At 39.8% G+C, this 72,089-nt stretch overlaps 1 long non-coding RNA gene across 1 annotated transcript; it reads right to left on the reverse strand.

Annotated features, from left to right (window-relative positions):
* Positions 1–6,748: 6,748 nt before the first annotated feature.
* Positions 6,749–55,454, reverse strand: LOC137166944 (uncharacterized). The gene is made up of 3 exons (XR_010923891.1): positions 55,407–55,454; positions 19,081–19,135; positions 6,749–6,866 (listed from the first exon to the last, which is right to left on the reverse strand). It is a non-coding gene; the product is annotated as an uncharacterized lncRNA (long non-coding RNA).
* Between the last annotated feature and the right edge of the window lie 16,635 nt (positions 55,455–72,089).

Genomic DNA, 72,089 nt, shown 5'->3' on the forward strand with positions numbered 1-72,089 from the left:
GCATCCATAACTTGATTTCCCTGCTAAATGGATTCTTCCAGAGACCAGTAAGATGATCTGCTTTGGCCTTTTGACTAAAGCAAAAAGTCCTCTCCTTCTGGGGAAAACAGGTGACCCAACAAACAAACTAAACAGATCTTCCATGAACAAATCCTTCAGCCTTCTGTGTGGGGGCTCCCTTTATTCTCTTGCATCAAGGACTGACTGAAGCCCCCAGTGCTGGACTGCGTTGTCCTTGACTCACTTTGGGCTTCACAGATCTTTTGTCCTAAGTGCTTATTCCTCATCACCTCTCTAAATGGTGCCATAGGGAAGGCCCATGCCTTCCCTCTGTTACAAGGTTCATCCTTGGGACCTAAATCATGGGGCTGTGGTTTTCCATAAACCCAAGAGCACCCTACTCCTCTGGGCCATTTCTTACAATGGCCGTCTCCTTCTCATTGGCCTTTTCCCCAAGCAAATGTCCTCAAAGCCTCATACAAGCTGTTTCTCTGGCTCCCTCTCCTCAAGGAAGTGGCACATGTCTTGGTTTGCTTCTCTTTCAGGGGACCACCAGGAGGTTTCTACCCTCTCCAGCTGTGCCCTCACACTGGGTAGCAATTATATTGTGTTTCTACAGCATGCCTTGCTCCCTATCACTTTAGCTGTTCCATCTGTAAACTACAAGCCCATAGAAATCTTGGCCTCATAGATATAAAACCTTACAACAGGAATATTGAGCCAGGCAAGACCTGTAACACACTGCTACATCCCCTACCACCTCAACCCACTGAGAATCTGGCCGTCTCATATGCAGGCCACCAATGGCATTTAGGAGTGTGAATGGCCCTGTGCTGCTTCTCCTTGCATTAAATTCAGCTAAAATAAGATTAGGACAATTTGTTTGTGATATAGCAGTAACAGATTTTTCTCATTTGCGTGCGTCTATGGAACTTGTACAAACATGCTGTCTTCCATGCATATGTTTTCTCCTATACGTTGAGCAGTTACACTTTCAAAAATGGCTGTTGTTTTATTATCTCGTTTCCTATAAATGTTTGACTTCCATTAACTGAATGAAAATACTGTACTATGGCTGCACGAGGCGCTCTTCAAATCTGATAAAGAGGATGTTAAAAAAAATGAATGTCTGACATGTCAGTTTTTGCAGAATGATTCTGAGCACAGAACCAATACTTCAGCAACGGCTGGGGAATTTCTTATTAAATGATAAAAAAAGAAATATTATGATAATGTTATTTCTCCGCATATTAGCGTGACTAGATATTACACAAGTGAGGTGTTCACAGTCTCCATTATAAGTGAAGGATCTGTTCAAATCAGAAATGAGAGAGGCAAATATTATATAGATATGGAAACAATTTTACAACAGAAAAGAGGTCCCATTGAGAAGAGTAAATTAAGGAAGAGTCTCTTATTAATGCACAAGCTACCTGAACACTGAGCCTTAGTGTGGGGGTACAGAAGAACATGGGGCAGAGTCAAGATTATTTGTCTATTTTTAATCTGAACTGACTTTCAACTGGTCTTTTTTTATCTTCAATGTTCATTTTTAACTTAGAATTTGTGTCTTTTCAGCAATTTTTTTTAATAACCTTATAATTTTCATAAGGTTCTGGTTAGATCTGTGCAGAGAACAGAAATTCTGTTTCACAGAGGATTTTGAGTGTTTGAAAATTGTTTTTGTTCAGATTAGAAATGTGATCCCAAAACGGCAACGTTCTGTGAAACAAAATTTAAAAAAAAAAAATCATTTTAGGTTGATCGAAATGTTTCATTTTGACAAAAATCAAAATGTTTCAATTTTGAATTTTAAATTTGTTTATATTATAATGTAAAATATAATACAAAAAATAAAATAAAGTAATTTCAAATGGAAAAATCAATCTAGATGTTTCATTCTGAAAATGTTGAAATCAGGACATCTTAACATTGTCAAAACTATTTCCCCTTCAAAATAAAGCATCAGGAAAATCAATGCAATTTTGGGAGGCGTTTTAATTTCAACACAACTATATTCTCCAATGGAAACTGGTTCCATCTAAGTTTTCCCAGTCGGCTATTCTTTTAATAGAAGTAACTGACATGGTTAAGAGTTAAGACCTAACTCTACCTTAATGATTTTTTTGCTGTCTGGCAATAACATATAAAGCACCACATAGCAGATTCTTGGCCCCAGTTTCTTTGTGCTGCCCATCAATGCAAAGCAGCTATTATACTGCCCTTAAAGGACTGCTGAGGATTTCCTGATAGGACTAGCATGGAGGGGGTGTCAGAATGGAGAGAGGATAAGATAGAGCTCACAGCACTCCACCAGCTCTTCAGCCAACACAACAGCCCCCTTGGGACATCTTCAGTTACTCCAGAATCCATAGGAAGACATCTTTCTCCCCATTCTCCTCAGCTGCACTGAATATAAACTCAGCACAGCTACATACAGAGTTGTACACTGGATGATTTGTGTCAAGCTTTTTCAGCAATTAAACCCTGACTATGGAACTCACTTTCATAAGAGATAAGAATTAACATGAACTTTAGAGCCTTCAGAACGAAATTCAAAACAACGCTCCTTCAATAACCCCACCAAAATCATATATAAATGGAGGAAAGAGAAAGATCATCATGGGTTCACATTAATTAATTTGTAAACTGCTTTCTACTGCAGTGAGGGGTGTGGTTTAGAAACAAAAATAGGTAATTCCATCTAATCTAACAGATCTCTGACAAAAAACTTTACACTTAATGATGAATACAATACATGACAATAAAAATACATAACAAAGGATGGGTGGGGATTTTCATGTTCAGGATGGCTTCTTGATTTATCCATCGTCTGTCTCTTTAAAGCCAGTTTTCAAGGTGTGTTCATTATATATTGGTTAAAACACTGTTGATATTACTATTTTCCCTTTCATCATCCACCAATTTTCAACTCTTTAAAGAATGTTTCTTCCTAATCCATTAATCTCAACTGCCTTTCCATTATTTCGTAACTGTCTCCCTAGATAAAGAAAACGATGCAGTAGCTGCCAAAAACTGTTAAAGTTGGGTGACTTAAGCACCTAAAGCCATATTTAGGTATCAAAATGAATAGTCTAATTTCAAGGTATAGACCCTCCACAAATAAGTGGGAGCCTATTGATTTTAGTTTATAAGGGTGGATTTAGGAGTCTAATTTAGGAACCCAAGTTTAACAAATATGACTTTTTTTTTTTTTTTAAAACAGAACTCACAGGAATGAATTTTTGGTTTGTTATCAAAAGACTTATATACTTTGCTCGAACACAACAGGCCAGATTCTGAACTCCATTACACCAAGTAAATGTAGAGTAAATCCTTTGGTTTCAATAGAATTAATTGGACTGACTATGTAAACCCAGGCTTTCAGTGGATTCATCAGCTAGTGAATTAACTCAGATTACTTCAGTGACAATAAATTCTGTGTAACTGAGAAGGGAATCTGGCCTAGTGACATTAAGGAAGAGAAGATTACTTTTTAATCTTAGGTGGACGATTTGGGAGAGGAGATAGTCAGTTTTAGTTTCCTGAGAAGACAAGAAAAATCTAGTAAACTTTCGATGGGGAGGGGGAAAAGAGTAGTTCATAGAGTTATTTGTATCAGTCAGGGAGGAGAGGACTAGAGAAAGTTGTTACAGTTTTAGGGTGGGGAAAAAGAAGTAAGCTTCCCTGTGCAAGCAAAAGACAATATAGATTGTGCAAAAACTGAAAAAATTATAATGCAGAAAATTAATGGCTTTCACACAGGTCTACCAGATACCATATTAAATCTAGGTTATCATTTTTCTGCTCAAGAAAGGAGTACAATAAATAGTTTGAAAGGGTATATTTCATTATAAGGTATATTTGAACAACTAAATATAGTTTTTTAAAAGGTCTAACATACACAATCTTAGGAGGAAAGGCCTGAAACAAAAGGTAGGAAAGCTTTTACATTTAAAAGTTATATCACTTCATTGACCAGATAGGAGATAAAAATATATAAAACTTTGTCATACTAAATACTGTTAGAGCTTTTAACATTTTAGCTATAAAGGAAGATATGAATCCAAGCATATTTTCAGCATACTGATGAAAATGTCACTGAACATTAATTTACTTAATGTTTTTTATACTGTCCAGCAGTTTAAACCCCGAATCTCTTGGATCTTATCAATACTGTACACTTGCAGTGGCAGTTAGCCATCTTGAGAATGGAATATTACAATTACAGTACTGGCCTCAGTCCATATCTGACCTTTAATATACCGTCATTATGAATGACTAATATAACAGAGAATATCATTTTCTGCCACCATCATCATGCCATATACGTGCAATTCTTTTCTCACTTTCTGCACTTCATACAGTTTCTGATGATTCCACTCCATGTACTCCACTTGAACTATTTAAATTTAGAATTCTAGATATGCAAAATGGATGTGTTACTTAATTTCTTTCATGATAGTATTGTAGTAAAACAAATGCAGTACATGATAATGTCTTCTGACTAGGGCTTCAGTTTTCTTCTAGCAACTTTTAGGAAAAGCCATGGTGTATTCCTGGAGGAAAGAGCAAAAGTCATGGAACTATAGAACACCACATGCATACAAACTCATGGATGTTACTTTGTACTCTTAGGAAATTTATGGACAACATAAATTCATAGATTCCAAAGCCAGAAGGAACCATTACGATCATCTAAGTCTGACCTCCTGTATAACACAGCCCATAGAACTTCCTCAAAATAATTTCTAGAGCATATGTTTAAGAAAAAGTATCCAATCTTGATTTAAATGGTTAATTATCCTCATTGTTAAAGAGTTGTAATAGGAGGAGGTTCGATCAGAGAACAGAAAATCCCCAGATTTCAATACTTTTTGAGACTGCAGTTCATCCATATGTCATTTCCATAAATTATCATTAGATAATTTTCCATGAAGGACACAGGTATCATGCATTTTATAATTTCTCCAGATACCCGTTTCACCCCACAACTACAATTGCGAGTCCACACTAAGTCTCCAATTCGAAAAGAATGACGAGTCATCTCATGTTGATCAATTCACATTGAAGCTACATTGAGGCAACATCAGGATGTAGCAGGTTCTAGCAGGTACGCAAAGATCACTTCAAAACAAAAACAAAAAAGCTGCAGGTCACTTTTAGGTAGTGGCATGTGGTGTGTTCCTGTAGACAAGCAAAAAATTGTCCAGTCTCTGCTGATGACTGAAAATAGACTTCTTGGCTCTTAAGGAATACTTAGGTGCCTGTACAAAGCATTCCCTAATCCATTTGTAGCAGAATGATATGGAGCAGAACATATGTGCCGCTCCATTGGAACCTAGGAACCTCTGAAATTCTTCAAAACAGAACTGATGTCCATTGTCACTCAGCAACTGTAACTATAAACCAAATTCGCTAAACAAGGTATGAAGATATCCAATGGTCCTGTTAGCTGTAGAAGAAATTATTCTGAAAGCTTCTTGCCATTTTGAATATGCGACAACCTAAATCATAAAACCCACCAATGGTCTGGCAAAATCCAAGTGAATATATGTCGAAGGAGTTGGAGGCCACGACTAAGATTATAGACAACCTGAGCCAGAATCATGCTGAATTTGATGATACATCATACAGAACTTTGCCTTCCTCTCAATTTCTTTGTCAGTTCCCAGCCATCAGACATGAATCCTGGTTATGGTCTTCATGTGTTCAGTGCCAAAGTGACCTCTGTAAAGAACTTCCAAAACATGAGATTGAAATGATTTAGGAATGATCACTTGAATTCCCCATAGGATGCAACTTTGGTTCACAGATAACTGAGGTTGATGCAATGTGAATTGTGCAAACTGAGGATTCTTACACTCCAACACTGCATCCTGTAGTACCATTCCCTTCAAAAGAGAAAGCACAACATCCTAGCAGTTTCTTTGTTGATGTCTGTGCTAGTGATGGGTAACCTAACCATCAAATTGAGATAAAACACTTTATCCAAAGTATTTTGGGGGATTTACAGGAGCTTGGGCATTGCACACAACAGCCCATCATCACTGCCATGCTGAGTCTCTTTAAGGAATTGAATAATATAGGAATGAGCCGAAAGTAGGAATGCCCATTGATACATATGAGCAGCAGCTGATGAAGGAATTTCATGTTTCAGTCCAAAAATTGAAATGAACAGGCAGTGATCCATCAGCAAGGTTAACTGTCTACCTTACATATAGCTATGGAACTTCTGAATTCTGAAGATAATGTGAAAAATTCTCACTCTGTTTGTGCATAGTTCTTTTCACAGTTGATGAGTGTTCCTGAAGCAAAAGCAACTGGTTTCTCCATGCCATTAAGAAAAATGTGGGAAAACTGCTCCCATTCCATATGGTAAAGCATAACAAGCCAATTGCAATGGTAGCAAGGTATCAAAGTGCATAAGAACTTTGGCTGATGTCAACAGTTTCTTTGCTTCCTTAAATGTATACTTACATTCTTTAGTCCATTTCCACTTTTTCTTTGCTTGTAACAGTTCATGTAAAGATGCCAGTACTGTTGCCAGATTGGGCAGAAATTTACCATAGCAGTTAAGCAATCCTGTGACATGTTCTCTGGCCATGGCTTTTTCATTAGTGATTTCCTTAAATCTGAGGCATTAATCACATCATGATGGTCAACTGAAGTTTTTAAAAACTCATATTTATCTCAACATACTCTCAGTCCATGGTCTAATTTGGATGGTGTCCACATTTTGAAGATGATCCTCTTGACCCTGTCCTGTAACAAGAATGTTGTCCAAGTAGCACTGAGCTCCATTCAGGATCTCGTTCATTGCTTTCTGGAACAGGGCAGTTGCTGATGTAATAACAAAAGTCAACCTGTTATAACAAAATTAGCATTTTTGCATGTTAATTGTGAGATATTTGTGAAATCCCAGATCAATCTTAATTTATAGGTATGCTTTGTGCAAATCCAATTTACTGAAACACTGTCGTCCACTAATAATAGAAAACAAATCTTCAATAGGGTAGTGGATGCTGGCCTGTACATAAAACTGGATCCAGTGTCACTTTGAAATCTCCACAAATTTGGATGGGGCCATCCTTCTTGTCCACTGGTACAAAGTAGCCCACTCACTGTGTGAAACCAATTATAAGACTTATTGTTCACTAATAGATCCAAATTAGCTTCTATTAGAGACTTAAGAGCAGAAGACACAATTCTGGGCTTTCAATATTTTGGCTGGCTGTGAGACTTAACAGTGAATTTCACTGACATGCTGCTCATCTATCAAAGTTCTTTTTAAAAAACTTTGAAGTGTCTATCCAGGATTTCTTGAAAGTTTTGAGGTGCTTTCATGATCATCTTGATCTCAATCCAGTTCACTTTAAGCTTCTCAAGCCATGATCTGCAAAATAATGGTGGATACATTCCTTCAGTTACAGACAAGGGTAAAACGACTGATGGATTGTTTTGTTGGATCCTAGTTTTTGGCATAAACCCATCTAATGTATATTTATATGCTGGTTGAAGCTCAACAGTAGTATATCCTTGGTATCTTCCTCTACAGTAAATCTCTATAGCTCCATTAAAGTCACTGGAGCCGATTTACATGAGCTCAGATTCTGGCTCTCTGTGTTAAAGTGATAATGATATACTGTTCTATAATAGGAAATAAGATGAAATACAGTAAATCAATAATGAAATACTGACCTATTTTTACTCCTGGGATAGACAGTTTTTAAATTAATCCAGTGTAAGCAAATGTTTTGGTACTGTAGTGCAGCCAAATGAATATGCCATTTCAGTCTCCTAATATTAAACAACTTTATATTTTTTTAGCTCTTTTAAACTATTCTGCAATTTGCTAAGTGTTTTTATCACATTGGCAGTTGTCTAGACCATGCTGCAGAAAACTCAGCTGTAGCATATGATGTAAAGGGTGATCAAGTATTTTGAGCACATGAGAAAGAAACATACAATGCCCTGAAAGCGTGGGATGTGCAAAGCTTTTGAGTACGATAAGATTTTATGTGGTTCTCATTAGGAAAGGGGTGAGATACCTCTCTGACATAACGGTTAATGTAGGAGATTTATTGTTGTCGTGATTGTTTGAAACACAGTAGTCAGTTCTCTCACTTTTTGTTGAAAGAACCTGATAACGTAGTATTTCATGTTGTGTCCTTAACTTTGAACTACTTTATTTATTTAAAGGGACTGTAGTCCTAATTCATCATTTAACTTGCCTTTAGTAGGCTTCAGTATATGCTTAAGTGCTTAGATTAGCAGAGATGGATTTAAGCACATGCTTTAAAATCAGCACGTTCTTCAGAGCTCTTCTAAATTAGAGACAAGGAAGGATTAGGTATATTAGCTAATGTGTTCCATGCCCTGTTATTTAGATAACAAATTGAATGACACAGTATATAAAAATCTTCCATGAACAGTATAAATTATTATTTTACTATTCAAAATACATTGGGCCAAAATCTGCAACAATTACATAAGAGTAGCTCTACAGTCTCTCCCCTCAAATCAATTCTGGGCTGAATATGGGCCACACATTTGTACTAACTAAACACTTTCCCCCTTGGATGGAAGAATAATGAGTTGTTAGAAAGCCCCCAGCTTATATTTTCTGCTCTTTTTCTCCATGAGGCCTATATTCATATGAGTATTACTCTAGTGTTTAATGTAAGAAAAATAGTTTTAAAACTTCAATAAAATTTAAGCTGATCCAGATCTCCCTGATTTCCTTGTTAAGAGGGGTCAAAATCAAAGTGGCAGCCTCTTTAGGCTTCCAAAACAGAGTGAAGACGAAAATGTAATTTCATGCATCAAACATTACATCTTTAGTGGGTACTGAATAACTATGAGTTTAACATACTTTAACCCAGAATAAGCCCAACAACATTTTCCTCACCTCTACCAACTATAGATATGAATAGCTGTGACCAAATGCACCCCTGTATTCATCCCCTAAATATTACTGTAGTAATTTTTGTACAATATATGCTTTGTGAGGTATCATTTGAAAACTAATAATTCACTGGTCAATAATATCAGGGTGAAATGTATGTAGCAACATTATATGTAAAGTTATGAATTCCCCCATGTTCAAAGCCACATAGCCCTGACTAGGGAGAAGTTGTTAAACAGGTCTATCCTAAACGAACAAATGCATGTTTACCTCAATATACACATAGGTAGTAAAAAGGGTCTTTGGTACAGCAGGAGGGAGTAAACCAGTTTCTCAAAGACAAAGGACAAGCTGATGCCTCTAGCCAGGTTTCATCAAAGTTGATTGGCAATCATGGTCAAGTGGCCATTCTCTGGCAACGAACAGGAGCAGTTCAATCCGTATTTTAGCAAGCAAAAACATGGAACCTCTTTCACCATGAGATTCCATGTCTCCATCCTCACAGTGGGAGGGATCTTTATCTAGGAGGAAAATGCATTTCAAAGATTGACTGAACTACAAAATTGAGTGGCAAAAACCTCAAGTGATCTTTCTCTCTCTCTCTTTTTTTTTTTTTCATTTAAAATGACAAAGGAACCAGCACTCTGACTTTGGGAGGGTTCCTGACCTGAAAATTTGGTCACTAATGTTGCTGAGAACATGTGGTAATGATTTTACCTTGAACTAAGTCTAGTTTTAGTTACTATAAATGGTTTTAACTTTATTTCTCTGTAGGCGGGCAGCGCAGCCCGGTTGGGGCGTTGCGACCCTTCCTCGGTCCCAGGCTGCGAGGAAGGCCACAGCGCCTCTGCTAAGGGGAATTAGCAGTCTGTTAGGAGTCTGGAGCCCCCGGCCTTCCCACCAGCGGGCAGTCAAAGCAGTCCACGGCCCAGGTCCTCAGGCGGGGCCGGCGAGCGAGCAGTCAAGTGCTCCGGCCCTCAGGCAGAGCCGGCGAGCAAACAGTCAAGTGCTCTGGCCCTCAGGCAGAGCCGGCGAACAAACAGTCAAGTGCTCCGGCCCTCAGGCAGGGCCGGCGAGCCATGGGTCCGCTCTCGGGAGCAGTCAGGAGGAGGAGGCTCTCCCGGGGTGGCTCGGGAAGGGGGGGAGCGGGACACAGGGCCCTAGTAGTGGCAAAGGCGTTACCACTCAGTCGGCGGGGCTCCCACTGCAACACGCTGACGGGGCTTGCCCCTGTCCTAGCCACTTACTGTGGCTGTCCCTGGGCCACTTCCTCCCCGTATCCTCCGAAACCTGACTCCTCAGGGTTGCTGGAGCACTCAGTCCTGGGTAGGTCCATCAGTCCCTCCTTGTCCACAGGCGGTAATGCGGGGAGTTCCTCAGCGAGGGGCAGCTCCTCTAGGTCACAGGGCTGGGGGAATGGCCCGGCCTCAGGCAGCTCATCCAGGTCCTACCCTGACTCTGGGGGTTTGGCAGCCAGCAGTTCCTCCAGGTCCCGTCCAGCCTCAGGGGGGATTTCCCACCTGGGTTGCTCCAGGGGCTCAGTCCAGTCCCAGGGTTCAGGGGACTCAGTCCAGCCCCGGGGCTCTGGTATCTCAGCCCAGTCTCTTTGGTCCAGCTATGGGAAGGCCCTACCCAGTCTCTAGGCCCGGGTTGGTCCGGGGATGGTCGGCATCTTTGCTCCGGCCTAGGCCTCAGCCAGCAGGGCAGTACGTCTGCCTCCAGCAGCAGTCTCTCCCAGACTGAGCTCTGGGACCTGTCTTTTATACTGCCAATCCTAGGCCAGGCTCCACCCCTCTGCTTCTGGGTGGCTGGGCCTGCAGGAGCCGGTTCTATCCACCGGGGGCAGGATGACCCTTCCTTGGACCCAGGCTCCGAGGAAGTCCACAGCGCCTTGTTACATTCTCTTATAAGGCATTAAAGTCAGAAATTATTACACTTGTATTCACTTAAAATCTATCTCGTTGTAGATTAAAAAATAAAACAAGTTTATTTATCAAAACTAATCCAGTGTTGTGTTTAAACTGAACTGCGTGGGTAATTCCAGTTAAAGTAGCAAACTGTTACATGTTGTCCCCTTAAAAGGGCAACAGACCTCTAATATCTGATTTGCTCAGGAGGGGGCTGGACTGTACAGAACACACTTTTGGGGAAAATCCTGGATTGGGAGTATGGTGAGGTCACCCTGTAATTGTTAACCAAGGTTGCTGGAAGCAAGAGTGTGGCTAGGTGTGTTGCTGACAGGCTGCTGGGGTCAGAGTGGCTGGACCAAGGCTGTAGCTATCTATCCACAGACACTCAGTGACCTGTATGGTGTTTGGCAGTTTGTGAGTGGCCCAGGTAGGGAGCTACAACAGCAAGACATTTTGAGGCACCTTGCTAGGCAACACCACACTGATCTGGATTGCACCTTGGAATGTGGCAATAGTAAAGAGTTAGGCTTTCTGCTGTGATTACCATTCTTATTCTGTTTTCTCTATTGAACCACACATTAGTATATTTTTAATCGGCAAAGGGATAGAAAGCCACCATTAATTTTAGAAAGTTTGGAGTCCCATGTATCCATAGCTCTAATATAGACTTTAAAGGAAACAGTTACTGAAAAGAGCTCTTTTTCTCAGTGCTTAAGTCCATGAAATCAGGGTGAATAAACTTTGGAGCCACAGTTTCCTCAGTTAATGGCAGACTATTACTACTGGCAATTTTTCTTTTGAATATTTTGACTATTTTTAAAAGGGTTTTAAAAGTATTTCTTTTATACAATGGAGGGAGTGAGCCTATCACACAGAGTGTAGCTAGGGATGTTTTATTACAATGGCTTCAAAAGAGAGGTCTGGGGACCATCTGCTGATGGTCAGCAGAGAACTGGCTGGTCACATGGTGCTTTCTTGATTGCAGCTGCTAAAATAGATTAAAGGAAACTAAAATGAGCATGAAATAGTCTCCTACCGTAACTTTTCCCCATAAACACAACTGCCATATTACCAAAAGGAATGTTATTTGATTGCCAATGGGATAAGAGATGGGACATGAATAGGTTATAAGGTAGCTCATGAGATAGCATGAAGTACAGTTTGACAGAAAGACTATCAACATGTTTGAAAGCCCTGGCTTCTCATGTAAATTCATTGTTAAGAAACTGACTTTTTAAAGGTGATCTCTTTATGTCTCACATTTATTCTCCAGCAATGACTTTCATGAAAAACTAGATAATCTAGACAAATAAAGCTCAGATTTTTCCAACTGCCAGCACTGCATGTGAAAATCAAGTGGTGTCCTTTCTCCTTTCTATGACATTTTCTATAATAAAGATTCTTAAATCAAAACTCAGCTAACAATTTTGTTGACATTGCATGAGGCTGAACAAAATAATATTTTACTCTTCTGTAGCTACTATATCTTGGCTCTACTTGATAACATAAGAAAACAACCCAGGAAACTTGATTTTGTCAGTATGTAACAAAGTGGCTTGCCTCATGGGATGGAGAGCCTCTGGCTAAGCCAACCCTGATTACAGGATAAACCTCATTTGATCGGGATTTGGTAATTCCCTATAAAGGGCAGCAGGTGGTGGCAAGGAAGAGGCTCAGGGAGACAGAGACTGCTAGGATTGGGCAGATACCAGCAGAACTCGTGGATTTTGGACAGTCTCCCAGGAAGGGCTGGGAGTAAACTCCTAAGGCAGGAGAGACCCTGGGCAAGCAAGGGAAAAAGTGAAAATCTCTCCAAGCAAGGAGGCCTGAGAATAGGAAGAGAAAAATGTGATTTGTGGGGTTTTAATTGGGGACTTTGAGTTATTTTCTGTGAATAAACCCTGACCCCAAGAAGGCCTGTGATTGAATGAAAAAAGTGTGGAGTCACTTTAAGGAGTCCTGAAAAAAGGAAAACCAAGGCAGGCAGCCACAGAGGGTCCTCTGGCTACAAGGGTGGTGCTTGGGTGGCAGCTGACCCTGCAACACAGTAAAAGAAGCAAATCATACCTAGACAGAAGAAAGGACTCTGAGGGCTCTAGATTCTATTAAAATGGGCGGCGCTGAGGAGTCTCAGCAACTCACAATAGACACTTAGGATTTCTCAGGGGTAAGGTTAGGATTCTGTCACAGGTATTTTTAGTGAAAGTCGGGGACAGATCACCAGCAATAAACAAAAATTCGTGGAAGCCTGTGCCCTGTCCCTGACTTTTACTAAAAATACCCTGGGCAGTAGGGACACACAGAGCACGGCTGGGGCTTGCAGCTACTCCAGTCTTGCCGCTACTCCTGCAGCAGTAGGCTGGCAGCCCTGGGAAGGCTGGCTGCCAATCAGCTGTTCAGTGGCACAGGGTGGGCGGGTTGGCTGACTAACAGCTGTTTGGCAATGGCCTGCGCGGGCTGGCTGTGATCAGCTGTTTAGCAGGGAGGCTGGCCACCGGTCAGCTGTTTGGGGGCCCCAGCAGCTGCTGCTCTGGCAGCCGCAGAGCTGACAGCTGCTCCAGCCCTGCTCCAGAAGAAGTCACGGAGGTCCCAGAAAGTCCCGGAATCCATGACTTCCGTGACAGAATTGTATCCTTACTCATGGGAGAGAATATTGGGCCAGAATCCTTTGGCCCAGATTTTTAAAGGTATGTAGGTGTTCCTGCACTCAGCATTCCAATGCCTAACTGATTTGAGAGCCCAAACACCAATTTTCAAAAGGATTTAGGCACTTAGGAGCCTAAATGTCATTTACTGTCAGTGAGATTTTGGCTCCTAAATTCCTTTTGAAAATGAGATTAAGGCTGCTAAATCAGTTAGGTGTTGCAATGCTGAGTGGAGTAATTTCTCTCTCCCTCTCTCGCCTTTCTATTCCATGCAGAAAACAAGACTTTCACCATGGCTTTCCATCCTTGCTGGTTTCCTGCTACAGTCTTAGCCTCTTCCCATGTCATTTTGATAGCTTTCAATTCCACTTCTATTGTGCATTTCCATGTTATCCTGTGTCTTCACCTCTTGCCCTGAAGGTACTAGTCCAATACTTGTCTTGTTATGTTATTCAGGTATTTCCTCAATGTATGCCCTAGCCATCTCTACTTTTTTCCCATAATTTCCTGTCCTATCAGTTTTTGTTTCCTTCACCTCCAGAGTTCATTTGTGATTTTTTCTGGCCATCTGATATGGAGGATTTGTCTAAGGCAGATGTTTATACAAGCTTGGAGTTTAGACAGTAAGGTCTTAAAAAGTCTCCACGTTTTAGTGCCATATAGTAACACTGACTTCACAATAGTGTTAAATAGTCAAAGTTTGGTTCTGAAGACAAAATTTCTGTTTCTCCAGATCAGCTTTAAAGTTATAAAGGCATGTCTGGATTTTGCTATTCTGGCTTTTATATTTCAGTCTGTTCTACCTCTTGAACTTACAGTGCTGAAAAGACATGTGAAATATCAGACCTCTTCTATTTTAGTCCCAGAAAGTGTGGTTGGTGTTTCTTATTGTGTGTTGATTGGTTTTCTAATTGTGCATAGACCTGGAAATCATTTATTTTGGCTTGCATGTCTCTGTGGGTATGGGATAGCAAGTTGATGTCACCTGCAAAGTCAAAGTCCTTTAGCTTCTGTGTGAAAGTCCACTTAGTTGTTCTGTGGTCTCTCCGATCGCCCACTCTACTACCAGTAAATAGATCATGGGATGACATAAGGCATTCTTGTCTGACAACTGTAGTAACCTTGAATGTCTTAGTCAGTACATGGTTATATATTACTTGGCATGTCATATTTTCATAGACAATTTGAATTATGTTCATACATTTCTGAGGGATTCTATAGAGGCATAACAACTTCCATAGAACTGTTCTATCCACCGTATCAAAGTTTTTGATACTTAGACTTCTTAGAAATATATAAAATTCATATAAAGCAGGGACTGCCATTCAATTGACAATTCTATGATGATATGAAGAATTACTGTTTCATCTATATATGATTTCTCCTGCTTGTTCTTGTCAGAACCTTGAATCTACCACTTTCTTTATTCTGTCTAGAATAATACAGGTGACCCCTTTACTTGGGATAGAGAGCAACTGAATGCTTTTCCAGCTTTTACACTGACTGAAGTCTCCTTTCTTTTCATAGCTTCACTATATGGCTCTTTTTCCACTTAGTTGGTTTTCTTTCTTCTTCCTAAATACCTTTAAAAATCTGGCCCTTTGTCCTTACTCAAAAACAACGAGAGTTCTGTAGCGCCTTAAAGACTAACAAATTTAATTTCAGCAGGCATAAGTTTTCGTGGGCTTCAGCTGAAGCTTATGCCTGCTGAAATTAAATTTGTTAGTCTTTAAAGTGCTACAGAACTCTCATTGTTTTTGCTGTATACAGACTAACATGGCTACCCCTCTGGAACTGTCCTTACTCAGGATATACTCCTATTGAAGCCTCATCTGTTTAAAAAAATGGTCAAAGTATTTTGATGATACAGCAATAGAAGTAGAAATGTAAGTAATAATTAATAAAATAAAGTTGCAGGGTAGATTGCAGATCTATGCATCACTAATAGGCAAAATAATAATTTGTTAAATCTGGTAGTCTATTATATTCTCTAGGAATGAATCATAGGTAATAATGAGTAAATTTACTGCACGGGAAAGAATTATGTATTGTATGTAAGAACACATTTTCTAGATCTCTTTAACACTCTATGGTCCTTTTATCTTGATACTTATTAATACCTACTGCATTCAGAAATCTTAAAGGTTTTTAATAAACACTTCATATTCTTTTATTTGACAACTTTTTCTAACAAGATTAACACTGCATGATGATTTATGAATAACTATTTCTGCACTGCACTTAATTTCTTTTTAACACTGCATTTATGATAAATTTGAAAGTATGAAGTATAATGTATTTTTCCCCCTTTTCCTTTGTTCTACTGTAAATAAAATATGGTAGAACACTCACTCTGCCGTGGTTAAGATTGGGTTGCAGATTTCATATTAATAGAAGATTTAAAACATAATTTTGTAAAAATCTCATTGGAATGACATAAAACAAAAACATAGAATGTAAACTTTGAGCAACCCTTGAATTTTTCATGGTGGAGTGATGAAAAATAGATTGATGCATAAAGAATATTAAAAGTTCAAAATTCACCCCTTTTGGCAAAGTTTCCTGGATTGTCTGATCTTTCTGTGGAACCCTGTTACACAAATCCAAAACATGCTGGGGACTGACCTTTGATGCAGACATAGCAGCAAAATGAAAACAGACCTAAGGATGGTAGAATGTTACCAAAAGATGAAACAAAAAAGCAAGCCAGGTATTGGAAGTGGGGCATATAAACTAGGGAGATTCCCATAGAGAGGCACTGGAAGTTTGGGCAGGAGGAAGAAAGGGGTCAGACTGGTCCAGGGCAAATGAGGAGGCAAGCTGACTTAAGGGAAGAAGGCTCCATGTTTCAGGATATGCCATGCATGGGAGCATGCAGATATCTATGACTCAGGTTTTCAAGAGTGGTCTCTAATTCTGGGGGGCTCCATTTTGGATACCCAAATGAGGCAAACTAGGTATCTCAAGCTGAGAACCCAAACACTGAGTCAACAACAAGAGTCACCTATTGAAAATAAAGGCCTATGCAAATATACGTAATGGTGTAGATACAGAGTGTATGGTTTTGAAAGCATTGATGCACATTCTAAACTACTTACAGTAGCTAACATATTAATTTTATAAATATCAAGGAAATTAACTTTCAATCTAACAGAAATGCAGGCAAAACTAGAAGTTGGGAAATTTCATTTTAAAAGCAATATGCTAACCTGAAGTACTCAGAGATGATGTTTTGAAATAAGGTCAAACTTCAGACGTAGCTTATGAAATATTTATTTCTATTGCCAAGTAATGTCTGTGTAAGTGGTGTTACGCTTGAAACCTAGAATGAAGGGTAATATGGCAGTGTCCTTTTGCTTTGACACTACTCCAGCTTTTCAGTCATATCTCTCAGTTCTATCAAAGTGAAAGATTAAGACACTCTTTCATATGTTGACATCATGAATGTTGTGTCAAAAGGTGAAGCAGTTAAAAAACAAAAACAAAAAAAATCATACTTCACCCAAGTTATTCTTCTATAAAGACTAGTATATTCTGGATGTTTTAATTTCTGACCTTCCTGACACACGAACATCATTTCAACAATAAATTTATTTGACTCCCCCTATTTCTCGATCATGACCTGTTCTAGGGTGCCAGGATCCTTCTAAATCCCTTACAGAATGGTGGAGAGGATCAGACAGACATAATAGTAGTCCTTGCTCTGCTTTAGTGCAAGGCACCAGAGAATTTGGTGATGGTGGTGCAAGGCACCACAGAAGTGAGATGGAAAGGCACGCTGAAGACATGGCTTCATCCAGTTATCAACTGTCCAGAATAGGAGGCCTAACACATGAGGCACATGATGCACATTTAAAAGGGTGAAGTAGTTCATAATCTAGTATGTCTATTTCTTTAAGGGCTACCAGAAGGATCACTGTTAAATCATTCAGAAGCCCCAGAAGTCTCACTGCTGTACAACCCCTCAAGCTTTCCCCAACATGCATAGTAACAACCATAACATCAGCCTATGAAGCAGGAAAGCCTCAACGGAGGCCTTAGAGAACATCTGAAAAAGTGCCTTTAATGTAAGGAGTGTTTACTAAGTGCAGCTCTCATAGTGAAGTGTTTTTACTACTGGAACGTACATAATCGCAGTACAGAAATTGTCTCACACTGAATCTTACACCTGTACAATTACAATATTTAGGAACCCAGATGAAAGTTCATTTATTTTATTTTAATGTTGGTGCGGCTTCTTGGAGGGGACAGTGCTGCAGGTACCCCATATCAAAGCTGCCACTAGGCTACTAAAACTATTCTGACTTGTTTATCGTTGCTAAAATCTGTTGTAAAGTTTGAGTATCTTTATTTGTATTTCTCCCCCCAATAAATGGCACTTCAGAAGACAACACTATTGTTCTAATTTCCAAGGGGAAGTACAATTTCATATAAAACATATAATTTTTAAAGATGAACTCAACTTCCTCCAAGGACATTTTCTGTCAGATTTGTTTATCTGGAACTCACAAAATCCTAATGCCCTAAAGAGTTGCCCTGGGATACCATTGGGTCTGGGTATGCTCTGTGAATGTTTCCTTCCATTATGAATTACCAATTTTGGTTCAGCTGACAAAATTTTCTCCGAGTGTGAAACTACCTCCACCTTAAGCACAAGCAGCACAGGGTTGAGAAAAGGCTTTGCCAACAGTTGTATGAGAATCACCTCCAAATGTGATTATAAGTGATCCTTAAATGCTGACTTAACTGAACATAATCAGCTTATACCACTGAGGAATTAGTGTTCTCTTCTTACACCCTCCTAGGACCTGTCAAGATCAATAATGCCAAGGCTGTGCATTCAAGATAGTTTCTTCAGAGCACTATACTCTAACAAAAAAAAAAGTACAAAAAATACTTTTTAGTGTGCTTTGTGATTAATTTTGAATTGCCTCTATATTACAAAATCTTTGAACCAATTGAAGTAGATATTCTAACTATATGTAACTATATATAGATATATATATATGGTGATTGTATGTGATTAAGGTTTAGAAAACAAAACAAAACAAAACCAGGTAAATAGTTTTGAGCCAGCCAATGGCCTCTGAATTGGCAGTGTTCAGCATGAGAAGACCTTCAGGAAGTCCAGCACGAAAAGAACAATGATCCAGCATGTGTGCAGCATCATCCACAGAACCAGAGATGCACAATGGACTGTCTTGGATACCCCTGGCATGGTCAGACTTGATACAGTGAACTGTGCCACACCTGAACCTGTTACTCAGGCTTCAGAGGTGGACAAGGAGCCCAAAACCAGATAGCCATTCATCCAGCTGTCATGCTGTCTGGAGTGGCTTGTGACCGAGAGTGCAAGTCTCAGGGCAGATTGTCAAAAAGCAGGGCAGACACCTCAAACTGGTGGTATGTTCTGTAACTAGATTTCAGGAACCCAGTACAAAATGTGAACTCCCAAAGTACTACAATAGTCTTGTAATGTAGTTACAGACAATCATGTTAGACACTCCAGTCTATCTGGAGGCAAGCTGGACTAGGTGATAAATGGTCACGTACACCAAAAAAAAAAAAATCACAAAATATTCAAATTGTTTCCAGTCCCAAGCAATCAGTCACTTACCCCAGATCAATTTGTACCTTGTATCTCACACAAAAGACAATGCTGGTAGCCAATCCTGTAATAAACAAACAGGTTTATTAACTTAGAAAAAAGAAATGAGCATTATTTACAGGTTAAAGCAGGCAACGTATACACACAAGTCAGTTCAGTAAATCATTTCAAAAGTGAAGATATGTAGTAAACTGTCAGCATTCAATGTCTTTTCAGGGCTAACCTATGCTAAGCTGCATAGGATATCTGTATTTATTTTTAGGAGTCCTTGTTCCTCAGAATGCAGGAAGCATGAAAGAGGTTTAGTTTTGACTTGTTAGGGGTTTTTATCCCTTCCACTCCACAGTCCAAAATCAATGGGATGAGTTTATATGTAGGTCCTGGAGGAAGTTAAGAATGCAATCAGCGAAGTCTCTGTCTTTGATGCTACACAAACATAATTTGCCTTCAATGGGACTTCTTAAACACTATCTTAATCCAGTGGTGCCCAACCTATTACACAGGAGGGCCGCATTAACCTGAGCACAACACTGGTGGGCCAAACAGATTCTACATATTTTAGTAAGATTTAAAGTCACCTATATTGATTTATATTTTAAGTTCAGCTTGTTTCATGTGTATTTAGATAGAAACAACCTATGTACATTACTGTCTATTTACACACTTCATGTAAGCTAAAATGATGTAAACATGACAAAATGCTAATGAATCGGCCATTAGTATATTGCATTGAAGCCTTATGAAATGCTCTGATGGGCTCTGAATGGCCTGTGGGCCATAGGTTGGGCACGCTTGTCTTAATCAATACTTTTCTTGTTTGTTGAGTTACACAATTACAGAGGTTTACTATGCAAACACTGAATATAACTTTATATCATGGGCTACAAAGATTATAAGTGAAATCAATTCATACAGCATCCTACAAGCATTTTATAAAATCTAAACACATTCTTATCAACTTAGTATCTATTATTTTGCTAATGCTAACACAAGTAAACAAGACTGGTTTCAATTATGCATTTATAAGTGTTTAGTAAGGCCTGGGGCCTTGGCATGAGCTGGCATTTGGTCTGCCAGCATCAGACTAGCCTGATGATGGTCTGAGAGTTCTTGGTAGCGGCAGAATGCCTGGCATTCTGTTCAGCACAATGATCTTATATTATCAGATGGATGGAAAATGTGCAGAACTTTCCACATAGGATTTCTGCAACACAGTTGGTGGCAGGGTAGATCCTATAAATCTCTGAACAGTGTCAAGTGTGACATTTGATGTACCTTAGTGGTCAGTTAGTTGGGTGCATTCTGATACCAGATGTTAGGTGGAAGTATATTGGCTAGGACTGGTGTTCACACAAGATATGTTGGCTTCAATATGCCTGTGATAAATCTCATGATCAGATCAAGCTGTTTCTCTACTAGCTTAGTGTGGGCTGACTTTAACTAAACTGGGGCACTGTATTCACCAACTGACTATGCTTCCCAGGTGGCCCCTATCAGTTTGTTTAGGAGACATTTTCTGCTTTTGATCTTTTGGGTTCTTTTAGTGAGATGACATTTATATGTGAGTGTGCGATCCAGGGTGACCCCCAGATACTTTATCTTTGGATCGTGTGCCAATTGCTGACCATTCAAAAGGTGTTAAGCTCAGATTGGTTCTGAGCATGGTATAAGTGGAAGCATGTTGACATGGTCTTTGATGAACTTGGTTCCAGTCTCCCTTTCTTGCAATAGTCACCTATGGCAGCCATATCACTGTCCCTGTTCTCTTCAATATTTTGGATGTCATGGTCCCTTGAGGCCAAGCAGGTAGTGTTGGCATTCAAGAACAACCTGAAGATGGTGTTCGACGGGTCATTAGGGAATACATTAAATAAAGTTAATGCCAGTATCAAGCCTTGCAGGATTCCATTGTTCTGGAATCTCCAGGTGCTGATGTTGTAGCCCAGAGCCACCTGAAACATCTGCCTTAGAGCATCAGCTCATATGCCATGTCAGCTCATCTAGGAAGAATTTTTGACATCTCGTGTCATCAGTGTGCCAGATGATGTCATACAGCTATTGCAAGGACAAAAAAAGACAACTCCAGTTTTCTTCTACTCTTGAAATCAATACTCTACTAATACGTAATAAATCAGAATACCAACATTGGAGCTGGTCATGATTTTTTTTTTTTTTTTTTTTTTTTTTTTTGTGGTGGTGGTGATGATGATGATGATGATAAAGAAGAAACATTTTTTTCATCACAACCACAATGTATTGGCTTTGACAAACTTTCATTGGGAAAGATTTTTCAGGTTCAGGATAGCATTTAGGGTCAGAATGAGAAAGCAACAGTGAGGGAATTCAGAATAGCCCAGAAGTTAGGGCACTCCCCTAGGATGCAACAACCTAGTTTCAAGGACTTGTTCCAAACAAGCAAACTTGAACTTAGGTATCCCTGACTATAGGGATGCTCGCTTTGTGTCCCAATAAATAGTGTGTTATTTATATAAAGTAGACTAGCTCAAAACTGACTCTATAGCCTGGTGGACAGGGCACTCACCTTGGATATGGAACCCCCCAGGTTCAAGTCCATGTTCTGCTCAGTTTGGAGTCGAGACTTGAAACACGGTCTCCCACATTTCAGATGAGTACCACTGAACTATTGTGGGGATGGATCTTGCTCTTCACCTCCATAAAACTTTTCACAAGATCTGTTTCATTCTGATGCAGAATGAAAACAAATTCCAAAACCTCAATTTTTTTTCCCAAGAAGCAGAATTCATATCTTCCAGGCAGCCCTATTACTTAACAAGATGTTTTAGAGCGAACTGACCTAGAATTGGTCCTACAAAAACAACTTTGTTTTGGTGCATAGACATGTGCTTGTATACTGCACTTTCTATCCACTCTGTCTTCCTGTGCTACAATGAGCAGATACTTTGGGACCTCAAACTTGCTGGGACCCTACCACAATACAACTCATAAATAATTATTATTAATTTATTATTATTATTTTATTATCAGAATATAATATAAAGAATAGATTGCTCTATATTTCTGACTCTCTGTCTGCTCCATAGACTAGAAGAGGAAGACAGAGAGGAGTAATGACGCAACATATGTATTTGCATCACAAAGTATTTCAAACTGGCCTGGTCCCATGGAACTGGTGATCATCTTGAGCTGCTGCGTTCAAAAATAGAGTATTCTTTTTATATCACAGCTCATATTTGGGAGGAATTGGGAGAAAATATTTCAAAATTGTGGATTTAGGTGTGTAACTAAATTATAAACCCCTCAAGAGTGTCTCCTATAAGGATTGGGGAAGCTACTGCTACATGGATTTAGAGATCATCGTATTGTCATTAATCCCTTCTCCAAGTGAGGACAGTAAGCGCCAAACCCAACTTCTATTAAACAAACTGAAAAGTCTGGAGTTGAATTTGGCCCTAAGTGCATGATGTAGGGTACTTCAGATACTTGACTTTCCCTTATCCTTTTCCCACTCCCTTTGCTAGGAACACTACATGGACTAGGGAGTGGACTAGGATTTTAGCCTAAGGGAAAATGTGATGACCCAACAGGGCTGATTCATGTACCATTTAAGAATTAACAAGAGGGAAAGCATATAAACCACTCATGTCTTAAAGATAGATTCAGCCCAACTTTGGGAAGAGCTAAAGTGCAGACATTTGACAGAGGGGACACAAAGCACTTTATCAGAAATAAATATTGATATGTAGGCAAGGACTTAGCTAATGTTTTAGAGCCTGAGCAGTGAGGGTGAGGAGCTTGAACTTTATGCAGTGTGGCGAGGGCGGCTTGTTCAGCCCTTTCATGGGTACTGTGCCCTCTTCGGCTATGGCTATGATGGGCCTGGTCCCGCCCTCTGCCCCAGGCCCCGACCCAGGGACCCCGTGTGGAGTAGTCTTCAAACTGCCCAGTTCATGACTTACTCCCTTCCCTGGGTTGCCTGTCCTTGGCCCCACTGCTCGCAGTCTGCTTCCTGGAACTGGGTGGGGAGGAGCTCTTCCTCAGGCCTGTGCCTTGGGTCCCTGGCCGTAGCCAGACAGGTACCCCCTCTTGTCTCTGGTACCTTTGGGGTTGTAGTATGTGGCAGTGGTTGCTCCAAGTCCTGTAGCAGCACTCCTCCGCTCTGCTTTACTTCTTCTCCTAACTCCCTTCCAGCTGCCCCCGTCTGCCTGACAGGGAGGCTTTTAACTGCTGGGGCAAGCTCCTTGATTAGCCTCAGCTGGCCTAATTGCCCCGGAGTAGCCCCAGCTGGATCACCCAGGGAACAGGAATTTGTTAATTCTGTGGCTAATATAGATCCCCTCTACTACTCTCCAGTAGCCATCAGGTCTGGCCCTGTCACAGCAGAAAGAGACTGAAGTGGAGAAATTTGACACAGAGTAGACAGATAGGAAGGTGATCATCATATTGAAGGCATGTATCTTAAGAGAAAAGAACTAGCCCCTGATTATGGAATAGGACAGTTGAGTTAGGGAATATCAATTGCTTAACAGAAGAACAACATCATGGGGAAAAAAAAAACCAACCAAAAAAACCATACCTTTTTGAGAATGGCCTGGATGGGACCTTATGAATGCTTCAGGGGCTTGTACTGGAGCACACTGATTTGGACAAAAAACAATTCAAAGTCGAAAAAGTGGATATGTAACGTCTGTATGTGTCCTAAGTGCTGGAAATGTGTTTTTCTGCTTTGTGTTAGTGTTTGTTATTAAAAGCTGAATGAATACAAATGATTAGAAAAACGTGCTGAAGGGAAGGAGGGACAAGAAACAGCTTTGGCAAATCATTAGAACCCACTTCTTCTCTGAGCAAGTCAAAGCCTTATAATAAGATAAAGCTTTTCATATAAGTTTAGTGTACTAAGAGCAAAATTCTATATGATCCTGAGAACTTCTGTGATAATGTTGTGGGACCTCAATTCCCAGTGAAACCTGAAGATGTGGAACATTTCACACGTAGTACTTGGAACTTTGCAGGATTAGGGCCTAGGTAAGCTATATGTTTTATATAAAGTTGAGACAGATGAAATAATTGAAGTATTCCTGCCACCCTCTTCGATTCATCATTGCACTGCAGCAAAAGTTTCCGAAAGTTGAATAATTAAATGTATTCTTTCACTGTAGCTGCTTTTTAAGGTTATATATTTCAGAAGTTAAACTGAAAAAAGCCCTAAAACTAACTAACACCCACACAGAAACAAAAACCCATCCACTGGATAGTTTTGTAATGAGAGATGGGATCCAATTTCTTTAATCAAAGGAACAACCACTTTTAATCCAAACGTATATTTCCTGACTTCCACAGATGTTGGTCCAGATGATTAAAGGTGTTATCTGAACATAGTTCTGAAATTCTCAAGCACAACTTAATGACAGTGGTTATTTGCATGCAAAATGAAAGGTACACCACCAAATATAGAAGAGATTGCTTTGAAATTGGGTCACTCATCTTTAACAAGTACAAAGATTTCTGTAAGCAGAGAAACAGTGATATGCGAGATGAGGCAAGTTGAATGTAAAATAAACTATGTACCTCAGTCAAGAAGAGATGATAGGTACAATACTGTGTTTATCTGTCATCATAATTGATTGATAACTTAATTGCATCTCAGTTGATTTAATTAAGGATTTCAATTAGCTTTTCAATAGTATTTAGGATTAAGAATGATTTCTTTGATAAGATTTATGACAGCAAATGTTTGTTTAAATACTGATCACTTTGAAAGGAGATTTGACAGTGTAATTTATGTGATAACCTACGTTTTTGGGGGGGTCCTAACATCATCTCTGGCAACTAGCTACAGAAGTGAGGTGCAAGAGAACAGAGGTTTTCCTAATGAGGACACAGGTTTCTTTTTCCAGGCTAGAATGTAGACACAGAGATGTCCTCTGTGGAAAGATAAGAACTTCCTCAGAGGCACATAGAGGACTTCAGAGATACTATTTATTTCTCAAATAAAATAAACGTGCATATTTTATTCTGTCTGCATTTCAGTCTAAGGTCTCATACTGGTGTCAAAGCACATGTAAGGATAATTATTCATGGTCATACCTGTAAATAGAGTTATTATAGTAGTCCTTAAGAAGTTGGCCTTTAATTTGTGGAAAAGAAATGACAGAAAAATGTCTGACCTATAACTGAAATGTCTGCCTTTTAAAATGCTCCCACACTCAAAAAAATCCCACATAGAGTTGGTCAGAAAATGGAATTTCCATTCTCCCATGGCACACTTCAACATCCTGAAACTTGTTTTCATTCTGACTCAAAACAAAACCACTGGCATGTTTAAATTTACTGGGCAACAAAATTTATGAAATATTTTATTTTGGAAAAATTTAAACAACCTTATTAAAAGAGTACTTTTCAAAATGACTGAAACATGTTAAAGTCAGAACATTTCATTTCAACTTTATCATAGAATCATAGAGTTGGAAGGGACCTCAGGAGGTCATCTAGTCCAACCCCCTGCTCAGAGCAGGACTAACCTCAGTTAAATAATACCAGCGAGGGTTTTGTAAAGCCGCAGCTTAAAAACCTCTAAAGGTGGAGATTCCATCACCTCCCTAGGTAACTCATTCCAGTGCTTCACCACCCTCCCAGTGAAAAACGTTTTCCTAATATCCAACCTAGACCTTCCCCCCTGCAACTTGAGACCGTTGCTCCTTGTTCTGTTATCTGCCACCACTGAGAACAGCCTAGCTCCATCCTCCCTGGAACCCCTTTCAGGTAGTTAAAGGCTGCTATCTAATCCCCCCTCATTCTTTTCTTCTGTAGACTGAGCCTCTCCTCATAAGTCTTGTGCTCCAGCCCCCTAATCATTTTTGCTGCCCTCTGCTAGACTCTCTCCAACTTCTCCACATCCTTTTTGTAGGGGGGCCCAAAACTGGACACAATACTCCAAATGCGGCCCCACCAATGCCAAGTAGAGGGGAATAATCACTTCCCGCGATCTGCTGGCAATGCTCCTAATAATGCAGCCCAATATGCTAATAGCCTTCTTGACAACCAGGGCACACTGCTGACTCATATCCAGCTTCTTATCCACTGTTACCCCCAGGTTCTTTTCTGCAGAACTCCTGGCTAGCTCGTCGGTCCCCAGTCTGTAGCTGTGCATGGGATTCTTCCATCCTAGGTGCAGACTCTGCACTTGTCCTTGTTGAACCTCATCAGATTTCTTTTGGCCCAATCCTCCAGTTTGTTTAGGTCCTTCTGTATCCTATCCCTACCTTCCAGGGTATCTACCACTCCCCCTAGCTAAGTGTCATCTGCAAACTTGCTGAGGGTGCAATCTACCCCATCCTCTAGATCATTGATGAAGATGTTGAACAAAACTGGCCCCAGGACCGACCCCTGGGGTACTCCACTTGTGATCGGCTGCCAGCTAGACATGGAGCCATTGATCACTACTCATTGAGCCCTATGCTCTAGCCAGTTCTCTATCCATTTTATAATCCATTCATCCAACCCATACTTCCTTAACTTGCTGATAAGAATACTGTGAGACTGTATCAAAAGCTTTGCTAAAGTCAAGGTATATCACGTCCACTGCTTTCCCCACATCCACAGAGCCAGTCACCTCTTCATAGCAATCAGGTTGGTCAGGCATGACTTTCCCTTGATGAATCCGTGTTGACTGTTCCTGATCACCTTCCTCTCTTCCAAGTGCCTTAAAATGGATTCCTTGAGGACCTGCTTCATGATTTTTCCAAGTATTGAGGTGAGGCTGACCGGTCTGTAGTTCCCCGGATCCTCTTTCCTCCCTTTCTTGAAAATGGGCACTATATTTGCTTTTTTCCAGTCATCAGGGACCTCCCCCAATTGCCACGAGCTTTCAAAGATAATAGCCAATGGTTCTGAAATCACATCAGCCAACTCCCCCAGCACCCTCGGGTGCATTGCATCTGGCCACATGGACTTGTGTATGTCCAATCTTTCTAAATAGTCTTGGACCTGTTCCTTTCTCACTGCGGGATGTTCACCTCCTTCCCATTCTATGCCACCCAGTGAAGCAGTCTGGGAGCTGACCTTGTCTGTGAAGACAGAGGCAAAAAAGGCATTGAGTACCTCAGCTTTCTCCATATCCTCTGTCACTAGGTTGCCTCCCCCATTCTGTAAGGGGCCCACACTTTCCCTAATCTTCCTCTTGTTGGTAACATACCTGTAGAAACCCTTCTTGTTCCCCTTCACGTCCCTTGCTAGCTTGCTCACTGACTCTCTTTTGGATTTCGGTTTTTGTCTCCCTTAGGCCACTTTGAAAATTCCAGCTTAATTTATGAAGATTCATTAAGTATACATTGCACATCTATTACAAAAGGAAGCTATTACTGGGGAAAAATAGACATTGATTTCATACATAAATAAATCTCTGCGCTTAACACATTTTCTATTAACAATAAGCCATTCTATTACCTTGTATACTTTAGAAGCCATTTGTATAGCTCATTGAATAATAATGTACATTTTATTTTCACAACCACTCTCTTAAAGAGTGGTCTTATTCTTCATAATATATACTGTATAAAAAAAGGAAAAGTTTATTTGATCTGGCACTGAAAGATGGTTTAAGTGTGAAATTATGTACATAATTGTTCAGTCATAACTTACACTATCACTGATGAAAATGAGCAGGGCAGTGTTTGCCACAATAAATGATGGGGAGAACAAAGAGGGCATCTGGTTTTTGTTATGTAGATTCAGAAGAAGAGTTCTATTGAATTATTCTACTTATTTGGTCAAATCAGAAATATATATTTGGGGAGAGAATATGAACATTTGATTTTAGATGTCTTGTTTTTAGATGGAAAAAGCTCAGGTTATCTAAAAATCACTAAATATATCAGCTCATGGAGTCATGGAATTCAAAGACAGAAGGGACCACCAGATCATCTGATCTGACCTCCTGTATATCACCAGCCATCAGGACCACCTGGCAACAACACACTAAACCCAATAACTGAAATTGTTGACCAAAGTAATACAGCTCTCAGAAAACTAAACTAATATGTGCCACAGGAGAGACAGAGGCATACAAATGCCCAAATCTCCTGCAATGGCAGGGAATTTATTAACTGAAATATACCCAGATGATCCTGGCAAGTAACTCATCCCCCAAAACCGCAAAGGAAGACAAATAAAACCCCAAGGTTACTGTCATTCCGATCTGGGGCAAAATTCATTCCCGACACCACCTACGGCTATCAGTTAGACCTTGAGTATGTAAGCCAGCTAAGAACCTGACAGAATGTTCTGTACTATTTCAGAGTGCTGATTCATCCCATCTCCAGCTATGACCATCTCTGATGATTCAGAGGAATGAGAAAAAAGAATACATTCGGGGGAAATCCCTTCCTGACTGCTGCAAGTGACCAGCTGAAGCCCTGAAGCATAAGATTTTAAGCAAGCCAGACATTAAACAGAAGGAACCCTCAGGTCTGCTGAGCCCTGTTCCCCACTATTACAAGCATTTCAATCATACAACTGCACTCATACATTTGTGCAGCTATGTCTTAAAACTAATTAAGTTGCCCCAACAACTCCTACTGGGAGGCTGTTCCAAAACCTCAGTCCTCTGGCGGTTCTCTGATGATTAGAAACCTTTTTCTAATTTCCAGCATGAATTTGTTCATGGCCAGTTTATACCTATTTGTTCTTGTGCCGACATTATCCTTTAGCTTACATAGCCCTTCACTCTCCCTGGTGTTTAGCCCCCGCCATGTATTTACAGAGAGAAATCATATCCTCTCTCACTGCTAGATTAAACAAGCCAAAATCTTTTTGTCTCCTCTCATAGGATAGGTGCTCCATTCCCTTGATCATCCTAACAGATCTTCTCTGGAATTGTTCCAGTTTGAATTAATCTCTCTCAAAACACAAGTGACCAGAACTGTACACAGTATTCCAAATGAGATCTTACCAGTGCCTTGTACAATTAATATTTCTCTCTTTACTGGAAATGCCTCATTTGATACACCCTAGATAGCATTTTCCTTTTTTGCAGTCACACCACATTGGTGGTTCATAGTCATCCTGTGATCGATCTACACATCCAGGTCTCTCTCCTCTTCTGTAGCTTCCAACTGATGGGCCCCTAGTATATCCAGAAATTCTTATTATTAGGCTCTAAATGCATGACCTCGCACTTTATACTATTGAATTTCATCCCATTTGTCTCACTCCAGTCTTCAAGGTCATTTAGATCTTCCTGTATAATATTTCAATCCTTCTCTGTGTTGACAATGCCTCCCAACTTTCTATCATTAGCAAATTTCATTACCACACTCCTACCTTTTTTGCAAGGGCCAATAATAAAAATATTAAATAAGGTCAGTCCCAAGACTGACCCTTGAGGAACTCCACTAGTCAAATATTATTTCAGCACAACCTAAGAACATAAGAACTCCTATACTGGGTCAAACAAATGGTCCATCTAGCCTAGTATCCGGATACCAACAGTAGCTAGTACACAGATTCACGGGGAGTGTATAGAACAGGGCAGTTGCAGTGATCCATTCTATCTTCCCTGCTGGCTTCTGGCAGTTGGAGGTCTAGGGATGCCCAAGCATTGTATTGCATCCCTGACCATCTTACCCAATAGCCTCCATTAATATATCTAGTTCTTTTTTGAACCCAGTTATACTTTAGGCAATCACAACATCCCACGGCAATGAGTTACAGAAGTCAATTGTGCATTTTGTGAAAAATGCTTCCTCTTGTTTATATTAAAACTGCTGCCTATTCATTTCACCAGGTGACCCCTAGCTTTTGTATTGTGGAAAAAGGTAAATAACACTTCTCTATTAATCTTTTCCACACAATTCATGATTTTACAAACCTCTATCATAGCCCCCATTAGTCATCTCTTTTCTAAGATGAACAGCCCTATTAATTTTAGTCACCCGTCAGAAGCCATTTCATATGTTTGATCACCTTTGCTGCCCTTCTCTGAACCTTATCCAGTTCCACTATATCCTTTTTTGAAATCAGGTGATCAGAACTGCATGCACTATTCAAGAGATGGAAGCATCATGGATTTATGTGGTGACATTAATATCAGAAAATTATGACAGAAATGATCATATTGTCTCTTTATAAATCCATGGTACACCCACATCTTGAATACTACATGGAGATCTGGTCCCCCCCATCTCAAATAAGATATATTGGAATTGGAAAAGTTATAGAAAAGGACAACAAAAATGATTAGGGGTATGGAACAGCTTCCATATGAGGAGAGATTAATAAAACTGAGACTTTTCATCTTGGAAAAGAGACAACTAAGGGGGGATATGATAGAGGTCTATAAAAGATAATTGGTGTGGAGAAAGTAAATAAGGAAGTGTTATTTTCTCCTTCTCATAACACAAGAACTAGGGGTCTCCAAATGAAATTAACAGGCAACAGGTTTAAAATAAACAAAAGGATTTCTTTACACAACACATTGTAAACCCGTGGAACTGTTTGCCAGAGGATGTTGTGAAGGCCAAGACTTTAACAAGGTTACAAAAAGAACTAGATAAGTTCATGGAAGATAGATCCAACAGCGGCTTTAGCCAGGATGGACAGGGATGCAAAACCATGCTCTGAAGTGTCCCTAGCCTGTGTTTGCCAGAAGCTGGGAATGGAGGATAGGAGAGGAATCACTTGATGATTACCTGTTCTGTTCATTCCTTCTAAAGCACATGGCACTGGTTACTGTCAGAAGACAGGATACTGGGCTAGATGGACCACTGGTCTGACCAAATATGGCCATTCTTATGTTATTATGATCATTCAATCCAAGATCATTAACTACATTCAGGCCTTCTATGATGTCCTCACTATTTACCAACACACAAGTCTAAAATTGCAATACCTCTTGTAGGTTCAATGACTAAGGACATTTCATCCTATCTATTCTTATAAATTCCACATACAAACTATACCCTATACATTGGAAATAGGAAAATATTAAATAATACTCACTTCTGTACCTGAAAATGGCATTTGCTAAAGATAAGTTAATTTTTTCTCAGTAAATTGAAGATGACAGGGTGCAAAAGAAGGAAGTATTTTGTCCAGATATTTTGGAAAGGAAGAAGTGGGGTATCATTGTAGGAACTTAGACTCTGGACCTATGCAATGTAAAAGCAGACTCCTCCTCCTCTTGGGGACATATGCAGATTTGGGCTATCATAGAAATAGTGTTAGCATACTTGTTCTTGTGGGATTTCCAATATTTAGATTCACATCCAAATTCAGGCCATGATCACTGGTGGGGATTTGAATGAAATCAGAATGTAGACTTTTTCATTGGCATTATCCAGAATTAGATTTAAATAAGAATGATGTTGCATCAGCCTTTTTCTCTCATCCACTTTCTTACTTGTGCCTCATCTAGTGTAGGCTATGACATTCTTCAAACTGTTACGGCACAGACTAGGTGGCATGTTGTAGCCCCTTCACAGGTGTGTGATAAACCTTTAATTTCATTGTCATGTATACAATAGCCTCAGAAGGGCTACATTCCCTAACACTTCCCTTTAGGGAACCAAATTCTTAGTGATAGTAAGATTGATTTGACACTTGGCCCTGCATTACATGGCTTTGTCCTTTATGTGATATTTGACATTAGAGGAAAACATTATATGTGGTCATCCATCATCATGAAACATCTTTCAGTCTATTTGTTTTGACTGTTCTTTTCAGCAGAAGCATAAATGTACTTCAAATGTCACTGATTTCATGTTAAAGGATAACTGTGTCTGTTGGTTATTTGGCACGGCACCTTGAACTAGCACCACAAAAAAATTTAACCCAGATATAGAATTCTAATTGGCTGAACACCAACTATAAGCCAGTTTTGCCCTTTGTGTAATTGCAGTGTAGTGAATAAATAACAGATTAATTTATCCCAATGTGTCTGAGCAGTATGACTCTAAAAACATCTTCCACAACACGCTAAACAGTGGGTAGGCAAGGTTCTGTGGCCTGCAATGTGTCAGAGGTCGGACTAAGATCATCATGATGTTCCTTTTTGGCTTAAAGTCAACAGCTAGATCTCTATTATCACATAGAAGTTATTGTTTTGGGGGTGGAGGGTAGGATTCATTTTTGTGCCCCTACAAATACAGTAAATTGGGTTATTGAGTGTCCTGTATCTATCAAATAATAACAATGTAGTTACTGTTAAGTGTGTATGTCCTGTATTGCTAATTGTTTTGAATAGTTATTGAACAGTTAAAAAAATGAGTGGATGCCTGGATTTTCACTGTTGTTCTGACTCATGTTATTTGATCAGGAAAGGATAGACCATTTGATCTTGCACAGTCATTTAACATTTCAACAGTTTCAAACATAAAATGAACAAGCAAACAAACAAATGAAAAATTCTTTGAAATTGACCCTTTCCTGTGAACCATATTGGTTTCGAGGAATTGGCATTTTCCAATGAAAAATTGTTTTGTTGAAAAATTCCCCACCATCTCTAGTGCTCAGATACTATGGTGATGAATACCCTAGAAAATCCTATGAATAACTAAAACCAATGCACATTATTTGAGGACATAGATTTAATTTTTAAGTCCATATTTACATTTGGAGAAAATGAAAAAGGGGGAAAGAAAGGTTCAGAAGAAAAAAAGAGCAGGAAGATTGGGTTAAAAATGGATAAAAAATGAATATTCACAGAAGTATGTGTTGCAAACTTGGCTAAATGCCTGATTCTACAACTGGCTGAGCACCCTAAGCTCTCATTGATTTCAATGTAAGGTGAGGGCACTCGGTATAATATCAGATAAGGCTCCAAGTTTGCTTGTTTCAAGAAACCCACAAGCTTCACAAAATCATATATAAAAAAATTACTTGTGCCCACACACAAATACAAACACTTTTATTAAAGGACAAGGCTTATGTTCAAAAGGCAACCAGCAGCAGCACCAAATGGTGCTGCTACTACAGACCTAAAGGTAATTTTGAAACAAAGCTACAACATTTGTAGACAGCATATCTGTTCAGCTCTATTTAGCACAGGCAATTCTGTGGCCACTAGAAGAAAATGTGAATTGTCACTGTTTGTTCTGTTAATAACACCAACGATAACCGAAGATGTTTTCAATGTGAAAACAATGCTTCCCCACATTGTCTGATTCAACATGTTTAAACACTGTTTAACTCATTCTTTTTTGAACTGGAGCAATTGCTTGGCTAACATCATAGAAGAAGATCATGCCTTTGATACAAACAGGCTGAAAAGTGGAACCTCAGAAAAGAACGGAAAATGAAACTACATGTTTAGAGTAGCCAGAAGTTCATACCAATATTGCTTAGTCCAGGCAGTGCCATAAGGAGACCATCCATTATGACACTAAACACCACACACTGTATTGGTCGGTCTGGAAGCAGGCAAGCCAAGAAGAACAAGACAGTCTGTCTGTGTCCTGTATCCTCAATAGATAATAATCTTTGTATTTATTACAACAAAGTCCTGGCTCTCTTTCCTACCACAAGAGACCACTACACTCTACTACCAAGATTAGCTTTGGATAAAGCTGATAAAGTATATTGTACCAGAACAAAAACACAATTAATAGTTTATTTAGGTATGATCTGGAGGAGAAATAACCATAAATGTGGAGAATACAATGTGAAGCAGCAGACATAATTCACAGATAAAATAAGCAGTATAAAGACATTGTAGCTACAGAGTTAAATGCTTTTTCAGTTACCTTATTAAACCACCTGATAACTTGTTTGACAACAAGAACATGTTTTGTCACCGTATTGGACCCTCTTTTTATCATAGTTTGTTTTACCTGAATAAACATTAAGAGGATTGAAAGACTGGTTGTCCATGGAGGTCAGATGATGTCACAAGCAATATTTTATAACTTGCCTTCAGAGCCAGCAAAGTTTTCCAGAGCTTATTTTTGTCTAAGCATGACAAAGGAGTGCTGGCACTACTTCCATGTGTGACAGTTTGTGGATTTTGGCTAAATTTATCAGTCCTTTGAGGCCAGGTAGAGGCAGATGAATCATGAAACAGTATTTCAATTATTTGAAAGAGGCAAGTACTGAGATCATGAATGCAAAACCTCTGGGAGACTGTCATGTAGAGATGCAATTATGACCATCACTGACTTCACTGTCTGTAAAGAATTATCTGGCCCACATAACATTGTGAGGTCTGTAGAGGAGTTTCTTACAATGTGTGATATTCTTAATCTTCACAGATTCCCTCTGAAGCTAAAATTGGTATAAGATTTTTCCCCTCCTAATTAAGACCAACCTAGTATTAGCAAGATATAAATAAAACAAGTGAACAATTTCCACTTCAGTGTACAGCAGTATATTGGTACAAAGATAGAGTCCAGAATTTGTTTGTGCATCACTGAATGTTTCTAACCATTCATCATGAACACTCCAATGGATTGATTCTGCCAGAATCAGGGATTTTTTTTTATATTTTAGATGAAAATCATGCATAATCTGATTTCAATTTACTCTTTTTTTTTTTTTTTTTTTTTTTTTTTTTTTTACAATTTGTTGTGTATTCCCTCATGTAAGAAAGAATTTAATACATCCAGACATGAGAGAAATATGTCACATTCATTTTACTGAATTGTTTTTGAATGCACTGTACAGCAGTGGCAGGAGAATCCAGAAAAGCTCTGACCTTTATTTTCTGGCACAATCTAAATTTCTGACTTCGACTCATTGTAGGGACCATCATGATCATTTAGCCTGACCTCCTGCAAATCACAGACCACAGAACCTCATCTACCCTTTCCATCAATAGGTCCATAATCTTTGGTTGAGTTATCGAAGTCCTCAAATCTTGATTTAAAGACTTCAACTTACACAGGATCCACCATTTACTGTAGTTCAAACTGACAAGTGTCCTGTGCTCAATGCTGCAGAAGAAGGCAACAAAAAAAAATTCCAGGATCTCTGCAATCGGACCTGGAGAGAAAATTCCTTCCCAACCCCAAAGATGGTGATCAGTTAGAACCTGCACATGTGGGAAAGACTCATTGCAAGACACGTAGGAAAGAATTCCTGTTTTCTTACTGTTGTTTCTCTTGTTTCCCCAGTGATACTCTTTCTGTTCTTTTTTATTTCTAATGTCCATTTCTCCGGGTAAGCTGTAGGCCTCCTTCAATCTTTCTAGATATAATTTTTGCTACTTTCATACTCCTCCTTCCTCCCTTTTAAGGAATGACAAAATCATTTTGCCTAATTTCAAAGCCATTTAAATCTTATGGATTTGAAAGTTTGCCTCAAACTCTTTTGGGTTTTGAGCTGCATAGGAGATACTGTGTGTACTGAGTGTGAGAAAAAAATTCAATGGAAAAAAGTTGGATGAAAAATGGAAAAGAAGTAGAATGAAAAACAAATATAGACAGAGGACTAATTTTTCAGGCTACATTAAAAGAATTAGCAAAAACATGCACACAAACCTTCATAACACTCACACAATTACACACAGCTATGTCCCCCAAAATGTTTCCATCACTTGTGCTCAGCTCTAATTGCTGTGGTAAACAGCTATCCTCCTGGGCCTGTCATCAGCTGCTTTCTCACTGCCCTACAGAGCCCTTACACAATCTATAGGTGAATTTCTGCAGGATCTCAGAAATGCAGCATGTTGCAGAACTGCTTCTCCATTTCGTCTATAGCATCCCACTCATGCTACATGCCTCTGGTCTCTTCCCACCAGTGACAGTGGATGATACAGCCAGACTCTTCTTTCATGTCTGGGTCTTTAGAATGACATAACTTTCTGCTGCTGGAGTCTTTCCCTGCTGTTGAAGCCTTTCCTTGCAGTGGGGAAAGACTCCAGCAGCTCTGCTGCAATGGAACAGTAGGCTCCTAGAAATAGCAGTGTAGGTGGGTTTGTACCTCAATAAGTACCCTACATGTCTCTCTACTTGCCCAAACAGTGCCTCCCCCAGCTACACTGCTATGCAAAAGTCAGAGCAGCCCGAGCGCTTCTTTAACCCAACACAGGGAGCCCAACCATGCACAGAGAAGCAGCAGTATTAGAAGAGAGCAAAAGTGAGTTTTCAGCAATGTTGGTCCATAACATGCTGACAGTTCAGCTATAATGCAGGGCCTGGCTTGGAGATTCACGAGTCCATTTGAAATGCTTAAAAACAAAAAACATAGAATCTGATCCAAAGCCCAGTGAAAAGTCTCCCAAAGAGTTTTCCAAGACAACAAGCCCATTTGCTTGTTTTGTTTATATTTAGAACTTTGAACATTTTACATTCCCTTCCACTTCTGCTTTTAACATAGACGTAGAAAACTTGTTGATTAAAATCCTGAGAGTAAAGGATTTATAAATTATTTCATTGACCAATGCATTTAAAAAGCTTCATATGCTGTTAATTTACTGCTTGCAAAATTAATATTTTCTTTTAACCCACACAAATTCCATATAAATACATTGTAATTCTTATTGGCTATTCAACCCATGTACTCTTTGCCCATAATTTTTCATGCCAACCCCACTGACCATCCATTGCTAAATTGTGTTAATTCTTTATTCTTAGCTATTATTTTTCTACTGAGATGTCCTTACACTGTTTAATTAAGATATATTTCCCCTGATCTTTCACAGATCTGTTAGATTAGTAGCATATAAAGTTGTATTGCTGAATAGAAGATGGTTCAATAGAAGAAAGCTCCATCAGTCCAATCACTGCTTTAAGTATGAGCCAGTATGCTGTCTCTAAACCCAGATTAAATAGCAACTACTTTAATCAAACAATGAAAAAAATCTATTACTTTCTAATGAACATAATGTGTTACAATCAACTAGATTTGTATTAGACGGGGAATTACAGTTTTACCCATTGTTACTAAGAATGATATATTCCACTGCAGCTTCATCCAGGCCTTGAAGATAAGCAGCTTTAGAAGTTTAATTAGAAAGGTTTTTATTCTTAAAGATATGCAAAGAAGATTATTACTGGTGGGCCTGACAGCTACATGTGATGTCTGATGACAGCTACTGCCTTGAGGCAAATACTTGTTTTCTAACTAAAACTTGGAATAGTAAAAAATGTTTTGGAGAGGCCTACATATCTATTTATATTTATAAATAACAATTATCATCAAGGTTATTGTCACCACTGCCTGATTTTTACGATCTAGTGAATTGAACAAATAGTCCAGAGGAAGTAATAGAAATTTGAAGGAAATATTAATATCACTTTGGGAATTTTCCTCAAAATCTAGAGTAAAGAAGCAGAATACAAGCTCCAATGACATTCTCTGAGGGAGCTCTCTTGTTTTTTGTTCTTCTGGGGCACAGTTTGTTTGTTGATATGGATCCTTGCACAATAGGATAGACTTGGATGGCTTCTAGGTACTACCACAATAGTACTTGGCTCAAGTCTTATGCTGTGGCCATCATTATAAATGTCAACATTTACCAAATTGTTTCAATGGAATCTAAGATACTACAGTTATGTCCAATATTTTCAGCACATGGTTGTAATTTGGGAATTGCTTATTGTGTCATTGCAACTACTGTATTTTAACACCAGAATTAACTCTAAACCAGAGGCGGCCTTTACCACAACTGGATTACTTTTTATAGAAATCCCACAGGAAAAGTCCACAGATGTTTATGGAATACCATATTGTTTATTGGCATTATGAATTATTATAAATTGCAACTCTGAATGACAATGGATAGCCATTGAGCCAGGGAAGGAGAGTAAGAATGATTCTATAACCTGGTGGGCACTCACCTGGAATGTAGGAGCCTCAAGTTCAAGTCCCTGCTCCAAGGACTATTTAATTATTTATACAAAGTGGAAAAGCTTCAACAGGAGACCTTAAGAAAACCCCACACCAGAATATCCCATTGCCTAGGGTACTTTCCTGCAACCTGGGAGACCCAAAATTCAAATCCCTTCTCCCCTTCATGCGGAGGATGAAATTGAACCCCAGTCTTCTACAATCCAATAAAGTACCTCCTACTCACTGTGCTAAAGGTTACAAGAGAGGGCTATTTCCCAAGATATTTTGTGAATCTAGTCCACCTTTGCTTTTAGTCAGAATGATACAAAATGTTTCATTTCAAGCTGACTTGTCCATTCACTTAAAATTTCAAAAGAAAAATTGTGTTTGGTTCAACGTAAAACTAAACTTCTTTATGGATTTTTTGGAATTGCCAGTAAACTGAAAAATCCATTATTTGCTTAGCTCCACTCACAATCTCACTGATGATAGGGACCAGCAGGAAAAGAAAGGACCAGATGCATAGAATATAGGCTTTGGACCGCTCATTCTCACTGCTTCTTTAGCTCATTCATATCCTGGTAGCACATCTCCAGCAGAGGAAAAGCTGTCATTGGCTGATGCACAATAGCCACTGAAGAGGGGACTATAGAAGATGTAATGCTGTCAAAGACAGCATTATCTTCTCTAAGGGGATATCTGCATGCATATTTCTGTGAGTAGCTGCACATGGTGCAAGTGAACTCATCTGTCTCTAGCTTGATAAGGAACATCAAACAAAGCTGACCCCTCTCATTATTTAGTCTTGCACCAGAACTCCACATTAAAATAAAAGGTCAGACATCACCAGTTTCCTCCACTAAATATAATTTGGCCTTATGACATATTGCTTTCATCCCCTACCTCCTCCGGATAGCTTCAGGACCTTTGAGAGCTTTAGGACTACCCATAGGAGAGATTGGATTGGGCTCATGTAGGTAAAACAGCTTTCTGCAGCACTTGGTGTACTCTGTCTATTGGCCTTGATATGAAGTTCTTCCTTCACTGTCATGAACAATTGAAGTTTCTATCAGCAAGAAACATGTTTTGATTATTGCCAACTTGGTAAATCAACCCTGGGCAAAAACTGACCTTTTATATCAAATAATGAAAATGTCAAAAAATGATTTTTATTTTTATTTTTTTTTTGCCTCTTCCAGTCTAGGGACACATTTATTAAAGAACTAGCCAGAAGACATAGTTAATGTAATTAATTTAGTTGCAATAGTTACTAACTTCAGTGAAGAAAGGGGAAGGGGACGGCCGTCATACTAGATGCCACTATGAAAGGTTTCAAGCTCAAATCTCAGACAGCTTTGTGATTCCTTGCAGCCAGGAACTGAAGGGCAAATTCTAGCCTTAATAACATCCACAACACATACCCTACCCCATAACAGCTCTGTAGCATTGCCAAGCTGTGTTGTTGTGGATGCTTTAGTAGATCCTTAGTGGGAAGTATCTATCCAAGTGCTATCATATAGAAGGTAAGTAGTTACCCACCTCTCCCTAGGGTGGAATCTCTGTATTCTATCCAACCCAAATTCTGTATATTGCTGTTGGGCACCTGGAGTGACTTGAAAGAAAGCAGTCTCTCTCTGCCATCCCAGGCTAGGGCAGATTCCTTGTGGCTAACATACCTACAGAGAGACTAGAATAAGCCTTGTAGTTCAAAACAGAGCTGTTACTTAAAGATATGAGCCAAAGATTCTCCCTCCACATGTAGCAGTTGTAGGTGGTGATTATTTCTTTAGCAAAGAATGAAGCTGAATGCAAATTAAGTTGAAGACGTGGAACTACATTAAATCCCATGGATGCTCTGTCCATATGGCTGAATTGTTTCCAATGTAATTCACTGCAGTTACTATTCCACTGGTGTCCCCTCAATAACAGTCCCTCCAGGAAACATTGGCCCTTTGACTCCAGTTGCACTAGTCAAAATCATCTTCCCTGTTTTACAAACATTTAAATATAAAATTCAACAAGAAATTGATACCTGGGTCCCCACCCTGTGTCCCTTTGGCCAGAGGTTGCTTGCAGTCTCATCCAAAGACTTTGCTTTTTTGAGACAGTGAGGTCACTCCTGGTGTGGTTGCCTGTTGAGGAGACTAGTCCCTATCTCCCAGGCATCTGTCTCTGAATCTAGCAAACTCTCACTCTCTGCAGCTCTTCTCCCTCTCTGTCAGGTCAGCCTCTGGATGTTTCTCTGTCTCTATATTCCGTGAAGATCTCCGGAGGCTGTCTCTGGCTGGTGTGTTGACTGGTTCATAAGTGCCTCCTGTTCCTTAGGATCACTTGTCCCTATTGTGGTGTCACCTCATATGACCTGGATGCCACTGCACCCTTCACGACTCCTTTAGACCGTGGCTGCTACTGTCTCTCTAATGGCTGGGTTATCACAGGAATGACTGTCTCCAAGGCCAGTATTTCTCTGGCTGACTGTCATAATCTAGTGCCTGTTTTCTCTGATTGTTGGCATCTCCTCCCAGACGTATCGCCATGCTTCTGTCTCTCACAGATTTCCCCTCATTGGTAGCAGGGTTTTGGTTGTTGTCCCATCCATGCCTGTATTGGACAGTTTTGGCAACTCTGATTTTGATGGGATATTCTTATGTGCCAAAAGTAGGGTCTGAACCAGAAGAAACCACCTCTCTAACAGGCTCTTAGCTAAAACAACAAGAGTCCTATAGCACCTTAAAGACTAACAAATTTCTGTGGGCATAAGCTTTCGTGGACTGCAACCCACTTCATCAGATGCATGAAATGGAAATCACAGATAGGAGGTATATATATATATACATCCAAGGGTAAGAAACAATAATGGGGAGGGCAAGTGCTAACAAAGTCAATTCAGTTAGAGTAGATGAGGCCTATTCACAACTGTTGATTAGAAGATGAGAATGTGTGAACAGTGAGAACTACTTCTTGTAATGAGATAACCATTCCAAGTCCCTGTTCAGACCCAGTCTGATTGCGTCAAGTTTGCATATGACTTCCAGCTCTGCAGTTTCTCACTGAAGTCTGTTTTTGAAGTTTTTTTGTTGAAGTATGGCAACTTTCAAGTCAGCCACAGAGTGACCTGGGAGATTGAAGTGCTTTCCGACTGGTTTATGGATGTTACCATTTTTTATGTCTCATTTGTGTCATGTATTCTTTTGCGTAGTAACAGTCCTGTTTGGCCAATGTACATGGCAGAGGGGCATTGCTGGCACATGATGGCATATATTACATTAGTAGATGTGCAGGTGAATGAGCTCCTGATGGTGTGGCTGATGCAGTTAGGACCTCTGATGGTGTCACTAGAGTCGATATGCGGGCAGAATTGGCAATAGGGTTTGTTGCAGGGATAAGTTCCTGGGTTAGTGTTCTTGTTGTATGGTGTATGGTTGCTGGCGTGTATTTTCTTCTGGTTGGGGGGCTGTCTGTAAGCAAGAATAGGCCTGCCTCCCACAGCTTGAACGAGTGAGGGATCATCTGCTAGCATAGGCTGTAGATCCTTAATGATGTGTTGGAGAGATTTTAGCTGTGGGCTGTAGGTGATGGCCAGTAGTGTTCTGTTTTCTTTGTTGGGTCTGTCCTTTAGTAGGTGACTTCTGGGTACCCATCTGGCTCTGTCAATTTGTTTCTTCACCTTCCCAGGTGGGTATTGTAGTTTTAAGAATGCTTTATGGAAATCCTGTAGGTGTTTGTCTCTGTCTGAGGGATTGGAGCAAATCTGGTTGTATCTTAGGGCTTGGCTGTAGACAATGGATCATGTAATGTGCCCAGGGTGGAAGCTGGAGGCATGAAGGTATGTATTGCAATCAGTTGGTTTTTGGTATTTATGTGACCATCCCTTATTTGTATTGTAGTGTACAGGAAATGGATTTCTTGTGTGGACTGTTCCATGCTGAGGTTGATGGTGGGTGGACTTTATTTAATCCCAGTGGAATTCTTCGAGGGACTCCTTCCCATGGGTCCAGATGATGAAAATGTCATCAATGTAGCATAGGTAAGGAAGAGGCACTTGGGGACGAGTTTTGAGGAAGCAGTGTTCTAGGTCAGCCATAAAAATGTTGGCATACTGTGGAGCTATGTGGGTGCCCATAGCTGTGCCACTGACTTGAAGGTATAGATTGTCTCCAAATCTGAAGTAGTTGTGAGTCAGGACAAAGTCACAAAGTTCAGCTATCAGGTCCCTTAGCTGTTTTCACAGCTGATTCCACCTTACCATTACTCTGGCAGTAAGCTGGGGAGGAAATGTAGAGGTCAAACTCCCATTTGTGTGCAAATTCCTTGAATTCTACCAAGGAAAACTGTGGTCCATTGTCAGTGAATACACTATCTGGAATGCTATATGTCACAAGTGTAGTTTAGTTTGCCAGTCACTGAATTGCCTCTTATATCAGGCAAGACATCAACCTCCCAAAAGTTTGAACTGTAGCCCACTGTAATCAAACACTGCTTTTCATTGAAGGTAAATAAATCTGGTCATTCTTTTTCCCATGGTTGGGTGGGCAGCTCATATGGGAACAGAGTCTCTTTCTGCTGGTGTTTATCACATGCCCTGCTGGTGTCATACCCCTCTATCAAGGAGCAGAGTTGTGTAGTCATTCCCAGACTCTAAACACACTATCCATCCAGCCTGAGACAGCTGTCAATGCCCAAATGTGAAAGACATATTTTTGCATGACATTTCTATGTAATGAGGTGGGCAGAACAGCTCTCTGTTCTCAAAATATGTTTCGAACCTGCACATTCAGCTCATCTTTAATTTTAATATGGTTCTTGGCATTTGTGTTCTGGCTACCCTACTAATGTCACTCTCTTGTCTGCCTGTAGTTGGATGTCCTCCTCCATAGACTGTTTGATTTCCATTAGCTTTGCAGTCGAAACTGGGAGATCGTGCAATGTCTTAATGGATTAAATGTCCTGATCCCTTCCCCCAACTCACTGAGGATAGGCATACATGCCCTGCTCAGAATATTAGCTAACACCAGTCGTCGTCTTGGACAATATCTGATCCCTACCTGGTAGCTCTGGAAGTGCATCAGTATATGTTAAAAACTCTTTGGAACACTAAGGGGCTTTGCCATTACCATCTCTCAAGTTTGTGGTCTGATTGTACCATTACTGGGTATGCTCCATATATCAAGGCTAGAAGCTACTTTTTCTACTTGGGTGTATCCTGTTCAGTCTCTGGCAGGGCTCTGGTTGGCATAAGCAGCTGGATGGTCCTGCAAAAGAGCTACACCGAATCCTTTCTCCAATGCATCACATTGGGGTGTCCGTGGCTGTCCTGACTGATATTATTTCAGGACAGGAACATCCATTATCATTTGTTTCAGGATGTCAAATGTTTGCTTTTGGGGACCTGCCCAGTCCAAATCAACATCCTGACTTGTGAGCTGATGTATGGGTTCCACTACTGCAGCCACATGTGGACAGAAATTGGACAGAAAATTCATCATTCCTATGAAGCATTGTACCCCTTTCACATCTACTGGAGCTGGCACGTCTCCTGACTGTCTTGATCTTTTTGGGATCTGCTTTCTGTCCCTCTTCTGTGAGCAGATTTCCAATGTGTGTCACCTCTGAGTGTCAATTGCATTTTTTCTGGCTGAGTTTTATGTTCTTGTCCCTGTACCACTATAACAAACTTCATTTTCTGTCATGGTCTCATTCAGCTTCTATATCATTACTCCCTTCACCTACAAAGAGGATATCATCTGTAATTATTTTCATCCAAGGCAGCCCTTTCAGAACTTGAGTAAATCTTCCTGGAACACCTTGGATGCTAGGCTGATGCCCATTCGCATGTGCAACCACCTGTAGCAACCAAATGATATTGCAAAGATTGTCAGGCTGCTGGACTCTTTATCCAAGCTTACATGCATGTATTCTCCTCACCTCACAGACTGTAAAGATTTTGGCTGTGGAAAATTCTTGCAAGAGGTCATCAATTGTGGACGGTGGATAGTGGCATATTTTCAATGCCCATTCAATGGCTTGGGTCTACACAGATGCGTAATTTGCCTGATGACTTCTTTACCACCACCATGCTGATGATCCAGGTTGGACTGGCCTCTAGAGGTGGTATTATAACCCCTGCTCTTCAGACTTTTGATCTGCTTGTGCATTGGATTACATAGAGCCACTGGACTTTTCTGTTGTGGTAAGCGCACAGGTTCTACTGTGAAGTTTATGTTCAGTTGCAGCTTTCCTTCTAGGCACATCTCTTTTGAAAACATCCCCATATATGCTTTTAAAGCTGTCTCCATTGTCCATGGGACTCTCCTCTTTGTTTCTCGCACTGCAGCTATACAATTCTGATGCTGCACCCTAATCAGAGCCATGTCTTGTATGGTTGTGTTCCCCAAGAGGGGTCAGTGGTGCTTTCTCTCCATTACCACAAACTTCAATTGGTATCGTCTGTTATTTTTCAGCTTGACTACTGTAACATCACATTTTTCTACAGGCTACATTATGCTACTAATGAACATTATTAGATTTCACCTCCTCCTTTTACAGCTGGAGATAGTCATCTCCTATGATAACACTTTTCCATTCCACTGGTACCTTCGGAGAATATTAAACTGCAGCTACTGAAGTCAGACATTTTAAAATCAGCAGTCCAGATAACTTGCATCCAAGAGTTGTAAAAGATCTGGCTGGACCATGAATGTTGATTTTGACTAAGTGTTGGAACTCTGGGGAAGTTTGGGAAGACTGGAAGAAAGCTAATGTTGAACCAATATTTAAAAACAGCTAATGGGATGGTAGACCTGTCAGCATGCCATCAATCCTGGGCAAGATAATGGAGTGATTGATATGGGATTAGATTAACAAAGAATTTTAAAAAGATAATATAATTAATGACAAACAACATGAGTTTATAGCAAATAGAGCCTGTCAAACTAACTTGATAATTTTTTTGATGAGATAACACGTTTGATTGATAAAGGGAAAAGTGCTGATGTAATATACTTAGACTTCTGTAAGATGTTTGGTATCACATGACATTTTGATTAAAACTAGTGTGATTTAAAATTAGAATCAATTAAAAGCTGGCTAAATGAATGTTCTCTCAATGTAATTGTAAAATCATCACCAAGGAGGTGTGTTTCTAGTGGGATCCTGCACGGATCGGTTCTTGGCCCTACATTCTTCAACATTTATCCTTGACCAGAAGAAAACAAAATCATCACTGATAAAGTCTGTCAATGACACAAAAATTGAGGGCTTAGTAAATAATGAAAAGGACAGTTTACTGTTACAGAGCAAACTGGATTATCTGGTAAACTGGGTGCAAGCAAACCCTACGTGTTTTAACACATTTACCTGTATACAAATAGGAACATAGAATGTAGGCCATACTTACAGGATGAGAGACTCTATGTTGGGAAACAGTGCCTCTGAAAAAGATTTGGGGGTTGTAGTGGATAGTCAGTTAAACACGAATTCCCAGTCAAACACTGGGTATGTCTACACTGCAATCAGACACCCACAGCTGGCCCATGCCAGGTGACTTGGCCTCGCAAGGCTTGAGCTGCGGAGTGTTTAACTGCAGTGTAGACATCAGGTCTTGGGCTTCAGCCCAAGCTCTGGGACCATCCCATCTTGCAGGGTCCTAGAGCCCGGACTCTATCCAAGCTGTTCAGCTACATGGCAATTAAACAGCCCCTCGGCCCGAGCCCTGCAAGCCCGAGTCAGCTGACATGGGCCATCCGCAGGTTTTTAATTGTAGTGTAGATATACCCTGAGGGGCTTCCGACCAAGTTCCATGGCTCATGCTGTCAGCTGTTGCACTTCAGAGAACTCACAGCTCCAGTGCTACACAGGCAACTGGAATTCTGGAATTTCCTAACCTTTGAGTGCTTGACTGTGTTATCTTAATAGTGTTCTTTTAATAGCTCTGTGTGTGTGTGTGTGCGCACGCGCACGTGTGTGCGTGAACGTGCCCGCGCGCAATTATACAGAGGGTGAAACACAGCTCAGACTAGATATTAAAACTGATCTTAATTGTTCACCAAATGATGACTTACGATACTCAGGGCTCGCAGTCAGCCACTTGTCTGAAACAAAGGTTATGAAAGATGTAAGCATAACCTCAGTGCTTCATCAGAGCCACTTGCCTCCTCAGTGTTTATGGAAGCTTTATAATGTTGGCATAAGGATTAAGCTATCAATTGTTATTGTCCATAACAGCCATTATTCAAAATATGTAGATGGTCTCATAAAACCAGGTTCTGTTTTATTATAATGGCAGCCCTGGTTCAGTGACAATACCTCTCTCTCATTAAGGATAACATGTATCTCTAAGGATAACCTATTATATCACAACGAAAATTCTGTGCATGTAAAGCAAGTATTATTCTGGGAAATTTTCTCTCAGCTACCACTATGCAACATATTTGGTAATTGGTTCTGGTTTTTTCCTCTATTATAAATCAGATGCAAGTGTATGGTAGGAAGTGACAGCGTTGATTTCATATTATTTTGGGTTTTATGAGTCAGAGTTTGAGGCCAGAAGGGACCACCAGATCATCTACTCTGACCTCCTGTATATCACAGGCCACCAGCACCACTCAGAACCCACACACTAAATCTAACCACCGAAATTAGACCAAAGTATTACAGCCCACATGAGACTAGACTTTTATGTGCCACAGGCAGAGAATAGGGGGGACAAGGTATATCAGTGCTCAAGGCCCCTACAATGGCAGGGAAATGATTGTGAGATATAGCCGGATAACCCTGGCAAGCGAACCTCCCCCGCATGCTGCAAAGGAAGGTGAAAAAAAATCCCAAAGTCGCTGCCAATCTGATCTGAGGAAAAATTCCTTCCTGACCCCGCACATGGCTATCAGTTAGACCCTGAGCTTGTGAGCAAGAAAAAGCCAACCAAGCACCTGATGCTTGGTGCCATCTAAGAGCCCTGGCCCTCTTTGTCCAATGTCCCATCTCCAACCATGGCTATTTCTGATACTTCAGAGATAGGAGATAAAAAAAACCCTCAAAACTCCCAGAATACACTGGATAGGAAAAAAATCCCTTCCTTACTCTTGCAGTGACCAGCTGAAACCCTTTAGGAACACAAGACATAAACCAGAAATGAATCCCAGAGTTGTTGAGCCCTGCCCCCTACCATCACAAGCAATCTCACCATACAATTGCACTCAGATTTGTCCATCTCTCTCTCTTAATTACTTTTAAGTTGTTTACCCCCACAGCTTCTACTGGCATTCAGAATAACACTTGCTATTCCTGTATGAATCATGCATATTAGTAAACCCATTTCTGATGTCCTAATAGTGTGATTGTTTTGCAGTCCCTTTATGTGGAATACGGGCACTGCTGAGATACACATTTATTAGGCTGATTGGAATGCATAAGCTTCGCAGGAACACTGGAAGCACCTGCTTAAGGCATTGGTGGGCTGGAGAGTAACCACAGGGTATCAGTAGCTAAACAGAAGTGAAATATCAAAAGGAGGGGGATGCGTAAGAGAGCATGTGAGGCAACACAGTCATTTAATGTGAGCACTGATGGACAGCCACATGCCCCTAGATTCTGGTAATCATTAGCAGTAGTCTGATTACCTGAATCTCAATGTAGCAAGAGGCATTAGGTGTAGACCTATTCTCAGATTGCATGTAGTAAAACGGGGACTTGAGTCACACAGAGTTGCAGCCTCATCTTCAATGCATTTCCTTTAGTATTTAAATATTCCCCAATTGTAAATATCACTAAGCATTAAAACAAAGCAAAACAAAAAACAAGAAAAAAAAGTCCCAATCCTGCTACATGCACTCCCTTGACTTTAAGCAATGGGACTACTCACAAGAGTAAAATGAAGCATGTGGCTACATGTTTTGATAATCAGAACCTTTTATTGTAAGCCCTTTGTGGCAAGAGCATCCTGTTACCAGCAAACATGACACAATCCTCTTTATATAGTTCTCCATTTTTAAAAATGTCTCCTTATATACACATAGGAACGGCAAATTGTACAATTTATCTATCATTTTTAGTTTATCTTTTAACATATGAACTATGCATAATCTGTAGTGGGAAACTGATTATTCTCTTGAACATCTGCATTCTGATATAGAAAATTGACATGCCAAGGCAACATTAGCAGTGCTGGTAAAGAGGACTGCTAACACTGCTTCTGTTCCAGCTGTTGAGCTCTATGGTTTCATTCATGAGCTGTAGTTTACATGGCTGATGAACTATTTCTACCTTAGCCTGATATAAGCACAGTCTTGAGCAAGAGGCCCCTCAAATCATTTTTAGCATCATTTGCGTACATAACTGCATGAATATTAGCAAACAATATGTAAAAAAAGAATCCAGAAAGGGAGCAATCATGTGACTGTACAAACTCAAACTATGGTTTCTAAAGAACTATTTAAAAATCATGACATCTTTTGAATGAAGTTGCTGGTTCTGCTGTAGGTAGTAAAACCATGGACAGCTGCATAAGAAAAAAAAATTAAAATTCTTCAGAGGCAAAAAACCTTTCAATTCACCTTTGCTAAAGTTCAATTGAATTTAAGTAGCCAAATAATTACATCTTACTATGAAGCATGTGATATAAAATATGTCCTTAGTATTGGTGAACCACAAGGTTTTAATACTATTTAAATAGTTTAGCATAGTACATTTGTCTAGTTATATGAACTGCTGTAATTATTTATTAGTTGGATCAAATATTGCTGAGCCCTTGTATCTCACTCCTACTTAGTCATCTTCCCTAACACACATACCTACATTGGCACACAGTAAAAAAATATTCAGATTGATGTCATAGGCATAGGAATGGCTCAGGAAACTTGCTATTCCCACCTCCCTTTGACATACATTTTATTGAAGTAGTAGAGAGAAATATTGTTCTGCCTAATCACTTCGGCCCAGATCCTCAAAGGTATTTAAATGCCATTGATTTCAACTGGATTAGGTGCCTAAATACCTTTGAGGACCTGGGCCTTTGCTGAATGAATTTCAATATACTTTGTTAAAGAACATAAGCAATGCAAACACCAGGCACAACTGTCCTTAGGAAACAGGTCATAGCAGAGATCCAAGAGGGAAGGAGGGACCAGGCGTAAATCAGGGATCTATGGGAGTTGAAGAAAACTACACTACTTTAAAGCCTATAGCCAGAAAGTTTGTATAGTGTTTCATCTATGGAAGTTGGAAAGAAGGAAGAGGGTAAAATCTGAGCCAGGGGTATGTATGTTTGAATAATACATTTCCAAGAGAGAAGAAATTACATACATTGAAGTCCCAATTTCCAAAGCCAGTTTTCAAACTTGCATCCACAATTTTGGCACTCACAAAACCCAAATTGCATGGGGAAATCAAGTAGTAATCATGTGATTTTCACTTTCATATTTGGGTTTGATAAATGTAACTTTTGAAGGCAGAAACCTCAAAGGTTTAAAGGGACACCACCAAATTAAAAAAAAAAAAATCCACATTTCTGTCTTTTTTTTAAGCCTCCTATTTTATGTCACACTTAAAGGTACTATAACTGAAAAAGACTGGACAATCTTTTTTTTCAGTTTATGTACTGTTTATATTTGATAGGACGATGTGTACAGTTAGTTTATTTGTCATGCAGTTTCTCCTACTGCTAACTTTCACTCTGCAAGAAGTGGGGGGCTGATTCTAAAAGCCAACAAAATTTAAATTGTAAAAACAACAAAAATTGGCAGGAGGATCCAGAGGGGATTAAACTACTTGAACTCTCTTTTCCAATTGACTAGATTTCAGGTTGGCACTGTTTCTTTAATTTTTGTCTTTAAAGAAGTTTCTTACCAGCTCTTTGATTTTAAGAATTCTCAGAACAACGAATTATTATATCAGTAACCATTACAATTTTCAGCTATTCATCAAGAGAAAAAAAAATCAATGAATAGATGAGTTTAGTAGTACAAGATCTCTAGGTCTTATTGAAGGATCATGTAATTACTGCAGCAATTTCATAGCAAATAAAACGGGCCTGCTCACCTTCCTCTAATTCTGGAATTAGAGTTATGGCAGGCTTGTGGTAACACAAATGAATAATAGCTGGATAATACAGAAAAATATCACTTGATAGAAGTCCAAGGAATATTCAACTTGACAGAAAAGCAGCAGGCTGTAACTTCACTTTTCTGTTTAATGCTTTCACTGTCAAAAGAGGCATAACGATTTTTAATTAAAACATCTGGAAAATATGCCCAACTGATGTGCTAAAGCCAGTCTGAGTTGATATCTCCACTCATTTGCAGTAGTAAATTTTAGTTTACTGAACTGGATGCCAAAATGTGGAAAACTATAATTCTTTTTGTTCCTGATACATACTTTGATTATGCTGGAAAGCCTTCTGGGACCATAATATTACTGACTCAACCAGCAATATTAAAAAATCAGAAACAGGTGAACAACAAGCTTGAAATTAAGTGAATATTTAAGAAAGTGAAAAATCATTTCCACCAAACAGAATGAGAGAGAAAGACATTAAAACAGAACTGTGACATGGCAGGACAAATGATGACTAGATGATACGGTCGCCACATTCTTATGTACTGCTTTTGAGACTGCTCTACTTGAACAAATAAGGTGCCACTGGCATTCACAAACCTCTGCTCAGCTGCCACCTAACCTGCAGGCAGCTAAGTTTCCACCAGTAAAGTCCCCTAGGCATGGGGCAAAGCCGCTTAAGTCCTCAGTGAGTATGTGAAAAATAAAATCCAGGATTTGTGGCGGGCATACACAAAACCACCTAAGTTCCAACACCCCTGACCTGCTTGGCACCCAGCTGATGCCTAAACCCCAGCAGGATTCACAAAGCAGGCATTCCCCTGTTTTACCTGTGGAATCCAATCCAGTAGGAGTGGCCTGAGCACACCTATCTTGCACAAAAGACTGACAAGGAAGGAGGTAGTGGTGGTATCCCACTTATACTCACCTAAACTCCAAGTCCAGTTGGAACCATTTATCAGATTCTGAAGTGTTCAGGATAAATATTTTGTGCTTCTTTCTTCTGTTTTCTATTTGCCAAGGAAAATGATGGAAACCAACCAATAATTTTATTTAAAGTTAGACTGTACACAATACTCAAGCATATGCGGAAAGGTGGATGGGCTTAAGAGACAAAATAGATCAATCTCTAATTTATATTAAATTCTTTAAAATAATGGTAGCTTTCACCAACTTTTCCAAACGAGCCTAGGAGAGAACATTTGACAGGCTTTGAGCTTCTAGTGAACAACTCAGAGGTTTCCTTCTACTCCTTTGCATGTGCTTTTTTATCAATGCACTGCAAGAGTCCTAAAAGAAATAACTAACACTCCTTTTAACAAACAGGCAGGCTTACCACCCTTGATCCTTTCAGGATATGATTAACGGCCTCATTAGTAACATAATCGGCTTACTGAAAAGCATCAAAATCAATACATACCAAGCTGCATTCAATTTAAATGAAAGTTTCCCCATGGATTGTTATAGGATTTGGGGATTTTGTTGTAGTTTTGGTATGGGTTTGTTTTTTCCTTCTTAAATCCAATCTAAATCACACTTTGATTTTCAGAAAGTTTAAGTGGCAAACTTTTAGTACTTGCATGTGCAAGTATAGGCTAAAGTGTTGGCCCTTTTGGACTGAACATGTGGTAGAAGACAGGAATAGCTGAATTCTAATCCCATCTGCCACCAATTTACTGACATTGGTTGCATAGGAAGCAGCTTGGGATGGGGACCTTCCACAGTGGAAGTCAAATAGGTGGCCAGAGCCTTTTGCAGTGGATAGTGCACTGTGAGACAGGCCTTCTTTTGACTCATTTTTATTTATGCAAAATGCTGACCTCTGTTCACATGGGGAGAAACATAATCAAAGCAAATCTATTCAGGCTGAGTTGGCTTTTACCCTAAGAAAATTCTAGGCTACCAAGCACAACTAAGATACAGCTGAGGGACATTTATGTTTAGACTCAGGGCACATTACAGTATAACTAAGGGGAGTCCCCTTGCTACCCTGAGCATCCAGCGCTAGGGAGTCTCGCTTATGTGTAGTTAGGTGTCAGGTCCCTAACACCGCCAGCCTGTTAGCCAATCAAGCACTGTTATCCATGCTATGTCCTTACTTTGCCTTGCAGTTTAACCATTGGTGCACTCCGGTCTTCAAGTCCCTTTGAAGCATTCTCCTGTGATATCCAGCCCCTGAGACTACTTACTCACAGAAATACCATATCAACTGTTCTCAAAGAAACAAAACACACCAGCCTGTAAGATTCAACTCAGGATCAGCACCTAGATATATTTATAGTGAAAACCAGAATAAAAATTTAACAAATATTCAGATAATGAGTAAGAACACTGGAAATAAATGATTACACATAAAACAAAATCATAACAACATGATTTCTAGAGACTAAACTTAACTGACAGGTTAACCTCCTGTCCAAAAGAAATTTATCTGATGCAAACTCCTCTGCAGCATTTTCAGCCAACGTTGGCTGAGATCCTATTTTCACAAATTTGCTGGCAGTTTACTTCCTACAGGATACCAAGGTATCTTCTTTGTCTCCTAGAAATACCCCCAAAGTACATTTTCTTTACTCTTCACCAGGATAACCCTCACTCCCCTTGGTTTGATTTTTTTCCTGTATACTACTTCACTGTTGACTTTTGATCTCTTTGTTATCATTTGACGTCATGTGAAAACAAAGTGTTTTAGCATACAATGCTTAATTTATATCCTGACAGAGATACACATTTCTTATCGTCTGTCTGGAAGAAAACCTGTTTTTCACCTTTGCTGGTGACTAATACCATGATACAGACTTTAAAACATATTTTCAGCATATAACTACTGATATAGTATTTGTCCATATATTTCTAAAATGATATTAATGACCAGTGTGACACTAGCTTTCATTTGAGGCCTCACATGACATTCTTTAGTAAACTAGAATATATACACCAGACTCATGAGATATTTGTAACCCCTTTGCACTCTCATGCCAGGTGGTATTAAACGGTTCTTGGATCACACTAGATTACTGACTGGATTACTGCAATGTAAATGAGATCCACAACTAGAAGGAAAGATCTTGTGAAGCCAGGATAGAAAATGGCAACAGTACCCAAAAGTTCTTCATGGTTATAGTCAGAGATCCAGAAAGGCACCTAATTCATGACTTACATTACAAATGGCAGTCAGACACCTTAATGAAGGGAGAGCTTTTGCTTTGCTATTCACTTCAAGGTTGCCAGAATCACCAATTGTTTAATAAAAACAACGAGAGTCCTGTAGCACCTTAAAGACTAACAAATTTCTGCGGGCATAAGCTTTTGTGGGCTTAAACCCACTTCGTCAGATGCATGAAATAGAAATCACAGATAGGAGGTATATATATACACATCAAAGAGTAAGAAACATAACAATGGGAAGGGCAAGTGCTAACAAAGTCAATTCAGTTAGGGTAGATGAGGCCTATTCACAACCGTTGATTAGAAGGTGAGATTGTGTGAACATTAGCAATTACTTCTTGTAATGAGATAACCATTCCAAGTCCCTATTCAGACCCAGTATGATTGTGTCAAGTTTTTGGAGACAATCTATACCTTCAAGTCAGTGGCACAGCTATGGACACCCGCATAGTCTCTCAGTATGCCAATATTTTTATGGCTGACCTAGAACATCGCTTCCTCGAAATTCATCCCAAGCACCTCTTCTTTACCTACGCTACATTGATGACATTTTCATCATCTGGACCCACAGGAAAGAGTCCCTCGAAGAATTCCACTTTGATTTCAATAATGTCCACCCCACCATCAACGTCAGCCTGGACCAGTCCACACAAGAAATCCAATTCCTGGACACAACAATACAAATAAGGGATGGTCACATAAATACCACCCTATACCAAAAACCAACTGACTGCAATACATATCTTCATGCCTCCAGCTTCCACCCTGGACACATTACACGATCCATTGTCTACAACCACGCACTAAGATACAACCAGATTTGCTCCGATCCCTCAGACAAAGACAAACACCTACAGGATCTCCATAAAACATTCTTAAAACTACAATACCCACCTGGGGAGGTGAAGAAACAAATTGACAGAGCCAGATGGGTACCCAGAAGTCACCTACTACAGGACAGACCCGACGAAGAAAACAACAGAACACCACTGGTCATCACCTACAGCCCCCAGCTAAAATCTCTCCAACACATCATTAAGGATCTACAACTATCTATCTAGGATATATCCTAGCAGATGATCCCTCACTCGTTCAAGCTGTAGGCGGCAGGCCTATCCTTGCTTACAGACAGCCCCCCAACCTGAAGCATATACACACCAGCAACCGTACACCATACAGCAAGAACACTAACCCAGAAACCTATCCCTGCAACAAACCCTGTTGCCAACTCTGCCCACACATCGACTCTAGCGACACCATCAGAGGTCCTAACTATCAGTCGCACCAGAAGGAGCTCATTCACCTGCACATTTACTAATGTAATATATGCCATCATGTGCCAGCAATGCCCCTCTGCCATGTACATTGGCCAAACCAGACTTTCACTATGCAAAAATATAAACAGACACAAATCAGACATAAAAAATGGTAACATCCATAAGCCAGTAGGAGAGCACTTTAATCTCCCAGGACACTTTGTAGCTGACTTGAAAGTTGACATACTTCGACAAAAAAACTTCAAAAAAAGACTTCAGTGAGAAACTGCAGAGCTGGAACTCATATGCAAACTTGACACAATCAGATTGGGTCTGAATAGGGACTTGGAATGGTTCTCTCATTACAAGAAGTAATTGTTACTGTTCACACATTCTCACCTTCTAATCAACGGTTGTTAATAGACCTCATCTACCCTAACTGAATTGACTTTGTAACAATGGGGAGGGCAAGTGCTAGGTTTCTTCCCTTTGATGTATACCTCCTATCTGTGATTTCCATTTCATGCATCTGACAAAGTGGGTTTCAGCCCAGAAAAGCTTATGCCCACAGAAATTTGTTAGTCTTTAAGGTGCTACAGGACTCATTGTTTTTGCTGTATACAGGCTACCCCTCTGGAACTATTGTCTAATACAGGTTGTGCTTCAACCAGAGTCCTCATATATCTCCACTACTCGCTAGGCACTGTTAAAAAGCAGTCCATATGGGTCTAATGAAACAGAGACAGAGAGCTGAGTGATACAAGGAAACTGAGGGCAGTGTGATCCACCATCCCATTATCTCTCCTAACAGCATCACCCAAATATTGAACAGGAGGGTTACAGAACAGGTCCCACAGTACCATCAGACAGAAAAGAGCGGATCCACTCAAGCATAGCTCCATATATTCCTCCTTGGTCCTGTAACACCACAAGTTTGAAACTAGCTAAGACAATCAGCTACTGCAGGAAAGGGTGCAGAGTAATTACTAATTAAACTAGATTAGAGAGATGCCAAGAAGTCAGAGTTGCCTCATCACAACCTTCTCAAAAAGTTTCCTATAAAAGTGGAAGGCTAGAGAGACTAAATTTTATTTAAAAATAACAATATCAGTTGGTACTTACCATTATACAGCTGAAGTGCTCAGAGTTTTAACTGCTCTGTCCCCAAAACATGGCAGCCAGTTCAGATGCTGATTACATACTCTAATTATTAAGAGCTAACTGAGGCCTCAGTCTGTCTTAAAGGTGTAGCATCACTTTTTCATTTCCACTTCACCCTGAACATTACACTGACATAGGCATTAACTTGAAAGTCATTCTGGGTATTGAATTACATATAAGCATACCAAATATCCCAGTCAGCTTCAGAATTCTCATAAAACATACTATCAAATAATTAATTTTTCAAAGAGCAGAGGCTTTTGCCAAGCCATTTATGCAAACAGAATTGCTTGTGTTCCCAAGTAACCAGTGATTTAGCAGGGGATCCACAAGGGATTAGGTACCTAAATCGCAGTTTTGGGCTCCACTGTAATCCACAAAATGCCCACTGAACTGTAAGTGCCTAAACTCACGCCATGTCTTTTCAGGGTAAGAGTTCCCTTAGCATCTATGTTCCTGTCTCAGTGCACATCTACTATGGCTTCCCTGGGGGGATTGGGTGATTCATGAACTGGGAAAGATAGACATTCTTTCACCTAAATTGTGGACGAGGCCTGATCTGGAGGATATTCAGAGGTCACCTACTGGAGAAGGTCCAATTCAAAATCTGACCAGAGCAGGTGGTAGTGCCTACCCTACATTTTTTAGTTCATTGGTTAGATATGGGAGACCTAGCTTCCATTTGCTGCTTCTCTGTCTAAGGGAGATAAAGAATTCAAACAAGGCTCTCCTACCCCTCAAGTTTAACCACTGAGCTATGGGATATTTTGGTGCAGTATTCACTCTCTTCTGTTGCAGTTGTTCCAATGTGGAAAAATAATGAAAGCATGATTGGAACACAGCAATTGGACCCACTCCCAAGGGGGTGCCCTGACCACTGGACTACAGAGTCATTCTCCTCATTCTCTCTCTCTGCCCTAATAATTATTCCTCTGTGGATAAGTACTTAAATATTCATTGGCCAGATAGCAAGAAAGCATGACTGCAGTCCAGTGGTTAGGGCATCCACTTAGAAAGGGGGAACCCAGGGTCCTTGCTCCAGTCAATCTTTCATTATTTATCCACAGTTGGAACAGATTCAGAAGAGATACTGAGGTACCCCACAACACAATATCCCTTAACCCAGTGGTTAGAGCACCTCTCCTAAGAGGTAGGAGGCATCTGTTCAAATACTTTCTCCCCCTCAAGGAGAGAGGGAATTAAACTTTGGTCTCCTGTGAACCAGGTGAGTGCTATAACCACTGAGCTAAAAGTTATAAGGTGGGCAGCAGCACCTCCACCCATTTTGTGTTGAGCAAAGCCATGCTTAACTCGTTCCTGCAAGAAAACAGCTAAGCTGTCTGACTCCAGGAGATGTGTTTTTGTTTATGGATTGCTAATTACACATAAGTGCCTCCCTATAACCCAGAGGTAGGTGCCTATCTCTGTGAGAGGAGTAGGACCTAGGACACACTTTCATTGGCATTTCCCATTAACTCATTTAGGCAGCTCCCTATGTAGCATGGTGGCTTTTTTGCACATCACATTGTTAGTTCCCTGTCTCGCGCCATCATTAGATCAGAAGCTTAGATATCTAACTCAGCTCTGTAGATCTCAGTGGTGTTCCTGTGATTTTTCTAGTCACCTAAAAGTTGGATGTTACAATGCCTAAGACCCTCTGTAGATCTGAGCCTTAGAGCTTAGTACAGCAACTCAACTCACATTTTTCAAAGGTCTGGTAAAAAGGCCTTCACAATCCCTGCTTGCTAAGCACATTGTAAAAGACCATCTCAAAACACACATTAATGCCCAGACAGTTGAGTAGATCCTAAATTTTGGAACTAATACTGCTAACAAAACACGACTGCCACTGAATGTCAGCCAACCAGCATGAGGGCAATTTAGCCTAGTGGTTGAAGTAGGCATCAGGCCTAGTGGTCAGAGTAGGCATCAGGAACCAAGGACTAGGATCAGAGCTGGAATCAGTAATTAGAAGCTGGAGCCAAGGGTCAAACTGAAGGACAGGAACAGGAGACCAGAGCTGAGGATCAAGCTGGAGTCAGAAGCCAAGGGCATGGATCAAGCTAGAGATCAGGAACTGGCACAAGCAGGGAAGTGGGCAAGGAAGAGTTCAAGACAAGGGCAGGACAGAGGCAAGGCTGGGAGCAAGGCAGGAGCAGAAGGAAGAAAGTAACAGAAGCAGTCACAGTGACGCTAGCAAACAGGAGCAGCAAAGAGGGGAGTTTTGCAAAGAAATTCTCCTGGTGAAAAAGGAGCAACTACATGCTCTTTGGGGTGAGTTTGTTGTATGCTTGTTGCATGTAGGGTGGCCAGGTACCCAGTTTTTTACCAGAAAGTCCAGTCAAAAAGGGGACCAGACAGTGTCGGGTCAGATCTACTGACTGGAAAAGTCTGGTTACTGCACGTGGAGGTGGCAGGGATGCATTGGATCAGCATCAGCCCCTACTCAGTTGGGGCCACCTCCTATCTGCATCAGGAAGCTACAGCTCCCACTCTACGTGAGTCGCTTCCAACCTGGGCGAGGAAGGGAAAGAGAAGAGCAGTGAGTGACAAGAATAGGAGCAAATGGGGGTGGTGCCTCAGGGAATGGGTGGGGACTCAGGGGCCGGGTTGTGTGAAGGGAGATTGCAGCTCTCCTCCTGGAGTGTGTCCGGTTTTTACATATTACAAAGTTGGCCACCCTAGTTGTGTGCCTGCTTGACTGAAGTTTATAGCGTGGCCTGTTTGGTAGGGCTGTGTGCTGAGCCTGAGAGCCTGCTAAGCAAGGCTGAGAACCAGCTAATGAGGCTCTAGCCTACCATCTTTGATCCATAATCACTTTAGGATCCCTTAAAAGGAGGCAGGGATATTCAGGGAGAACAGGGGCTTAAAAAGTGAGCTCCTTAGCAATCAATAGATCCTGTGCACAGGAGCAGCAAACAGGGGAATTTTGCAATGAAGTGTGAAAGACAGATACACTTTATAGTCTCAAAACTTAGGCCTATAAACAAAGTTCCCCCCTCCCCAAAAAAACTCCAAAAAATAAAAACCCAAAAAACCAAAATCCTGCAAGAGTAAAAATAATGCAGGGAGAAATCCAGTAGCAGAGTGGGAGCTATGCTCTTTATTGCACTGAATGCAGCATGTATGATCACCTGCCTTGTGGGCCTATGTCTGCATTCAGTGCAAACAACTCATGGCCCTCAGAGACTGAGATGGGATCTTGAGATCATAATGGCTGAACTGGAGGAGCTAAGGAAGACAGAGCAGTATATAAATGAAATTTTCCAGGACACAGCAGTGTTGTCTCAACCCCAATCTGACAACCTCTGTGCTGTTAAGAAGGGTGAAAGTCTTGGGAAAGGAGAACATCAAACTGGAGTGGAGGGAAATAATCCCACAGTTAGGACCCTCATTCCAGATGATCTCATGATATCCTCTCACACTGAGAATATACCTTAGAGGGAGGGGACCCCAATTATTATGAAAAGACAGGTAATAATAATTTGGGATTCAATCATTAGAATGTAGATAGCTGGATTTGTGATGACTTGGATAATTACATGGTGAATTGCCTGCCAGGTGCAAAGGTTGCACATCTCTGAAGACACTTAAAACACTTATATGCTGTGCTGGAAAGGAGCTGGTGGTCATGGTACATGTAGGTACCAGAGACATATAGGAAGATAGGAGAAATGTAGGTTGCTAGGTAAGAGATTAAGCCCATGACCTCCATGGTAGCATTTTATGAAATGCTTCCAGTTCCACACACAGGGCCTGTTAGACAGGCAGAAATGCAGGATTTAATGTGTGGATGAGACAATGATGTAAAGAGGAGAGTTTTAGGTTTATTTGTGATTGAGGAACCTTTTGGGAAAGGAAGAGCCTCTACAGGATGGATGGGCCAAAATGAAACCATATTGCTGGCATGCAAAATTAGAAAGGTCATACAGGAGTTTTTAAACTAAGAGCTGGGGTAAAGACGACAGGTGCAAAGGAGAACACAATTGGGACAGAAATATCCCTTAAGTTATGATCTATTATACAAGGATTCTCTGTATCCTAAATAAATAGGAGAGGATAGAAGTTGAAAAAGTACAAGTAGGAGCTGAAGAGAAACTGTCCAATGAAAAAGAGTCCCATTCCATTACATCGCATGAAGACAGACAACTATATATTGACAAATTTTACAAGTGCTGGTATACAAATGCAAGAAGCCTAAATACTAAGATGGGTGAACTTAAGTGCTTGGTATTAAATGAAGATATTGATATAATATTAATTACAAAATTTTGGTGGAATGATGATAATCAACGGGATATAGAAATACCACAGTAAAAAATGTATAGAAATGACAGAGTGGGTTGTGCCGGTGGTTGGGGGGAGAAGGGTGGCACCATATGCAAAATAAATCCTAGAGTCAAATACAGTAAATATCTTAAATGAATCAAACTGTACCATAGAATCTCTGTGGGTAGAAATTCCATACTTGAGTAATAAGAATATAGGAATAGGAATGTATTACCAACCACCTGACCAGAATGGTGATGGGGATTATGAAATACTCAAGGACATCAGACAGGCTTCAGAAATAGAAAACCCAGTAATAATGGGGGGGGGGGGGGGGGGGGGTTACAACTATTCCCACATTAACTGGGTCCATGTCACCACAGGATGGGATGCAGAGAGAAAATTTCTAGACACTATTGATGACTGCTTCTTGGAACAACTAGTCCTGGAACCTACAAGAGGAGAGGAAATTATTGATTTAGTCCTAAGGATTTGGTCCAAAAGGTGATTCTGAATCTCTTGGTAATAATGACCATAATATAATCAAATTTAACATCCTTCTGGGGGGCGGGGGCGGTGAGAGGAATACCAAAGAAGCCCATCACAGTAGCATTTAACTTCAAAAGGGGGAACTACACAGAAATGAGGAAACTAGTTGAACAAAAAAGGGACAGTCACAAGACTGAAACGCCTGCAAGTTTAATTGAAACTTTTAAAAAGTACCATAATAGAGGCTCAAATTAAATGAATATCCCAAATTAAAAAAAAAAAAAAAAAAAAAAAAACAGTAATAGGACCAAAAATGCCACCATGGCTGAACAGAGTAAAAGAAGCAGTTAGAGGTAAAAAGGTATCCTTTACAAATTGGAAGTCAAATCCTAGTGAGGAAAATAGAAAGGAGCATAAACTCTGGCAAGTCAAGTGTAAAAGCATAATTAGGCAGGCCAAATAAGAAGTTGAAGACCAACTAGCAAAAGACACAAAAACTAACAGCAAAAAAGCTGTAGGTATATCAGAAGCAGGGAGCCTGCCAAACAATCAGTGGGACCACTGGGTGACCAAGGTGCTAAAGGAGCATCCAGGAAGACAAAGCCATTGCGGAGATGCTAAATGAATTATTTGCATCAGTTTTCATTGCAGAGGATGTGAGGGAGATTCACACACCTGAGCTGAAGAACTGTCCCAGATTCAGGTGTTGATAGAGGTGGTTTTTGACAAATCATTAAATTAAACAGTAATAAATCACAAAGACCAGATGGTTTTCACCCGAGTTCTGAAGGAACTATAATATGAAATTGCAGAACTACTAACAGCAATAACCTGCCACTTAAATAAGCCTTTGAACCAGATGACCAGAGAATAGCTAATGTAACACTGATTTTTTTTTAAAAAAAAAGTCTCCAGGGACGATCCTGGTAACTATAGGCAGGTAAGTAACTGCACAACCATGCAAACTGGCTGAAATTATAGTGAAGAACAGACTGATTAGACACATAGGTGAATACAGAATGTTGGGGGAAGTCAACATGGCCTTTTTTAAAGGGAAAGCATGCCTCACAAACCTATTAGGATTGAGGGTGTCTTTGAGGGGTGTCAGCAAACATATGGACAAGGGTGAGCTGGTGGATATAGTACATTGGTCTTTCAGAAAGCCTTTGACAGGGTCCCTCACTAAAGGCTCTTAAGCGAACTAAGCAGTCATGGGATAAGAGAGAAGGTCCTCATCTGGATCAGTAACTGGTTAAAAAACAGGAAACAAAGGGTAGGAATAAAGGGTCAGTTTTGAAAATGGAGAGAGGTAAATAGCAGGGTCCCCCAAGGATCTGTACTGAGCCCAATGTTATTCAACATATTTATAAATAATTTGGAAAAACAGGTAAACAATGAGGTGGCAAAGTTTGCAGATGATACAAAATTATTCAAGATAGATAAGTCTGAAGTAGACTGCATAGAGTTACAAAGGAATTTAACAAAACTAGGTGACTGGTCACAAAATGACAGATGAAATTCAATGTTGATAAATGCAAATTAATGCACATTGCAAAACATAGTGCCATCTACACATACAACATGATGGGTTCTAAATTAGCTGTTACCATTCAAGAAAGAGCTCTTGGAGTCACCATGAATAGTTCTCTGAAATCTTCAGCTCAATGTGCAACAGTCATCAAAAAGGCTGATTAAATGTTAGGAACCACTGGAATGGGATAGATAATAATCCAGTAAATACCATAATGCCACAATATATAGCCATGGTACATCCACACCTTAAATACTGCACGTTGTTCTGGTCAACCCAATCTCAAAATAGATATATTCAAATTGGAAAAAATACAGAGAAGGGCAACAAAAATGATTAGGGGTATGAAACAGCTTCTATATGAGGAGAGATTGGAAAGACTGGAACTGGTTAGCTTGGAAAAGAGATGACTGAAGGAGGATATGATAGCAATCTATAAAATCCAAAATGGTGTGGAGAAAGTGAACAAGGCAGTTTTATTTACCCCTTCACATAACAAAAGAACAAGGGGGTCACCTGGTTAATTAATAGGCAGCAAGTTTAAAAGAAACAAAAAGAAGTAATTCTTCAATGACCATGCAGTCAACTTGCGGAATTTACTGGCAGGGGATGTTGTGAAGGCCACACTGGATTCATAATAGAATTAGATAAGTTCATGGACAATAGGTCCAGCAATAGCTATTAGCCAAGATGGTGAGGGATAGAAACCCATGCTTTGGATGTCCCTAAGCCTCTGACTGCTGAATGCTGGGACTGGATGACCAAGGCTGGATCAGTTGATAATTACTGTGCTTTCTTCATCCCCTGTGAAGCATCTGGCATTGGCCCATGGTCAGAAGACAGATTACTGGGCTAGATGGCCCATTGGTCAGACCTAATATGGCCATTCTTAATGCCATGAGCTTTGAGCAGCCAGCAAGCTGCTGCTGCTTAAGAGCTGGCCTACTGTACCCTCCAACCAATCAGGTGGCATAGCCAATCAGGCAGCCTGCTGCAAGTCAGCTATACTGAAGAGGCTGGAGACTATCTGAGCTGCAGGCCATGATTCCTAACACTGGAAACCAAAACCGGTAAACTATCCTGTGTAGTCCCAGGTATAATTATAAACTCACAAGCACAAAATATAGATTTGTTTATACATCACTTAAATTCTACTTAGAGTTTTGTACAGTTATCTAAATTATATGTTTAAAAATGATGTAACCAAAGAGCACAAACTTCCAGAATGTACATTCTTACAAATAACTACCAAAGACTAGAAAACAATCTATTCCTATGATTTTCAATGTAATTAAGTCTGATATTATAGGCTTGGAAGGATTCAATTTTTATCGGTAAATGTTGGTAGACATGGATTTTACTATAGCCACACAACTGATAATCATCAAAATGTATAGATATAGATTTATAGATAGGCAAAGTATGAAAAGTGCTGCTTGAGAATTTATTATAGTTTGATTTAAGGTTCTTTACTTTGTATATTGTGACATGATGTTGACAATTTGTGTTTTAATGGCTATAAAAATTTAACTTTTGGAATTAAATAATTATTGTCTGACCCCCTTCCTCACTTCCTTATTTTTTTCCCCACAAAAATTCCTACAATTATGAAAATGTATATCAATAAAAAATAAAATTGCTTAAAACCCATAATTTTGCACAACTGTGAAAATATAAGTTGATAAAAATAGAAAAAAGGGTTAAAAATAAATATCAGTAAAACTTGTCAAAATGATTTTTTTTAAAATAAACATTGAATTCTGCCAAGCCTACTGATACAGTTACTGAGTCCTAGAATGTTAGGGTTGGAAGGGACTTCAGGAGGTCATCTAGTCCAACCACCTGCTCAAAGCAGGATCAACCACACCTAAATCATCCCAGCCAGGACTTTGTCAAGCCAGGCCTTAAAAACCTCTAAGGATGGAGATTCCACCGCTTCCCTGGGTAACCCATTCCAGTGCTTCACCACCCTCCTAGTAAAAAATGTTTTCCTAATATCCAACTTAGATCTCCCCCACTGCAACTTGAGACCATTGCTCCTTGTTCTGTCATCTGCCACCCCTGAGGATAGCCTAGCTCCATCCTCCCTGGAACACCTCTTCAGGTAGTTGAAGGTTGCTATCAAATCCCCCCCTCACTCTTCTCTTCTGCAGGCTGAATGATATATGTGCTATAAAATAAAAAAGTAGCAAAATTTACAATGAATATCTGGGTGCAAAAGCACCGAATACACATTATAGCACATACAAGGCTTTCAGGAGAACTTTCACAGTATTTCCATCTCTATAGTCTCTAATCCAACTCTAATAATCTTCTGTTATTTTTGGTAGAATGTAGGAGTAGGGGAGGATGGAAAGGGCATAGAGGTTTCCATGAATTCCTGGCTTCTGCCATCAATCTTTGGAACTTTTACCCTTCCCCAAAATAGCCACCATTTCAATGTGACTGAAGCCATAGGGGGCAGTCATCAGAAAGATGGCCCCAAGATTTCTTTAACCTTTTGCAGGTTCCCTCATCAGAGATGGCTTCTACCTTCCAATGGTGCTGAAGTGTGGCTGCTCTCAGGGAAGATGGTTGCTTCTTAGGCATCATGTGAGGGCCAAGTAGGGCTCAGGGAAATGTGAAGGAGCAGAAAATGATGCAACCAGCAGGGGAGAATGTGTATTAGAAAAGAGGACAGAAAATTATGGGGAGTCAGGAGAGAGTGTGGGGAGCAGAAGGCAGTGGGAAGGTAGGTGTTGGGGAATGTGATATAGCAGAGAGGACGAATGTCATGGGTAGGAAACTGTGAGAGGAAAGGGAAAGAAACACACAGTGAAAAGAATGTAGGAGATGCATTAGGGAATAGGAGACTATGGTAAAGAATGGAGGGACAAAGTGAGCTGCCTCTCCTGTCGAGGTAGGGAAATGGCAGTTCCTCATAGTCTGTAGGTAAAAGTGAATAAGTGGCACTGTCTTCAAGCAGTGAATGGGGAGACTGCATTTGTGTGTGTGTGTGTTTCAGATTGAATTTTGAACCTGATATTTTTACACACAAATTTCCCAAAAGGTGAGGGGGAAAAGAATCAAAGGTCAAGCAACCATGAGATTTTTGGGGGGGATTTTTTTATTTTAAATCTGTCACTTTTTGGGGAACTGACTTATGATTTTTGGATGCTTAGGGTACACAGTACTAACACTGGTACCCATTTCCAGGCCTGTGATGTGGAAAGCAAATCACAGATATTGTGTCAAAATATTCAGAGCAAGGGATGGAACACTGAGCCAGTTTTGTCAAAAACTCGTATCTGAAATCCAGAAAACTGCACATTCAGGGTATGTTGAAACTTCCAGCTCTAAGGGATATTCATGTGCTACAAGTGTAGCCATGCTAGTGTGAATAGCAGAGGGGATAGCTGCCCCAAGAACCATCCCATCTGAGACCATAGGCAGGTATTCCTTTTAAACTTTGTACATTCCATACGGTCTGGGGAAAACCCTTCCTAAATTTGTAGCAGTCTCCTTATAGAAAAGGTTGAACACATTTTTATGAAGAGATTAAATTTCAAGAGTGATTTTAGGAAGGATGCAGTATTATGCAGTGGTAACTTTGAGAATTATTGATGATTTTATAAATCATGTTGAGAGCTGTCCGTGTCTGAAAATGTCAAGGGCAGGGCAGGCTGCAAAAGGAGATCACATTCTCCCAGTCCTGGTCAGTAACGCTGAAGTTGACTTCCCAACCAGCCACAAACAGTACTTCTGATTCCCCACTCTGGTTATCAAGAAGCAACAACAAAATATACACAGCCCTCTTTACTGCACTTCAGTCTCTGGTTCCCAATCACCCAGTAAAGAGATAAATTATTTAAAACGCTATGCTCTTTACCAAAAAGTTTCTCCTGACCCCAAAGGGTCAGCCACATTACCAAATCATTATAAGTTTAGATCTTACCCAAAATACCACGCTGCCAGCCAATCCTTTAGTAACTAAAACTAAAGGTTTATTATAAAAGGAAAGAAACAAACTGTAAGAGAAATATTAAATGATTAAAGCAATCAAATACATACAAATGACTTGAAAGTCCATATATATGAGGTTTTCATTAGAATTGTGGAGTTTGCAGGCTTGTATACCGCCTCTGGCGTACATCTAGTACCTGGATGGGTCTCAGTCCTTTGATTCACAGCTTCAGTTGCAGATGAGTTGATCCAGAGGCAGGTGAAGACTAAAGACAATATGGATGTGATGCAGGCAGCTGCCTTTTGTGTCCCTTTTTTGTCAAATCAATTTATCCAGATCGATTGAGGAGAAGTGGAGACCCACTCAATCGACCCAGAAATCGATGCTATTAATCTACCTCTACAGTCACTCTCCCTGAAGGAAGGGAGAGGTAAGGAGGTATAGGAATCCTTGAGACCTAGCAGACCCTAGGAGAGAGGGGCCTGAATAGAAGCAAGATAGGAAGTAATCCAGGGGTGACAGCAACAAGGTTAGAGAAGCTGCACACCTTAAGTGTTCACTAAAGGGCCCTGGACTGGAATCCAGAGTAGAGGGTGGGCCTGGGTTCCCTTATCAACCACTGCAGAGTGGTATTGCTAAGGGCAGTGGATATGAAGATTGCCGGAGTCACTGCTAAAGTGACATAGTCAGGCCAGAGGGCATGAGTACTGGCTGACAGTGTTTGTGGAGAGACACCTTGAAAGACCACCATGGAAGGGGAAATTACTTAGTGACATGGCCGGAGGGCTGAATTATGAAGAGGAAGCTGCAGCTCCTGGAATGAAACAGGGGCCACAGAGAGAAAGAGAGAGAAACAGAAAGTGGACATTGTGCAACCGCAGAAAGGGGCGTCAGCCTGGCAGAGCTAACCCCCAGTATGACCAGGAGGAGGCGTCACCCAGCAGTGAATAGAATGCCCCTTCGCACACATATGTATACTGTCATATTGCCCGTGGCTGAGAACGAGTCCGTTAGTTATTAGTGTTTCTCTAGAACGATGATGTGCAAAATGTATACCTGGCTTCGATTATAATGAAAACATTATTTTAAACTTGTGTCAATGAATAATCAATGTCTTTATATATACAAAACACAAAGCCAACTTTCTTTAAGTAATGAGCCTTATTAATAATTTGGGTCAAATCATTTGTATGAGTAGAATTTGTTTTTGTGTTTTAAAATAAATTGTTTAAATCCCATTTTCTTGGTCATTTTTTCTTTCAGACTTGTCTTGACAACTTAAGTACATTTTTGTGGTCTTTGCACTTGTGCAAAAGGTTGTTTTGACATGAGTACAAAAATCTTGCACTCACACATCTTGCCACTTTACAATACCACAGAAATAAGTGTCAAAGGGACACTTATATCAAAATAGCATAGTTGTTGCTTTCTGTACAGGGGGCGCTATTTTGTCAAAATTTTCCAGCCTCTGTCCCTGACTACTAAGGAGTTGACTTCAGTTTAGTTATAAATAGAGAAATTCCATTGCTTTACTGTAAATGGAATACTAGAAGTTTTTCTGGTGGTTTCAGAATTCTGCTTCCTTAGAGACATAATTCATAGAAACTCAGTACATTAAAATGGTAGGGATTTTTTGAGGTGTAAAACATGCATTTAAAATATCAACTTTAAAAAAAAAGAAGTTTAAAGTAATGAAGTTTTGCTGAACTGTTGTTTTGTAAAGTCTGACATTTATTCTTTTGTGGAGCCAAAAGCTTCAACAGTCATAACAGCCGATTATGTTTATATTGGAACTTGGAAATTATATATTTTGTTCCCAATTTTTAATTAGTCCTCTAACTGTGTGTCCAATATTGGGGTCATAACTGCATAAATTAAAAAATTCTAGCTACATGATTGTTCCCATAAACTAGACATTAAGGTATCTAAATGGGTTATGTATCAGTACAATTTACTGTGCCTGAAATTTTGCACCTGTATTTATTTACAGTGCAAAATTACTTCAGTCATATTTGAGACCCTTTTTGGAAGATTTTAGGCCTTTACATAAAGTGACACAAGCACAGTTTTGATTCCATTACGTACCATATTGCATCCAAACAACATGTGATTTCTTTCAGCTGACACCAAGTCAAAATATTTCAAATAATATAAACTTGAACAACATGGTCCTTTCTAGCAGTTTTGGAATTTAAAATAGATTATAAAGCAATACCAGTAGAAACTGTGCACAATAATACCCTGTCACCTTCAAATAATAGGTTGAATATTTCTGTTCAGAACTGATTCTGTCAGTTGAGTGGTGTGCTCATTCTTCTATAATTAGGACGGTACAAGTTATCAAATAGCAGATCGAAAACTTTAACCCAGATTTAAGGAAGAGAGTGATTTTAAGTAAACAAAGACACCAAGAACAAAAAGCGTTCTAAGAAAATCTGCCAAATATATTGTCAATGTAGAGACTTGTTAGCAATATTTTTATTACAATTATTAGGTGAAATAAGCTCCCAAATGCCATGTAACTTGCAATTGAATTAGTTTTGTGAGACACTTTGAAAATCTTTGACCGGCAGACATGTAGAGCTGGGTGAAATTTTTCAGCTGAAACTTTTTTTGGCAACAAATGCAGAATCATTGACACCAAAATGTTTTATTAATTCATGTCAATTATTTCTAAATTGTTCATGTAAAAAAATTAACTTTTTTGATTCAAAGTAACTTTTAAAAAAAGTTTCCATCAATTTTATTTTAAAAACTTAAAATTGTTTTAAAAATGATCAATCTAAATGAAATATTTTGTTCAACCTGAAATTAATTTGTTATTCTATTTTATTTTTGATTCACTGAAAATCTTGAAATTTTGTGTCAACCCAAATTATTTTTTCCATTTTTAGGAATTACTCGTGAACTGAAAAATCAGTTATTCACACCACTCTAAAGGCTGTCTCCCTCAGCAATTTAAGGAACTCTCAACTAAAAAATCATATATTTTAAACAATTCCATTTACCTATTTTCTATTAATAACCCATTGGAAGATGAGTCTTCTAGATATGTAACTATTACTGAAATCAATTTAACCAAAGTCAGTTTTTTAATATACTTTTAATCTATCACAGAAATATCACATGCTGCATTTTAAGAAAGAAAATATAATACAATATGTATGTCTGTGGGATTATTTCTATCAACCTGCCACAACATTTCAAACAAAAAAGATGCAGAACTGGTATAATAAGTAATGTAGTGTGACAGGGTTGGCTGGATGTATGGCACTTTCCAGAGGGGCGGGAGGACACCCTGATTTAGAAAGAACTCTCTGCCCTGATCTTCCCTCTCAGGGTTATGTTCCTGCCTGGAAAAAGTGGAAGTGTTTTTGGATTCAACAACATGAGGGGAGCTGCCTTTGTACCCTCTTACAGTAATAAAAACATGTTCTGTTGTTATTGAGTTTATGCCAATGTTATTGCTCTAGGGACTCCGCCTGTTTGTGTTAATCTGCCAAAAGGGAGACTGCAAGATCACACAACAGTATGATTGGTCTACTTTTCACAGCCATCTAAATATCTGAGTTATTTACAATTCTGTTCCAATCCAAAAAATTAGGAAGCATTAAATAATTGTTTAATAACAATACATGATATAAGCACTTTGGATATTAAGAGCATAATCTTCTCAAGGATCTCAAGATGCTTTAAAAATAATTAATTTGGCCTCTAAAAATCCATATAAGTAGTATTATCCCAATTTTTAAAAATGGGAAAACAGAAGAAGAGTACGTAACCTACCAGGGTCACATAGGAAATCTGGATCAGCTCCAGGAACAGAATTTACCTCTCCTGACTTCCAGGGTTGGGTCATAACCACTGAAAGGGGATGGTGAGTCCAATAACGTATATGACATGCTTGCCTTGAAAAAAGTGAGTTTTCATCCAGGATGGCTGGCATGAGTTAATATTGCACCTCTCAGGACCCTTCCATGTCAGGAACTCCTGAGGGAACCATATTGGTAGTGAGGAAGGAGATCAGCATAAAGCAGGTGGGGCCTCCTTCTGGATGGTCCAATAGCTTTAAAATGGGAGTCTGATATTCCCACAGATCTTCTTCCTTCATATGGTTTCTTCACATTACCATCTGCTCCTTCAGTCATGATCAATCCTCTAGCATGGGAAAAAATAACAGTGTGGACATAAGACACAGCTTATGTGAGTAGAGTACATATACTCTTGAAGGGAGTGGGTATATACCAAATACATATCTTGCACAACTCTCTACTTTCCCATGTTGTGCCTCCCTGCCTGCACTGCTATTTTTAGCTGTGAAGTGTCCCACTGCCACCCCACTGCTGAAGCTTTTCCCACTGCAATAAAAGACATCAGGGCTCTACCAACTCCCCACTGCTGGAGCTCTTCCCCACCACAGGGAAAGACTGTAGTAGCAGGGAAAGACTGCATCAGCAGGGAAGAACTCCAGCAGGGGGAAGGAAGTGGGGAAATGCTGAGCATTTTGCTACTGCCTCCCCCATGCCGGAGCCTTTCCTCACTTTAGTGAAAGGTTCCAGCAGCGAGGAGCTACTGGTGACTTTCCTTGCTGCCTCCTGTCTACCAGAGACTTTCACTCAAACATGTTGCTATGCTCTGCAGAGTGGATGCAATGTGATTTTCACTGTGGCATGTAGCTACTTGTGCACTACATGATGGCACCAGTGGTATGTAGTGTAGACATAACACTGAGGATTCAAATTCATCCCCAGTGGAGGAATGCACCAGGAACAACAAGTGACAAAAAACAAAAAACAAACAAAAATTACCATTCTGGGCATTGTTTCATGGGAGAAGAGCACTTAGGTCAATAAGACCGTGTTCCAACAAAACCCTTAACTTCAATCACATGAGCTTCATACTAAAATCCAAGAACCACCTGTGCTCAAGATTTTACACATGCCTAAGTGCAAATCCTATGTTAATATCATATCATTGTACTTGAGAAAAGAAAACTAGAGAGTTTGAAGTATTAAACAGGTAAAGCAGGTGAGAAACCAGTTATAGGAGGCAATCAGACTGCTGGAGAACTGTAAGTTTCCAACTAATCTTTGCAAAAATGTCCTCTTTTGTAAACAGACAAAGGTCCTAAATTTTAAAAAGTGTTTGAACAAAAGTGAACACATGCTTGTGTGTGCCCTTGTATGTGCATAACACCAGACCAGCATGCAACTCAGGGATTTGTAGTTGTGCAATTGTGACTTGCACACACACATCAGCTGTCTCATACAAGCAACTCTGGGTCATGCAAAAGTGCATGCACACTTGTAAACATGTTTGCTCAATGTCTTCTTCACATAATCACCTGCTGAATTTCATAACTTCAGCAATGTACTTGGCCTGATTGTACCCAGAAAATAAACTACCTTGTCAACCACAGAGTTGACCCCCTTCCAGGTAGGATTCATGAATTGTGGTAAGGCAATATAGATTAACTTATATTTATTTTAATGCGAAAAGAGACCTTTACGGTCTTCTACTAGCAGCCTGAAAAACTTAATTAATATTAGAAGATAGAGAAGAAAATAAACTTTTATATTTCATAGAATTGATTACAAGTATAACAACTGTGACACCACATAAGCTATAAGACTATCAGGGAGGAAAACCCAACAAACTAATTCTTTGCCATTGATATTAATGAAAATATGAAATGGAGCCAATGTGCCCAGTTCCTATTACCTATTTAAGGTCAAGTTTAGAGCTGCGGTGCACATATGTGGATCCCGCTGTATTCAGTAGGAGCCTTTTGCTGGGATTTCAGCAAAATTTGGCAGAATAGTAACTCTATAGTCCTATTCTGATGCAGAAACCATGTTTTCTAATCTACAGAACATATCCATTTTCATAAAAGATAATGTATATCTTGATTGTCATAATTACATTAAACCCATTTAAACCTCTGATTACTGTAATGAAAATGTGCATTGTTTTACAGATCAGATAGAGCAGCTTCCAAAAGCCCATGTAATGGTTTAATTTAATTGACAGTGTCATTAATGCACACTTTAAAACAATTTAGAAAAGTTCTTAATAGAGGCAGATCCCACTATAATTTTAGTCATGTTGCTACCTTAGTTTCACTATTATTGCTTCATACTCGGTCAAAGCCAAAAAATAAAATTTTATGACTTTCCTCCCCTCCCCCAGCCCCCTTTTTGCTGTGATATATTGTTAATGCTTTACTTAATGGGAGCTTGGGTCATCTTTAACACTTAGTGACAAACTCTCAGATAAAATGATTCATGCTATAATGCACATTTATCCTTACGTTACTTTAAGAGGAGAAAGTTAGTTTGCGGGTTTGCTTATATTCATGTGCATATTCTGCCTAACTACTTGAGGAGCTCTATTAATCTTTATCTTGTGCTCC

This window comes from Emydura macquarii, unplaced genomic scaffold (assembly GCF_026122565.2).
Source record: "Emydura macquarii macquarii isolate MOO-44397 ecotype Brisbane River unplaced genomic scaffold, CSIRO-AGI_Emac_v2 contig_2897, whole genome shotgun sequence".
NCBI lineage: Eukaryota > Metazoa > Chordata > Testudines > Chelidae > Emydura > Emydura macquarii.